This window comes from Ochotona princeps, chromosome X, assembly GCF_030435755.1.
Source record: "Ochotona princeps isolate mOchPri1 chromosome X, mOchPri1.hap1, whole genome shotgun sequence".
Classification (NCBI taxonomy): Eukaryota; Metazoa; Chordata; class Mammalia; order Lagomorpha; family Ochotonidae; genus Ochotona; species Ochotona princeps.
Genome location: NC_080865.1, coordinates 42,835,175 through 42,907,263, shown reverse-complemented (window position 1 = coordinate 42,907,263; position 72,089 = coordinate 42,835,175). Strand labels below are relative to the sequence as shown.

The following is a 72,089-nucleotide window of genomic DNA, read 5'->3' as shown; positions in this document are numbered from 1 at the left end:
ACACTAACAAGTATCCAGGCATGTTCCCCTGGAACTCGCTCAGGCAAAGAGGAGAATTGCCCTCAGGCACTTCTTTGCTATGTTCCAGAAGGCACCCTAGAGATGAGGAGAGTTATGCTCAGAGTCCCAGGGCAGATCCCACGAGTCCCCACAGTGGCCCCTGAAGCCTGAGACACACCCTCAGTGTCGTCATGGAGACCCCTTGGCGCCTTTGTGACACCCTCAGGGAGTCCCCAGAGCTCCCCAGAGACCCTAGGCACGTGCTACGCCCCCATGGAGAACACCCTAGATACACTTTCAGGGATTCCACGGATTCCAACGTGGGCTTGTGCGTGGCATCACCTGACAAGCCAAAACACACCCAACATAGCCTCACAAGCCACTCAAGCAGCATCCCACACAGGCAGCAGTGGGCACCTCCACAGGACCCTGGGCTCCTTCCTTAGACAACGCAGAGGTGGCCACACATATGCCCTTCCAAATGGGGAAGACACATTCCAGGACAAACTCAGAGAAGCTCATGCTGAAACACTTGCAAGGCACACCCGGGAACAATGTGTGTGTCACAAATGCACCCTCCAATTCATCAGCAACATCTCACTGGACACACCCTGCCACGCGTTCCCAGAGTTGCCCCCTTCCTATTTCCCCCGGACACTCCCTTACCACTTGAGAGCTGGGAGGCTCAGCAGGGGCACACTCAGCTGCCTTCATGAAATCTCCCATGGATTCTCTGCGCACACACCAGAGACTCTCTACTGATACGCTTCCTGGGCTGCCAGAGAGGCCACACACACATCCCATGGCAACCCTCACACATGCCCACAGAATCCATCAAGAGAAGGGTCGAGTACACCTTAAGGACCCCGTCACTAAGAAGCAAGGCACCAGACAATCCCAGTGGGAATGAATGACAAACCAGACACGCCATGACTCTCATCTTGCCTGGCCTTAAAACGAGTTACTTGTGAGGATGTCTGTGTTTTCTAGGGAGCTTATTGTAAACTCTGTCCACCTGAGTTCACTCAGATGTACATAGAGCTGAATCCTCCTCAGTTTCTGAGCACCTCTACATTGTGGTCCTCAAGGCCTCAGGATTCCCCAGACTGTCCCTTGAAGATTTAGTGAGGTGCTCCCACAACGCTGACACATATCCCCGAATTGCCAGCTTGATTCCTGGCAGGACCCAGGTCAGATGCCCCAGGCATGTTACATATGTGCTTGATAAGCCTCAAGATATCCTTGGTGTGGCTTGAGGGTCCAAGAATCCATGTAACAGATACAGTCACAACCCCCCTGGATTCCCCCAATCCTTCTCACCGCTGCATTGAAGATGCGATAGAGCCTTCCTGGAGGCACACACAACGCAAAAAGCACCGCCCGCAGACCACACATCCAAATACATCATGGACAACTCGAGACTCTCCGGATGCTCTGAATACACACCTGGAAATGCCCTTGAGATACTTTCCTGATGCCTTCATTGAACCCTGAAATCATATCAATGGGGCTCAGCTGACAGCCACCTCAACACAAAACCCAAGGAAGACTCAGGGCCAATGCTTCAGGTGCCCTAGGGTCATTACCACATCGATCCCAAGAAAACCTCAGAGAACAACCAAATCCATCAGAGGCATGCCACAGGAAACCCCGAATCCCCCGCGGGGTTCTCAAACTGACCTGTTGGTCTGGCTCTGGACTTTGGTGGAAAGGCTGGAAGATTGGCCCCTGTGTAGAAACAAAAGAAACACTTAAGCTCCATGTGAAGGCACATGGGATAACACTAACAAGTATCCAGGCATGTTCCCCTGGAACTCGCTCAGGCAAAGAGGAGAATTGCCCTCAGGCACTTCTTTGCTATGTTCCAGAAGGCACCCTAGAGATGAGGAGAGTTATGCTCAGAGTCCCAGGGCAGATCCCACGAGTCCCCACAGTGGCCCCTGAAGCCTGAGACACACCCTCAGTGTCGTCATGGAGACCCCTTGGCGCCTTTGTGACACCCTCAGGGAGTCCCCAGAGCTCCCCAGAGACCCTAGGCACGTGCTACGCCCCCATGGAGAACACCCTAGATACACTTTCAGGGATTCCACGGATTCCAACGTGGGCTTGTGCGTGGCATCACCTGACAAGCCAAAACACACCCAACATAGCCTCACAAGCCACTCAAGCAGCATCCCACACAGGCAGCAGTGGGCACCTCCACAGGACCCTGGGCTCCTTCCTTAGACAACGCAGAGGTGGCCACACATATGCCCTTCCAAATGGGGAAGACACATTCCAGGACAAACTCAGAGAAGCTCATGCTGAAACACTTGCAAGGCACACCCGGGAACAATGTGTGTGTCACAAATGCACCCTCCAATTCATCAGCAACATCTCACTGGACACACCCTGCCACGCGTTCCCAGAGTTTTCCCCTTCCTATTTCCCCCGGACACTCCCTTACCACTTGAGAGCTGGGAGGCTCAGCAGGGGCACATGCATACACTCTCCTAAATTTTACATTATGTCTTGTCATTATGAGACGCTCTACTGATACCTTTTTTTTTTGCTGCCGCATAGACCTTCTACATTTACTACAACATGGCCTTTGAGAAGCCTTCCAACCATTTGTAAAGGCCTGGTGTTCAGAAGGAATCCCGTCTCTTAGAAGCATGGCACAAGTGAATCCCCGTTTGAGTTCATCACTAACCAGAGAGTACTCTACTTGCTTTTCCTACGTTCGTTGCTCGAACTACCTGTGAGGAAGTCAGAGCACTGCTGCTCCTCTACCACACAGTCTCTACCTGAAAAATCCTAGTTGTGCCTACACATATATCCTCCACAATCCCTTAGGGACTCCACATTGTGGTCCTCATGTGAATTTCAAATTGCCTTCATGTTTGCCACACCTCCATTTGATGATTTGTTGAAGCCCTCTCACAATCCCAAGAAATTCGCCTCATATCTAGCTGATTCCCTGCAGAATCCATGTCACTGGCCCCAGGGAGACCCGCACATATTCTTACGGACATGACTCAAGATTCCCTCGGTGTAGCATGAGAATCCCTGAAAGCATGCAAGTGGCAGAGTCAGAAACCTCCTGGATTCCCCCAAGCCTCCTCATAGCTGCACTGAAAACCCTGCGAGCCTTTTAGAGGTGTCCCTTCTATGTTTTAGTCATCTTACCCAATAATAACTTAAGCAATGAACAATATTCCCCTTCAGCAGTTCCTTCTATAACTCACCCTAGGGCCAAATATCGAGGTCCTCAGAGTCCGCTGGTAGCTCCCACTAGGACACGTAGTTCTTCTGAAGCCCTAGCCACACACTCAGAGTAGTGCTAGAGATAACATGCCAGTTTTGTAACACCCTCAGAGATCTCCTACTGGCAACCACCCCATGGAGAAGCACCTTCATGCACCAAGACAGCACCCTAGGTATACTTTAGGAGGTTCTAATACTTTGACCATGTGATGTTGTTGGCATATGGGGCAACCCTGAGAAACTTCCTAAAGACATACACACCAACTATTCTAGCTTCGTCCCACACAGGTAGCAGTGAGGACCTTCACAGGATCCTGGGGTTCTTCCTGAGTCAACACAGACGTGGCCACAGATATTCCCTGCCAAATGGGAAAGAAACATTCTAGGACAATTTCAGAAAGCCTCATTTTAGAAATAACTCCATACACCCTCAGAAACCATGTGTGGGCCACAAATGCATCCTCCAAGACATCAGGAAGATCTCCCTGGACACATCCTGGCACTCATTCCCTTAACTGGCCATCAAAAGTGCCCTAGAAACTTATATTCTATGTGAGGTCTGAAAGATGTGACATTTTTCCCACTCAGCCACGCTGCTGAAATTTCCTACAATTTCTCCTGGCACACACCAGAGACGCTATACTGATACCCTTTCTCTGCTGCCTTAGAAGTCCCACACATGTCCTACAGAAGCCCTTGCACATGCCCTTAGATTCCATATGTAGAATGGTCAAGTACATCTTAGGGACCATGTTTTAGTGAAGCAAAGTACGAGAGAATTCCTCTGGGATCCCACGACAAACCAGAGACACAACTACTCTCTCCTTGACTTTTTTTCCAGAGAGTTTCTGATGAGGACATAGAGTTGTGTTAGAGACCCTGCACCACACCCTCATATGCCTGAGATGTGCCTTAAAATATGTCCCCCAACTCCCTTAGTTACTATCATGAGTCCTCCTCTGAGATGCATGAAATGTTCCTCAGATGTCCCCTGACAATCCTTTGTTGTTGTAGTGAAGCTTTTTCACAATTCCTGAGACATATCCCTGAGCCATCAGCTTTCTTTCCTCCAGAACCTGGTTCACAGGCTAGAGATTCCTTTACACACTCCATGCTTATGACTCAGTGATACCCTCAGTGCACAACAAGGATCCAGAAGCATGCTGCAGGCACAGTCAGAAACCTCCTGGAATCTCCCAACACTCCTCACAGCCACATTTAAACCCTATTATGACTATTTGGCAACCCTTCAATCCTAACCCTGCACCATAATGACCTTCCAAAATATCCAATACACTCTTGGAGACTCCCATGAATTCCTGAATGTACACCTAGAGAAACCCTTTAGACACATTCCTCATACCCTGCTTCACCCCTGTAGCCTACTAGGGTCATTTGACAGTCACCACTAGAAACAACACAGGGAAGACTCAGGGGCAATGTGAGATGCTATAGCATCAGAACCACATTGGCCCTGCCTAAAAAACTCTAACAGCACCCAACTCCATGTGAGTCATGCCACGTTATACCCTGGCATGCCCCATGAAATCTAGAAATATGCCTGCTCTAGCTCTAGGGGTTTCGGGAAATATCAGCAGACTCGCCCTGGTTTGGATCTAATGAATTCCTCAACTACCACTCCAGAACTCTCTAACACTGCAAAACGGTATCCATGCATGTACCCACAAAATTCCTTATTGATCCCATATGAATGTTTTCATGGTCGCCTTGAATGTGTACCAGAAAAACCCTCAAGAAGAGTAGAGATACCTTCAGATTCCCTGATATCTCCCTCTAGACCAATTAGTGGCTCCTGAGTCCCTAGGAACACTCTCATTGTAATCACAGAGATGCCCATGTTGCGTTTGTGATGCCCTCTGAGAATCCCTAGAGATCCCTCAAGTCACCAGAGTGATGTGCACATGATTCCATGGGGTAAGTTCCAGAGACACCACGTCAGTGCTTTAACACATTTTCAAGCATTCGACTTATTCAACCACTGTATTCTGGTTGGCATGTCCTGACACTCCTAGGAATTCCCACAGAGTTGCCATGAGGGTCTTATTTGCTGCCTCAAAATTTCCCCCAGACACTCCCTTTCCTCCTATTGCCAGAGCAGCATAGCGGTTGCCCGTTGATCTGGCCTTTGAAATCTCCTAGGGATTCTCTTCTAAGGTAGCCATGAGATAATCTTTGTGAGAATCTCAACAAGAGCTGCCATGACACTGGACTCACCTTGCCTTGTTCCAGGAGTTCCTAGTGAACTCTGCCAGATATGCCCTGAAATGTCTTCAGATAAGCCTTCCAAAATCTTTTCACTACTTTTTTGACTTTTCCTCAGAAAGACTGTACTTATGGCCATCAGGAACCTCCAGGCAGTTCCTTCACATTTTGGCAAAACCTTCACAGAACTCTTTAGTCATTCCTTGGACATTTCCTTGAAATATGTTGACTTCCACAGTTAACCCTTGAGGTTCTCTTTCTTTATGTGATTACTGGAATGAATGTAATCCAAGACTTCCTTGAAATCCCAAAAGATTTTCAGAGCCACCATGTTATGCACATAATAATGCTAATGTCTCCACCATCTGCTTAATCCCTGTGATTATCAGCTCCATGTGCCAAGGTTTTAATTCTAGTTTTCCAGCTGTTTTGTGTGATTCATCTAATGATATAGTCTTTTCATCCAAAACTCCATAGTGGCTACTTCAGCCTTCTCAAAATGCTTCCCTGAAAGCTGGAGACTCCTTCCCACATGACATTTTTTGGCAGTGTGAATTCTGAATTTATGCTTATACATAATTTAATATACATATAATTTATTTTTCAGACATAGTCTCCTGCTCAAAGTGTATTCCTACAGGGTGATTTTCTAAAGATACTGATCATTATTAATTTTTTATACTTGGATATCCTGGAAATGTCTGGGTGCCTACTATTTTCAGAGAGCCTTGGGACTCTCAGGAAGTATACTAAATGATGAAAGAACCTGCTGAAGTTATTAAGCCACACCATTAGTAGTTTCTGTGCATGCTTATTTTACAATTGGTGATATATGTGAGCATCATAAATGCATTGACTGATGCTGTTGTCTTTTTACCTTAGACTGTCCAGATCTCAGGGTTTGTAAATCATCCACAAGAAAAACTTGCAACAGCGTTAAAAGTTCAACAAGAAATTGGTGAGACATTTGATATTGAATACAAGCTTTAATAGATACGATCATGTGGTTAGGAGATCAAGTGCATACCTTAGATTTTAAAACACAGTTGCAGCGGGACATTCCTTACCAGCTTGTCTGTGGTAGTTCTTGCTGCTGAAGGCTACCGCCTGCCTCACCCTCAGTGACCTGCTGGCAGGGCTAAACCCCGAGAACTGGTGCCATGAACAGGGACCCCAGAACTTCAAGACACAAGACCTCAGGACTTCAGAGCAGGGACTTCAAGACCATGGAACTTCAAGTCTTCAAAACCTCAGGACTTTAGAACAGGGACATCAAAACTTCAGGACTTCAAGATCTCAGTGATAACAATAGTGAAGTCTCCACATCACAGTTGGAATGGCTATAATGCAAGAAAATAAATGAAACAAACAAAAGACTTGAATGCAGAGGGAGGAGTCAAGATGGCCAACAGAGTTAGACCGATGTGACCGAAGGTCCTAAAAATTAGGGACGGGAGCAGTCTGAAGTGAGCCCAAGAGGAAAAGAACCACGGGGAGCACTGTGGGAAATCCCCCAGTGCTGCCAGGACTGAGAAAGGCAGCACATAGCAGCTAAACACACGCATAAGACTGGGATCAGCAACCTGAGAAGGACAAGGAGGGAGCCCTGGGCTGCGGAAACTCAAGCGAAACTGGGTGAGCGAAATTTGGTGAGTTGCGAACACAGGGAATTGCCCACCCTTAGCAGGAAGTGAGGGGCAGGCGGACCTTGGGACAAAACCTGGTGAAAGGTGCCTGAACTGTTGGCTTGGATCTGGGCAGGCTTGGATTGGGGCAATTAGGCACAGAAACAAAGAGCCTGGGGGATCTTGGGGACTGGAGCTCCCCAGCACTGGGCGGCACCAATTCCAGGGCCATGAGAACTCCACAGAAGGGACACTCAAAAGCTACCATAAATATTGCCCTGTTTTAAAAATCCCACAAGACCGCAGACTGTAGAAGTAGAGGTAGGGGAATCCAGGCACCACAAAGAAGGAAAAAATCTAGGTCAGCAAGACCTCAGATCACCCACTAGGTGGCAGCAGAGGTCAACGGTTTGAAGCCAGCAATACCTTATATCACATAGATGTCGGGCGAGGTCACAGGAAAATAAATGAACCAGAGCAAGGAGCCAGCAACACCCCGAAAAGTCACCAAAAGGCCTGGTCAATCGCAGAGATTATAGATGAAGAAATTGACGACCTATCAGACAAGGAGTTCAGAAAAATAATTGTAAAATTCTTCAGAAACAATGAAAAACGATGGGAGGAACTTAAGGAATTCAAAAACCACATGATCACAGAAACAAAATTAGTCAAAAATGAGATACTTGACCTGAGGCACAGAGTTGAGAGCTTAGCCAGCAGAATTATTGCAGCAGAAGACAGGATATCTGAATTGGAAGATTCCCAGAATGAAAGCAGGCAGATTATCAATCAACTGGAGAAACATTTGAATAAATCAAATAAGGCCACCCAGGAGATGAACAACAACATGAAGAAGTTGAATATCAGAATTATAGGCCTTCAGAATGAGTGGAAAGAGAGACAGGTATGCAACCGGTGCTCAATGAAATTACACAGGAGAACTTCCAAAACAATTGGAAAATGAGCCCAGTCCAAATCCAGGAAGGCCAAAGAACGCCCCACAGATTTGACCTAAAGAGATCTTCACCCAGACACGTGGTACTCAAGCTCCCCTCCAACAAATACAAAAAAAGAATCCTGAGGCTAGCACGAAGCAGAGACAAGCTTACATTTAGAGGCAGGTCCATCAGGATCACTGCTGACTTCTCAGAACAGACACTCCAAGCAAGAAGGGAATGGAATAAAGTCTTTCAAATCCTGGAACAGAACAACTGTCAACCAAGAATAATGTACCCAGCAAAGATCTCACTTGTATTCGAGAATGAAATTAGATACTTCCATAGCAAGGAGAAACTAGAAGAATATGCCAGCACAAAACCAGCACTACGAAATTTCCTTAGAAATGCACTAATCCCAGAAAAAAATGAAGCAAACCATAAGCAAGGATGGCAAATGGGAAGACCTCCCCACTAGAATCCACGCAAGGTAAGATAATCAGATACCAACACCCACAAAAACACACGTGCATGGTAGGACAAAATCACAGTCTCTCAATATTAACCCTTAACACAAATGGCCCAAATTTATCAGTCAAAAGATATAGATTAACGGATTGGATCAACAAACAGGACCCAACTATCTGCTGCCTACAAGAGACACATCTAAGCAGAAAAGATGCTAAGAAACTGAAAGTGAAGGGATGGAAAAAGATATTTCGCACCAGTGGATGAGAAAAAAAGGCTGGTGTAGTAGTCCTAATCTCAGATGATATAGACTTCAATGTGACAAACATAAAAAAGGACACAAAAGGATATTTTATATTGTTGAAAGGAATGATCCATCAGGAAGTGATTACCATCCTTAACCTCTATGGCCCAGTAACAGATGCACCCAGCTACGTGAAGCAATTACTTACAGACTTATAGGGAGATATAGATGAACATACGATAATTGTGGGAGATCTAAACATCCCAATAACACCAATAGATAGATCAATGAGACAAAAGCTCAACAGAGAAGCTACAGAGCTCACACAAACAATAAAACAACAGGACTTAGTAGACATCTCTAGAACATTTCGTCCTAAGGCTGCAGATTATACATTTTTTTCAGCAGTGCATGGCGCCCTCTCCAGGATTGATCACATGATAGGGCACAAAGCAAGTCTCACTAACTTCAAAAACATCAGAATCATACCATGTACCTTCTCAGACCACAATAGAATGGAACTGGAAATCAGCAATTCAAAATGCCCCAGGAAATATGTAAACTCTTGGAGGTTGAACAATATGCTATTAAATGAAAAATGGATTAGAAAAAAAATTAAAGACGTGATAAAAAAGTTTATGGAAACCAATGAAAACTCAGATACAACATTTCAAAATTTGTGGGACACAGCCAAAGCAGTGTTACGTGGTAAGCTTATTGAAACTGGTGCTCATGTCAAGGCCCAAGAAAGGCATCAAATACAGGAATTAAGCACACACCTCCAAGAATTGGAAAAACAACAGCAGAAGAGCCCCACACACAATAGGAAACAAGACATCATCAAAACAAGGGAGGAGATAAACCAAATAGAAATAAAAAAATACACAAAATCAATGAATCAAAAAGCTGTTTTTTTGAGGGGATAAATAAAATAGATACCTCACTGGCCCAATTAACAAAAAATACCCAAGAGAAAGTGAGAATTAGCAGTATCAAAGATGAAAAAGGAAACATTACAACAGATACTGCAACCATTAAGAAAATATTTAGAAATTATTAAAAAGAACTGTACTCCAACAAATCAGAAGACCACCAGGAAATGGAAAGGTTCCTAGACTCCCACCACTTACCAAAACTTACCTCAGAAGCAACAGAAAACCTGAATAAACCCATAACCGAATCAGAGACAGAGCCAGTGATTAAAGATCTCCCAGCAAAGAAAAGCCCAGGACCAGATGGCTTCACCGCAGAATTCTACAAAACATTCCAAACAGAACTAACCCCAATTCTCTACAAACTCTTCAAAACAAGAGAAAAGGAAGTAACCCTTCCAAACTCATTCTATGAAGCCAACATTACCTTAATCCCAAAACCGGATAGAGAATTAACAGAGAAGGAAAATTGCAAACCTATCTCCCTGATGAACATTGATGCTAAGATTCTCAACAAAATCCTAGCCTATACAATTCAAAAAAATTCAGACAGATCACTCATCCAGATCAAGTAGGATTCATCCGGGGATTGCAGGGATGTTTCAACATACAAAAATCCATAAATGTGAGACATCACATCCAAAAACTGAAAAACAAAAATCATATAATAGTAACAATAGATGCAGAAAAAGCTTTCACAAAATCCAACACCACTTTATATTAAAAACCCTAACCAGAGTAGGCATAGAAGGAACAATCCACAACATAACCAAAGCAATATATGAAAAACCCAATGGCAGCATCACACTGAATGGAGAAAAATTGGAACCCTTTCCACTGAGATCTGGAACAAGACAAGGATGTCCACTTTCTCCACTACTATTCAACATAGTTCCAGAGGTACTCGCAGAGGCCATAAGACAAGACAAAGAAATCAAAGGAATCCAAATGAGAAATGAAGAAGTCAAGCCTTCACTATTCGAAGATGACATGATCCTTTACATAGAAGAACCAAGAGACTTAATACAGAGACTCCTAGAACTTATATGAGAGTTTGGTAGAGTGGCAGGGTACAAACTTAATGAACAAAAATCAACAGCCATAGTGTATGCAAACATCCCCAAGAGGGAAAAAGATCTAACCAGCAAGATACCATTCAAAATAGCAGAGAAAAGTATGAAGTATCTATGAATAAATCTAACCAAAAATGTAGGAGACCTTTTGAAGAAAACTACAAACTACTTAAAAAAGAAATTGAACAAGACCTCAAAAGATGGAGTAACATCCCATGCTCCTGGATATGTAAAATCAACATCATTAAAATGTCTATACTGCCAAAAGCAATATATACATTCAACACAATCCCAATCAAATTGCCCAAAACGTTCTTCATAGAACTGGAAAAAATGATTCAAAGGTTCATCTGGAAACACACAAAAAAAGAATAGCTAGAACCATTCTGAAGAACAGAAACTTAACAGGGGGAAATCACAGTTCCGGACCTCTGGACATACTATAGAGCAGTGGTTATCAAAACAGCCTGGTACTGGCACAAAGATAGAAAGGAGGATCAAAGGAGCAGAATAGAAACAAAAGAAGGGAACCCATACAGATACAGTCAAATAATCTTTGACAAAAAGAAATGCAACAATCCAAGCAAATGCGAAGGTCTCTTCAATAAATGCTGTTGGGACAACTGGTTGATAGCCTGCAGAAACAAGAAGATAGACCCACATCTCTCACCATACACTAAGATCAAATCTAAATGGATAAAAGACCTAAACCTACATCCAGAAACCTTCAAACTTTTGGAAGAAAATGTTGGAAACACCCTGCAAGATTTAGGTGTAGGTCCTGACTTCCTAAAAAAAATTACCAAAAGCACTAGCAATCAAGATCAAAATAAACAAATGGGACTTCATCAAACTAAGAAGCTTCTGTACAGCAAGAGAAACAATCAACAAAGTAAAAAAGCAACCCACAGAATGGGAGATCTTTGCACACTACATCGGTGATAGGGGCTAATCTCCAGAATATACAAAGAGCTCCAGAACAACCAAAACACCAAAACAAACCACTCAAGAAATGGGCACGGGAAGTAGGCAGACACTTCACAAAGGAACAAACCCAAATGGCAAACAAGCATATGAAAAAATGCTCAAGTTCCCTGGCAATAAGGGAAATCCAAATTAAAACATCAATGAGGTACCACCTAACGCCAGTAAGAGTGGCACACATAGAAAAAACCACCAACAACACTTGCTGGCGAGGATACGGGGAAAAGGGAACCCTACTCCACTGCTGGTGGGGCTGCAGGCTGGTACAGCTTCTATGGAAATCAGTATGGAGAACACTCAAACAACTCAAAATCTACATACCATATGATCCAGCAATAGCACGTCTAAGAATATATCCAAAACACCTGTTACACCAGAAACCAACATGCACCCCAATGTTCATAGCAACACAATCAGTAATTGCAAAAACTTGGAAGCAACTGAAATGCCCATCAACAGAAGATTGGATAAGAAAGCTATGGTTCATCTACTCCATGGAATACTACTCAGCTATTTAAAAAAAAATAAAATGCATTTCGTCATGGCTAAATGGGCCCAACTGGAAACCATTATGCTAAGGGAAATGAGCCAATCCCAAAAGGTTAGATACCACATGTTTGCCTTAATTTAAGATGAAATGATGTCAACCTGAAAAATAGTACCTGTAAATTGTAATATTATTACTACCTCAAACAGCCTGCATCACATGCAATAAGATATTGTAATGTAATCAATTAACCAATAATCAATGAGAGATAAGACTCTTTATGATCTTCGTCAAAGAACTGAAAACTCTGATATGCTTTTAATGCCCTATGTTATTCCGTAATGGTTCAAAGAGCAGAGAAATCTTCCACCTTCTTAGAGTGTGCGAGGAAGTTAGGTATAACCTATCAAGATTATAACAGGTAACTTACAAACAATAGACTCAAATTTGCATTAGACATTAGCAAAAACTATAAAGACATAAACTGGGATCCAAGAATAATCCTGACAGCCTCTTAACAGGAGGTCGTATGCACAGAGCCGGAAGGGGGGAACCCCAGTGTGGAGCAGGAGGACAGGAGGAGGCTTGTATCCCAAACTGGAGACTCCTGGATCCTCACCAAGGACTATCAGTATGGGCACCAATGATTATATCCCAAAGGCCAAGTAGACCACAGGGAATTGGAATGTCCTCATAGGCCGAGAACTCTGAGGTCACCCATTCCCTATCAGATCTCCCACATGGGATGGAAGAAGCCTGCATCCTTCCTCACAGGATCTAATGTCATTGGAACAATAGCTAGGAGCCCTGAGCAGTCCGCAGAAACAGAAGAACAGTACACTTCTTTCAGGCCTCGGGAAAGGAGCTTTCTCTGGTCCTTATTTATTTCGAACTTTTGCTGGGGTCTGTTTGGTAGGTGTGGTTGACACAAAGGTATGAAGAGAACAACTCCCTTGTTTGACAGGGCCCAGAGGAGCTTCTAGCTGTTTGGTGGGACCCAGCAGATGTCTCTCTGACCACCTTGATGTGGTTTCACCCCTGTTTGCATGAGCACTCAAGCACCCCACTAAGAATTCTGTAATCTATTGAGGCATTGTTGTTTGCCACTGTGAGATGGTTTTTGCAACTGATGTGAGCTTAAGAGTTAATGTTTCTGTCAATGTCTTGGTGAGTGACAATTTTCAAACAGCAGCACAATTAAACCCATGCCATTTCTGGACAATTATTGGGTACTTAATCATTGCCTCAGAATCTGGCCTAGACATGTAGCACACCTTCTGGGAAAGGGCTTGATAAATATCCTAAATATTAATGCAAGTGATGGGAGTGGGCACTAAAACTGCTATGGCAATAAATATAGTTATTGTTATCTCAAAGGCTAGTCTGTCTTTGCAATTTCTTTGGCACATTAAAAATACAGCTGTTTGGGAACGCCTCTGAGCTGCCATGCCAGGGGCTGGAGTGGGGGAGGAGCTAGCAGGATCCAGGCGGGGGCCCAAGCAGCTTGGCCCCGGGCCGCCATGCGGCCCGGGTGCGAGGGTCCCTGCCACGATTCCAGCCTAACACAGCCAAGCTTTCCACCACCTGCGCAGGTACATGGGGTGTGAGGCTCTCAGGCAGCTTTCCGATTTGCCGGGGTCCTGGTCTGATGGCCTCCGTTTGGGGCGGGAAGGTTGTCCTGGGACCCTGAGAAGCGGATTGGGAACGCCTCTGAGCCGCCATGCCAGGGGCTGGAGTTGGGGAGGAGCTAGCAGGATCCAGGCGGGGGCCCAAGCAGCTTGGCCCCGGGCCGCCATGCGGCCCGGGTGCGAGGGTCCCTGCCACGATTCCAGCCTAACACAGACAAGCTTTCCACCATGTACGTGCGTACATGGGGTGAGAGGCTCTCGGGCGGCCAGTGCGCCATTTCGCGCCAGGCTGCGCCTGCTGGCCGCCCGGCCAGGAAGTTCTGGAATTTGGTTTCTCTGATATGCTGCATGAGACGCTCCGTGCTGAACCCACAGTACTCTGAGAATATGTATTAGTCCTTAAGCTTTTCATAGGCATTTAATCTTCCTCTGAAGAACCTGTAGTCACTTTATAGCGCCGATAGCCAACATCAGCTTACTTAAAAGGCAAAATTCCGGGCTTGTCCAGCAGGAGGCCCCATTACCTGATAGGATGAGGGATCAGCAGAGGGGTCACAGAAGGCAGGACTATGACACTGACTGGCATTCAAGAACCATACTCGGGGCTAGAATGTGTGAAGCATGCGTGGACCAATCCCCCGACACTCTGACCCCATTGGATGGTTTAGAAGGGCCGGTGGAGTCTATGCAGGAGGCATGACAGTCTATAGGACGCTCTGGGCTGACCAGAGCAACCTCTGGCATAGTTAACACTGGCTGGCAACAGGCCTGGTTGGAGAGCGTGGTGGAGGCCTTGGCTGCGTGGTGCCTACCACTAAGGGGCACAGGAACTGGTGGGAGGCTGAGTTCTGGTCGGGTCACAGTTGTAATCCCTTGGCACAAATATCAATTTGCCTTTGATGCACCATGCCGGATTAGACCACAGCACAGTTTGGTGCTCCGGAGGACCAGGATAGACGTTGGACGGGCTCGGCTAGGCCTCAACCCCATCTGAGCCATATATGAGATATACGTGGGTATGGACGAGCCATGGCTGGGCTGAAACTCTCAACAGCAGGAACCAGAATGGGTTGAAGAGCGGAGCTGGCCGAAGGACCTGCTGGAATGCGTGAAGCCCGACACCATGAAGGAGTCGGAGGGAGGAACCTGAACACTTCCTCTGACAGGACACTGACTCTACAAATAAACGCAAGAAGCATGGAGGTAAATAACCCAGAAGAGGCTTTGGAATGTGACCCACTGGAATACACTTGGCTCGGGTTGGGGCAGACCAGGCTGAGTCGGTTCACGTCATCCACTGGCAAGCCCAAGTGCTGAAACTGTGTGGGGGCCAGGCCGGATTTGGTTGCGATAAAAAAAAAAAAAAAAAAAAAACAGTACAAAACAGAAAATGCCAAGGTGAAATGGCCTGTGCTAGTAGGGAATGCAACACCCGACCAGCACTCCTCCCACTGGTTTAGGTGAGGGACGAGAGTGTGATGGGCAGAGCCGGGGAGAGATGTGATACTCATTGGTTCCAATAGAGGTCGGGGCTCAGAAGAGAACCAACCCAGGGGTTACAACCAGCTGCTGATCGGAGTGATGGACGGTGGCGGGCACTGTGCTTACTAATAGTACATGTAGGAGCCTGGACTGGGAATGCCTCAAAGTTTTTTTTAGGGGGATTCCCCTGAACAAAATGGAGGAATCAAAGCATTAATCAAAAAAAGATGGAAAATGGAGTAGATGAATCAACCACCTCAGCTTTATGCTTGCAGCGGAAAACTGGACAAGGGGAAACCCTAAGACGGACTATGTCAATCAGTGGACTCTGCACCAGCCTCATCATACCTGGACTGTTGCTGATGATATGTTGGAGCTTCTAATTGATCGAGGTGACGCTCTGCTGGCTCTGCCTACAAACCTGAGAGGGCCTCCCTAAGAGGCCGTTGAACTTGAACTGGACAAGTGGGATGCTGGACTCTGTATGGTGTAAACTTTTAATTAGGGAATCTCAACGGAACTTGAGCTGTGGTTATGCATCAAGGTGAAGGAATTCATGATGGGGGAAGGGTTTGGGGTGAAGGTGGGGGAATCCCAGTACCTATGAAATTGTGTCATGTAATGCAATGTAATTAATGAATAAATGAATATTAAAGAAAAAAATACAGCTGTTTTAGCCACTTTCATAATTTTTTAACTAGAGGAATTATATGGTGGTTATATTAACATTATAGGGATATACTTTTGATTAATGTTTGATTGTTTATGAGGTTGTAGAGCCTGTAATTGTGGGGGATCTAATATTTGAAAATTTTGTCTTAGATTTTACATTTTTTTCCCTTGTGACATGTTTCTCCTATTAAATGATGGGCAAGTTGTGGGAATAGAAATGCGGTAGGAATGTATTACTGATTAGCAAGTAATCGCATGTGCCTTGGCCTTGGAGTCCTGGCTGTCACCCAATGGCCACTACTGAAGAATGAGTAATGGCTTGCTTTGAAGAAAATTATTATGGTAACTTACAGAATTATCTTTAAGAGCACCTGGTAGACCATGAAGTAAAAATTAATTGAACATTTGTGCATGTTGGCTTAGTTCTAAAGTTAAAGATAGTAAAATCAAACGTTTGTGTAGAGGCTTGTGTTGTGTCTAAGTAAATAAAAAGGACAGCTTTTTCTTGAGCTGTAGCAAGAAGGCACCAAGTGACAGTGTCTGTGTCTTTTCCTATCGCCGATTCCATGCACCCTTCTCGAGCTCCGAACTCAGCTGGAGCTGGACTTTGGCAAACTTTGGCACCCCACCCTCTCTTGCAATGACCATCAGGGTCACTCTGGAGGCGTTCCCCCATAATTAGATCACCTAGACAGAGACCAATAAGGAAAGCTTAGAACAGATAGGAAACAGTCAGCTTGGCCTCCCATACACCTTAACAGGTAGGACACAAAGATTAGTTACTCCTCACTAAGGTACTGAAGATTGCTCTGCACACCGCTCCTAAAACTGTTCTGCTCCTCAATTATTAACATGTTGCTTGTTTGAGGTATAAGCCTGTTTGGACTATCCTAAATTTCACGTAGTTCAGTAGAAATCACACTTGAATACAATGAGCTGCTAAATATAAAAGTGAAAATAGGCACAAGACAGCTGAATAGTACTCTATAACTATTCAAAGTGTATAGTAGCCTGTTGTGTATAAACTAAAATTGAAATGTCAATGAAGTAGTCAGATGTGGTTAAAAAACTTGCATTTTCTAACATATTGGTCACTCAATACCATGTCAATTAACTTCATGAAGTTGTAAATTGTTGTTGAAGTTGTGTAGTGGCTTTTCACTGGAGGAGATGATATTCCACCAGCTCTGCTTTCAGACCAGGGATGGTCTCCCAAAGAAACTGTTGAATTTATCTGGACAATAAGATGCTGGACTTTCTACATGGTGCATGCCTGCAATGAAGGAATCAGGACTGGATATGAATTGTACTACTGCAACAATATGAATAAATTCAATATGGGGGAAGGGCTTTTTGGAGGGGTTGGGGGAATCCCAGAGCCTATGAAACTGTGTAATAAAATGAAATTTGAAAAAATCTGCATCACAGGAAAAAAACTGCATGGGACATAGGTATGAATTATAGAGTATGATGTTTATTTAGCTTACACTCCTGGAAGTAGAAAATTTGAAACTGGGTGGCCCCATCGGTTTGATCTCTTGGGAGAGTCTTCTGGTAACTTCAAGCATGGCACATAGCAGAAGGAAATGAGTGCAACTGAGGAGAGAGGACCAATGAAGACACAGTAAACAAGAGTGAACTCCACACTGAGATTCATTCTTTACAAGATAGTATTCTAAAAGGAACATTCCATTCCTGCAAGACTCATTGCACTTCAGGAGACCCGATTTCATTTTCCATGAAGGTAGTCATGATCTCAAAAGCTCCCAATTGGCCTCACTTCTTAAACGATTCACCACCTGCACACTGGCCCGTGGTTACCAGGGTCTGCTCTGTCTGTCTCTTCTTCTCTCTCTTTAAAATCTACCTTTCAAATAAAAATAAATAAGTCTTTTTAAAAAAAGGAAAAATGTTCGCACAACACTACCAGCCTTCTCCTAGTGAATCCTGACACCCATTCTAGAAACAAATAATCTCTAGAAAATGAGGTAAAAAACCAAGGGGGGTGTTGGTGAAGGATTATTCCATTTAGGTTTTTCCTGAATCATCTGGCGAGGGACTATAGTGAGAATGATGAGCTCGTGTGCAGATTCCCCCAGGGCCACCAAGGTTCACCAGGGGATGATTGTCCTGTCACATCTTGTTTATGGGAATGGTCTATCACCCTAGTTTTTAGTAGGGCTGCAACAGCATTTGGTTGAAAAGAGAATACCAGGAGCATCACATTACTGTAGGAATGCAGGTGGCAAGGGAAAAGAGTAGATGTCTGACAGCCTTCAGTGAAGCATTCCTGGAACTTTTTGAACAAACCACCGAGCAGAGCAGATCATTGATTGACAACTACAGCTTAGCTGTGCAAACTGTTGATTGACAGCTCCAGGAAACCTGAGGATCAACAGTTGGACACACATGCTGCAGAATAGCTGCAACTGACCCACCCCAAGCCTTCTCAACAATTCCTCTTTCAACTATTATAAAAATGCCCTTCCCTTTGCACAATCTAAGCCTCCTTTTCTGTACAACATTGAGGCCCACATTCCATGCACAAAGAAGTCTGCCTTCCATGTAACAGAAAGTCCAAGCTCCACCATGTATCTAGCTTGGAACCAGCATCAGCTGGAAATCTCCAACATGTCTGCAGAATGTGTCACACCAGGACATTTAGGTCATTATAATGTCATAATAAAATAATTGTATGAATCACTCCAAATATCATGCAGGTGACATGATGACACTTCTGATATTTCATTAAAAGAGAATGAAAATTGGGGGTACATGCGACCCAATCCAAACTTGTGTTTCCCTCTTCTGGAAGGTACAAAGAACAGGCTTAACCTTGTTGAGATAGCTTTCCTTTGCTGAAAATGTTTTAACTCTTGAGTATTTTTTTCCTTTAGCTTTTCTGCATTTGATATCTCTCTCTCTCTCTCTCTCTCTCTCTCTCTCTCTCTCTCTCCCAACCTGGCCTGAATTAGTTCTTTAGTTTGCACTTTGTTTTACTCTAAATAAATCCTGTACACCCTGGTGCCTCCACCTATGAATTCTTCATGCAAACAGGGAAGAAATGTAGTAAGCCTAGCCACGAGCCCTGAAATATGCAACAACAACAAAAAATACTGGTCAACCTGACCCTCACCAGCAAAATACAGAGATCACTCATCAGGCAAGAGTATGGCCACTTGTATTTCCCCAGCAGTTAATGACTTTCAATATCAAAAAGGCATTGTGTCTGCTGATACCAGAAATTGTCTCCACAGATATCCCATAGCATGAAGTTTTATAAATGTATCTGTAGCTTTGTTTTACATCTTTCTCATGGTGGTGTTGTTGACTTAAATGATACATGAATACTCCATGACCAACCAATGACAAATGAACTGAGCACAGTTGTTTCAATGACTGCTTTTATCTCAACACACGTAGAGATGAGCAACAAAGACAGTTACCCAAATTTCTTGGAAAAGACTCACGGCAACATTTTTTCAATGTGACATTAATTTTTTTCAGAAAAATTTATTTTTTTAATTTTTGGTTAATAGAAAGCAAATTTTGTATATTTCATAAGTACGGTTCTAAGAAAATAACCATACTTTTCCTCTCCGTTCCTCGATCTCCCACCTTCCTTTTTTTTTTTCTTTAAATTTTGCAAGGCATGATTTCAATAAATTTCATAGTTAAAGGATTAACTAACTGTTAAACATACTTCAGTCATAACAAGCTTCTAGCTTTAAGGTGATGAAACAAGCACTTCACCTATTTCCTCTTATTTCCTCTTATTTCCTTCCTCTGCCAGCGATTTTAAAGCAAACAAAACACTTAAGAAACTCAGTTCTGCTTTTACAGAATTCGGTTGTCCAAATAAGTGTGGAGAGACAGATATTGATGTCGATCAACTCTGGACAGATATTTTTGTACACTAGGTGACATTAATGGTGAGTTCAGCATCAGGACAATTAATTGTATTTACTCAGAAAACCTTCAGGTTCTTTTCTTTAACACTTCAGTCTTCTGTACTTGTGTATATTACACTTTTCAAACAGAGAGTTGCAGTTTAGAGTTACAGGCCTGATTAGCAGTGTAAATATTTTTATAAATATATAAGAAGAGTTTACTATGTATTTTTTTTAAAGAAATTCTTATGGGGAATTCAAAAAGAATGACTGCCATTGACTCATTTTCTAAGGTTTGAATCACCTGAGTGCTAAATCCCAACAAGGACAGTTTGAGAGAGATGCATCACAAGTCAAGCACACGCTCTTGGCATAGGATGAGAATCAGAAACAGGTCACTCATAAATTGATCCTACAGGTCATAAAAAATAAGTTCACCATTTGCCAGCATTTTAAAATTGAATTCATTCCAGGAGTGCATATTGGATGGAACTCTAGGAAATAATCACACACAACATTACACTAGAAGTGTAAACCACAATTATCACTTTAAAAAAAGTAATGAGCTAATTTCACTGTTTTGGATGTACAGCTTCAATTTCTCATAAAATTTGGAGTGATGGAGGGATGATGTCTATACCAACTTGTTACTTGCATACTGCAGTTGACTCAGCACCACGATGTCAGTGACTTTACTTCATCCCCACAGTTCCCCTCTCAGTCTGATAGATATTGTTTCTTTCAAGCCCTGATCCTTACAATCAGAGATTTGGTTTCTGTCCCTTTCGTTTTCCCTTTCCAAGATGTCATAGATGGAATCAGGCTGTAGGCCATTTCAGACAGGGGCACAAATGGGACTTCTGAAGGTGCAATGCATTATGTCCTGAATTGCATAGTAATTATTTGACTTATAAATACTCTCAATTGTAGAGTTATATCTACAGCACTTTATGTGTGTGTGATTGTAAATTTCTGCATTTCATATGGTTTTATGTTTAACCTCAAATAATTAAGTTTTTATGTCTTGGTAAGGTTTATTTATGTATTTACTTTTATTTACTATATAGAGAAAAGATTTAATATAGCTTATAGGTGAAGTTCTAATAATATAATGATACCACCCTCTCTTCTGCCATCCCTTGCTTGCTCTTTTTTAAATTTTGAGCTATATTTCATTTACATTATAATCAAATGATTAATGCTTCACTAAATAAGTAGTTAAGCAAGTAAAAAGCAAAAACACCATAGGGCAGCAAGAATATAAGCAAGCATTATAAACCAAAATCAGAGAAAAATATGTCAACTACATTTATATACAGCAAGTTTAAAAATAACCTAGAGAATTAAAATTATAGTTGCATATAATTCTTACTGATCTGTTTGACAAAGATATAAAAATATTTCACAAAACTATATTTGCAGTAATACTGATACACACAATCATTTATTTCCTTTTTCATTCTGCTTTTTGACTTTTTCTTTTCTTCTTACATACATTGGGGACCATGCTATGTTTATCTTTCTGGGTCCAGCTTACTGCATTCAACACAATGTCCTCTAATTGCATATATATTTTCCTGGAAATGGTAGTATAAATATTTTACTGGCATTGATTCCTTTGATTCAGGAGTAAGGACTCCCCAATTTTGTGCCCTTGATTATTTATTTCACCAGTGCTTTATAATCTTCATTGTAGAGACCTTAGACTATGATTCAATTTTGTAGCTATAGGGCTTCCCCAATTTCCCTCCCCTTTCTCCCTCACTATTTTCCCCCTCACCATTTCTCCCCATATTACTACCGTATATACACTATATATACATATACAGCAGCATATACCATATGTAGTATATATCATATGGTATATATAGCATGTCATATTTACAGCATATATACAGTAGTATAGATATATAGTATAAATATACTTGTATATACATATATATACACAAATATATGTGTATATAGCAACAGTCACAAGTCCAAAATTCTGTTATTTAAGTGCATCACGGCATTGCAGATATCGACAATTATAGATAGTCTAGTATCTTATTGTCAAGGTATATTTAGCAGTTTTATTTGGAGTCCTCCTTTTATTGGGAAGTATACACGAATACTGCAAAGTACCTCACTTCCTAGTATGCTAATCTCCAATTTGCAGTTCATCCTTTAGAATATATGTGTACACATTTTACCTATATATCTATATGTTTTGTATTTTGCATGAGTATTGCCTTATATTACAGAGAATAAATGATATTTGTCCTGTAAGGATTTTGGTTTATTTTACTGAGCCTAATGGTCTCCAGTTGGGACTATTTTATTGTAAATGGTAAAATTTCAGTATTTTTAGCAGCTGAGTACTATTCCATGGAGTAGATGCATCAGTTTACTTATTCATTTCTCTGGATGGGCATCTGGGCTGTTTCCTTGTCTTTGCTATTGTGGACTGTGCTGCTATATAGAGCTCCATGTCTGAGATTTTTTGCTTCTTTGTTGCAATTTATTCCAAAATATTGAATTTTTTCTGGGTTTTGTCAATAGGATTTACATTTCGATTTCTCCTTCATCAAGGTCACTGCTTGAGTAAAGAAGAAATTAACACATTTTTGTATGTTGCTTTTGTACCATGAAACTAATTGATTTCTAATAGCTTTTTGGTGGAGTGTTACTTTTTCCATGTACATCATGTCATCTGCAAAACAGATATTTTTGACATCATCATTTCTGATTCTGATGACCATTATTTTTTTCTCCTCCCTAGTTTATCTTGCTAATGCAGTCAATATTATTTTGAATAAGGGTGATGAGAGTGCTCCAGAGGTGAGAGGAAATTCTGTCAGCTGCTCCCCACTCAGTTTGATATAGGCTATTGGTTTGTCATATATAGCTTCTATAATTTTGAACTATGCTCCATCCAAATCTCATTTATTCAAAGTTATATCATGAAGAGAAGTTGAATTTTATCAGATGCTTTTTCTGCATCTGTTTAGATGATCATATATTATTTATAATGTTTATTCCTTTGTGAATATTGACACATCCTTGCATCTTGGGGATAGGTCATGCTTCATCAATATGTACAATTTTTAAGATGGATTTGGATTTGTTATGCCAGTAACTTGTTGAGAATTTCACAACCATATTCATTATGATATAGGCCTACAGTTTTCTTTTATTATTCTTTGTTCCATTTTGATAGCAAAGTGATTTGAGCCTTGTGAAAAGAGTCTGCATTATTCCATTCTGTCTGACATTTTCAACTATTCTACAAAGTTTCAGAGTCAATCTTTCTAATATTGTGTGGAATTCTTGAAGTGAAGGAATCGGGTTCTGAACTTTTACTTGAAGAGAAACTTTCAGTTACTAAAGTGTTTGCTTTATGTCTGGTTAGATTTTTGTATATTTTCTTGAGTTAATCATTATAGATTATGCGTATCCAGAAATTCTTCCATTTATTCAGTTTGTCAACATGTAATTGTTCTTATTAACTTTTTTTTAAAAAAGATTTTATTATTATTGGAAAGCCGGATATACAGAGAGGAGGAGAGACAGAGAGGAAGATCTTCCATCTGATGTTTCACTCCCCAAGTGAGCCGCAACATGCCGGTACGCGCCAATCCGATGCCGGGACCAGGAACCTCTTCCAGGTCTCCCACGCGGGTGCAGGGTCCCAAGGCTTTGGGCCGTCCTCAACTGCTTTCCCAGGCCACAAGCAGGGAGCTGGATGGGAAGTGGAGCTGCCGGGATTAGAACTGGCGCCCATATGGGATCCCGGGGCTTTCAAGGCGAGGACTTTAGCCACTAGGCCACGCCGCTGGGCCCAATTGTTCTTATTAACTTTTTATGTTACTTCATATGTCTGTGGTATCAAGAAAAATGTTTCACCAATAATTTATATCTATAATTTTAATTATTTGGAAATTTTTTTTCTGCTTTATAAGTCTGGCCATTTTAGATAGTCTGTTTTGCTTGTATTCTCAAAAAAATTATTTTGCTAGTATTTCACATATTTTTAGTTTCGATTAAAATATCTTCTTTGATATTTATTATTTCTTTCCTGTAGCTAATTTTGGGTTTCATTTGTTTATTCTTCCTCTGTGTATATTTTTAAAAAATGTTTACTAATATGAGGAAAACATATTTCCTGCACCTCACAGGTACATTTCCAAAAAGATCATACTTTGTTCACTTGCCCTCTACCTTTCTCAATATCCCTCCTTTCTTCCTTCCTTTAGTTTTTTTAGTTTTCTCAAAGATGTATTTTGAATCCCATTTGTAATCACAGACTTACCTCACCATGAACTATAATATTCAGCAAGTGAATAGTACAAAGTTCACAGTTCCTGAGGAATATAAACAAGACCTGAGAATAATGACCATATCACAAGATGTCTTTTTGTACTCTATATTATAATGGTTTCCAGTGGTGTCCATTTTGTTAGAAAATGGTTTAGGGTATATCACAGTATATTTATACCATATTTTCATTATCTAGTCATCAATTGTCAGACATCTGATTTGATTCCGTATCATAGTTATTATGAATCAAAATGTAATCAACAAGAAGATACAGATAAGCTTCATACACTGACAGATTTTATTTTGGTTTGGTAAATTCCCAGGGATAGTATGGCTGGGTCATATGTTAGTTAGATCTGTTTTCAGATTTCTGAGAAACCACCACACTGTCTTCCATAATGGTTGTGCTAGTTTGTATTCTCACCAGCATCAAAGTAGGGTATCTTTTTTTTTTAATTATTTATTATTTAACTTCATTAATTACATCGTATTATGTGACACAGTTACATAGATACTTGGTTAAAAAAAAAAAGTAGGGTATCTTTTTCCCATATCATCACCAGAATTTTTAAAAAAAGAATTATGTATTTTTATTGGAATGTCAGGTACACAGAGAGGAGGAGAGACAGAGAGGAAAATCTGCTGTCCGATGATTCACTCCCCAAGTGACCGCAATGGCTGGAGCTGAGCCAATCAGAAGCCAGAGCCAGAAGCTTCTTTCAGGTCTCCTACATGGATGCAGGTTCCCAAGGCTTAGGGCTGTCCTCGGCTGCTTTCCCAGGCCACAAGCAGGGTACTGGATGGGAATTGGGATGGCCAGAATTGGAGCCAGTGCCCATATGAGATCTTGGCACATGCAAGGCGAGGACTGTAGCCACTAGGCTACCATGCGGGGCCACCATTTTTTTTTTTTTTAATTTGAAGCAGGTCAAGGCATTGTGATTTCTATTTGTTTTTCCATGATGGCTGGCATTTTTTTTAACACTTTTTCATATGTCTGTTGGCACCCACAAGAGCCAGAGATGGGTGCAGCTCAGGCAGTTGGAGACTCAGAGAGTCACTACCTCGGGCCTCTCTGCACCATGTGGCTGCACATGCTGGGAAGCATGAGAGCCAGCACTGGAAATGGGTCAGTCAGGGTAACCTAGAGAACCAGCAACACAGGCCTATATTATACGGGCCTATACAGGTTTGACCACTGCACCTGCCAGTGCACCTGAGAGCCGGGACTGGATGCAGAGCAGGGGCCTTAGAGAGCCAGTGCTACTATGGGACTCCAAAGGCCAGGCACCAGCACCCATTTGAACATGTGAGGGCTAAGACTAAAGGTAGGGTGGACAGGAGTCCCAGAAATCCAGTGTTACATACCTCTCCAGGAAAGGCCACTACACCATGTGGTGCATATAAGAGCTAGATTGTGGGTGGGATGTATAGAGGAAAACAGAGTCTCAGAACTGTATGCCCCCTCAGGCCAGCCTGCTGTACCTGCTGGAATGGGCGAGAGCTAGGGCTGAGGGATAGGTATACTTGGGGGACTACAGAGTAGGGACTATGGGCCTCCCCAGACCAGTGATGCTTTAGAAGCAGCTTGGGGGCAGGGCAGGGCAGGGCAGGCCAGAGTCCTAAAAAGCTAGAGCACCAGGGTTTCCTGGAGCCAGGCTGTTGCACCTGCTCTACAGGGAAGAGGGCATGAATGGCATTTGACAGAAACAAACAATCCATGCCTTCATGTCAGGTTTGCCTCAGAAATATCAAGATCTCTGATCTCACTGGGAGTGAGATCTAGTCTAGGCAGACACATTGAATAGTTATGCCATATTGGTGTCTATATTGTCTGTTTCGCAAAGAAGCCAAAAACCCCTCAGAGTAAATGTTCAGGACACAGCCACTGAATGAAAATTTACAGCCCATGAAATGTATCTATTGGAAGAGAAAGTTCTTCTGTGTCTTCAATTGCTGACTCAAAAATGGAAACTCCTCTCTGACAACTAAAGAAATAAAAACCTGAAGATACTAACTAGGTTCTAATCACAACCTCTTAGATTCCAACAGATAATCCTCAAAGACTATTGAGGAAAACCAACAACAAATCTCCATATGAGCACAGAATGGTCGTCACTGGATGCTATGAAGAGTGGGTAGGATAAAGATTTGGATTTTAAAAATGGTGGAGGGAAGCTGAATGCAATCCACTGAGTATAAGAAACATATCATGTGGCCTTGACTTTTTCCTCTTTCTGTGTCACTTTCCATTTTTTCTTTAATATTTTCTAATTTTCATTGTAGAGATCTTTGTCATCCTTGGTTAAAGCTTATATAGGGGAAGGTGGGTGGGGGCTATATGTGAACTTTGTGCTTCTTCATAATTTTGTATGTTTTTAAAAAGATATATATAAAAAATCAATTAACTCATGAACAGACTTTTTAAAAATGCTTGTTCATGTCCTTTGCCCAGCTTTTAACTGGATTGTTTTGCTGTTGTCAAGTTTCTTGAGCTCCTTATATATCTTGAATATTAATCCTTTTCCAGAGAAATAGTTTGCAAACATTTCTGTTGGTTGCCTCTTACCTTTGCCCCTTTGCAAATTATTGTTTAGGTTGTCTCTTCCCTTTGTTTGAGTATTTCTTTTGCTTTTTTTTTTGGCTTTTATTGCATATGCAGTCTCTGGGCAAAGAAGTCTTTGCCTATGCCAATATCTTGTAGTTTCCCCAATGTTTTCTTTCAGCAACTTGATGGTGTTGGATCATAGATTTAGATTCTTGATTCATTTTGAGTTGATCTTTGTGTGTGGGGTAGAACAGATCTTATTTCTTACTTTTGTAAGTATGAATCATGTTTTCCTATCACCAGAACTATTTGTTGAAGAAATTGTCCTTCCTGGAGCTTAAATTTCACTTGTATGTTGAAGAATTGTTGGTTGTAGGTTTGTGCATTAAATTCTGGTATTTCTATTCTGTTCCATTGCTCCACATGTTTATTTCTATGCCAATACAAGGTTGTTTTGCTGATAATTTTCCTGTATTATTTGTTGAAATCATATATTGTCTTATCTCTGCATTTGTTTCTGGTGTTTAATATTATTTAGGTTTTTGGGATATCCTCTATTTTCATATGAATTTTAGCACTGTTTTTTCTAAATCTGAGAAGAATGCCCCTTGTATTTTGACTGGGATCACATTGAATATGTATATTGCCTTGGGTGGTATCACATTTTGGTTATACTTCCAATCATCAATATGGACTTCTTTTTCCCTTTTCTGGTGTCATGTTTTATTTTTTTTCTTCCATGCTTACTAATTTTCATTATAGAGATCTTTGGCATCCTTGTTTAAATTTATTCCAAGATATTTCACTTTTTTGTTACTATTGTGAATGGTATGCTCTTATATGTTCTTTCTCAGTCACGGCATTGTTCTTGCATACAAAGTCTACTGCTTGGTATGTGTTGATTTTATATCCAGCAACTTCACCAAACTCTCTTAGCGGAGTCTTTTGTTTTCCCTATATATAGGTTCATGTCATCTGAAAACAAAGTTAACTTGGCTTCCTCACTTCCAAACAGTATCCCTCTAATTTCCTTCTCTTGCCTTTGGTTAAAACTTTGTGGAATACATTGGAAAGCAATGGTGAAAGTGGGTATCCTTGTGAAAATGCTTCCAAATTTTCCCCATTCAGTAAGATGCTGGTTGTGGGTTTTTTATATATTGCCATGATTCTGTTGAGAAATGTTCCTTCTACAAACAATTTGCTTAAGATTTGTGTATTGGAATGATACTATATTTTTTAAAGATTTGCTTTTGTTTGAAAGGCAGAGTTACATAGAAAAGGGGGAACCAAAGGAAAGTTTTTCCATCAGCTGTTTCACTCACCAAGTGGCCACCATGACCAAGGCTGAGCCAATCCAAACCCAGGAGCCAGGAGCTTCCTCTGAGTCCCCCAGGTGGTGCAAGGTCCCAAGGCATCCCATAGCATGCAAGGCAAGGATTTAGCCACTGAACCATCATGCCAGGCCCAATGATACTGTCTTTTATCAAATGTTTCTTCTGCAATGAGTGAGATAACCCTATTCCTATGCTTCCAAAATTTTAATATAACATAGCACAATTATTGATCTGCATTCATTTAACTATCCTATATACGTGCTCTGAATGGATTTGATTACCTACCTAACTGAAGGATCTTTGCATACATGCTCATCAGGGAGTATTTTGCTTCTTGTATCTATTTCTGATTTTGGAAGTAAGGTGGCGCCAGTCGCTTAGAAGAAGTTTGGAAGGATCCCGTAGCCTTTCAATTGTTATTAATATTTTGAGGACAATTACAACTAACTTAACTAACATTAAAAGTTTGTTATTGTTTAGAACTGAAGCCATCAACTCTTATGCTTTTTTGTGTTGGAAGAGTCTGTTACTGATTTAATCTCTGTCTTGATTATGGTCTATTTCGATTTTCTTTGTCTTCATGACTCACTTTTTGGTAGACTGCATGTGTCCAAAAATGTGTCCATTTCTTCTAGATTTCCCATTTTATTGGAAGCATATAGCTTTTGGGATAATTTCTGATGATTCGTTTTATTCAGGTGGTATGCCTAAATCTTATTTCTTTTTTTTTTTTTTTTTTTTGTTTGTTTGAGTCTTCTATTTTTTGGCTATTTGGGTCAATGGTTTATTAATTTTCTTTTTAGTTTTTTTAAAAAAGCCATCTAGCTCTTCATTTTATTGATTTCTTGTATTGGGTTTTTTTGGCTGTTTTAAAAATTTTTCTTCTCTGATTTTAATAATTTATTTTATCTTACTATTTTTTGTTTCAATTGTTCTAATTTTTCCAAGTCCTTCAGATGTGCTTTCAGATTATTTATTTAATGATCTTTCAATTCCTTGATGTTGGAAACAGAACCAACTCAGCAACTGCAACCACCAGCTGATTGGGGCAATGAACTGTACTGGGCCCTGTGCTTGCTAATACATACAAGAATTTGGTCTAGGAACATCTCAAACAAAGTTTCTTTGGGAATCCCCCCAATTGAGCTTCCGGACTCAGAACATCAAAAAACATCAAAAAACAGGACAGAACAAGTCAATCAACACCTCAGCTATATGTTGGCAATGAAAATACTGGGCAAACGGAGACTCTATGATAGACTATGTCAATCAGTGGATTCTTCAACGACCTCATCATGCTTGGAGTGGTGAGAGTGGCAGCAATTCAGAACTGTTGAACTATCAAAACCACTTGAGCAGGACCGTCGGAGCATGCCCCACATCTGGGACCTGGGGTGGGTGGGAGACTGGGTGGGGCTTCTCCCTTAAAATTTCCTTTTACATCAGATATATTAAGGAAACAACACAGAACTAATTGTCATACCCATCTTCCTGTAGTGCTTGAACCTTTTTACCCTAATTATGTCAAGATTGTAAAAAATAATAAATAAAATTAAAACAATTCCTTGATGTTGGCACCAATTGCTACATGTGTCCATTTTTTGAGATTTAATTTTATGTTTAAGCTGAGTTAAACAGCGATAAAGGGAGACAGAGAGAGAAAAAAAGCAATCTTCCATCTGATGATTCACTTCCCAAATGGCCAGGACGAAACCAGGAGCCTGGAGCCAAGAAACAAGTAGCTTCTGGGCCTGGCGCAATAGCGTATGGTTAAAGTCCTTGCCTTGAACATGCTGGGATCCTATATGGGCGCCGGTTCTAATCCCAGCAGCTCCACTTCCCATCCAGCTCCCTGCTTGTGGCCTGGGAAGACAGTCGAGGACGGCCCAAAGCTTTGGGACCCTGCACCTGTGTGGGAGACCTGGAGGAGCTGGAAGAGCTCCTGGCTTCGGATTGGCTCAGCTCCAGCCATTGTGGTCACTTGGGGAGTGAATCACTGGATGGAAGATCTTCCTCTCTGTCTCTCCTGCTCTCTGCATATCCACCTTTTCAATAAATACACAAATAAATAAATCTTAAAAAAGAACAAAAAACAAGCAAAAAAGCCAAGTAGCTTCTTTTAGAATTTTTATTTCCTTTCTGATTTCTTATTATGAGCCACTGTTCATTGAGGAGCATGTCGTTCAATCTCCCAGTGTTCCCAAGTGCCTCCTTCTCCTTGGTCAGTCTCTCTCTCTCTCTCTCTCTCTCTCTCTCTTCAGCTATAAATGTTTAATAAATTCCAGGAGATACACTCTGATGGCCTCATCTAATCCTATGTGTTCCACAGGCTTTGACTCTATTGGTAATTATCACCAACTAATGATCTTCAAATGATAGTGGCATGCAATTGGATATTATTGAACTATGAACTAAAAATAATGACAAATTCTTCAATATGGGTTAGACTTGAAGGCATAACTCCATATGAAATAAGCCAGGAAGGATGACATATTTTGTGGTTCCACTTATATGAAGTTTCTAGAGCATTTAGAAAGAATGTGTAACAGTGCCTTGTAAAGACTTTGTGGAGGGGAATAGAGATTCTGTGTTTCATGTGTACAAAGTTCCACCTCGGGAAGTGTAAAAATTCTGTTAATGGGTCGTGTTAATGTTTGCAAAGTAATGTGAATTTACTAAGTGCCACTGAGATGTACACTTAAAATGTCTCATATTAAGTTAGGCATTTTAACATAATACAATGTTTGATTTTAACAAAAGATAAAAATAAAGCGAATGTTTAGAAGTTAGGAGAGTGGTGACCTTGGACTGCATGGGAAAGGCAAGTTATTCCGGTCGGGATGCCAGTCCTGTGCTCCATCCCCTGCATTTCAAAATTGTTTGACTGAAAGGGTATGATCACCCTGTGGCTTTGGAATCACACAAGAAGTGCTAGCATAGCCACTCTGGCAGCAACAAGCTACATGGAAGAGCCTAGCAAACAAGGCTGCTTGCTTAATCACTAGAGGAAATAAACAATGAGAAAACATGGAGAGAACAGGAGGTGACTTCCACTTAAACACTGAGAACAAATCACATACAGCCACCTAAGTTCAAAGGAAATCATAAAGCATTCCAGAATTTCCACTGGTCTGAGTAACAACGGAGGGCACTTCTTTCCCAAGAGTATTACTTTAGCACTGCTCCCGAGTTCAGGATCACAAATTGAATGCTTTGAACAATGCACAGATATTTGCTTATAGCCAAATGTGGAAATCCCACACAGGAAACTCAAACCTTTGCCCTCTTTGGAGCAAAAAGAAGAAGCAGCATTAGGGAAGATGATTTGCCAGAAATTGTAAAATGAAGATTATGCCACAGTCCATATGTGCCTGGAACTTACCTGAAATGCATAACCATCCTTGGTTGAAGTACCTGTCATTTGTCCATTCTCACAGAAGAAGAAGCCGTCACAGAGAAGTTCAGAAACTTGCCCAGGGTCATTGATTTTGCTAGTATTTACAGACAACAAAAAGAAACTTCTGTCTCCTGAATCAGTGTAATAAGCTTTTCAACTTTATTGATGGGGAGAGAAATGAAAGAGAAAGAGAGAGAAATTTGTATGTGCTCATTCACTCGCTCAGTGGTTGAAACACTAAGTGCTGGTCAAACCTGAAGCCAGGAGTTGGATCTCAATACAGGTCTCCCGCAGGAGTGGCAGGAACTCAAGTACTTGTGCCTGCCTATGCCCTTTGCCTCCCAGGATGTGCATCATTGGGAAGCTGTTATGTAAGCATAGGCTACAAAGCTTGAACCAAGCACTCTCATGCGGGATTGAAACTTCAGAATGATTTCACTAGTACAACAAGCACCTGTTTCAGTATTTTCTTCTCAAAGGTAACAGCAAGTTTTTTTCTACTTAGTAGCACAAGGGACAAACTTAAAGCAATTTTTTAAGTCCTCAGTGATAAGACAATAAAAGGTCAATTCAAAATGTTTGTGGAAAATGGAGCTAAGCTACTTTTTAGAAAAGATTTATTTGGTGGGGGGAGGGGCACGGCTCTATAGTCTAGTGGCTAAATCTTCCCCTTGCAATCACCGGGATCACATATGGGCACTTGTTCATGTCCTGGCTGCCCCACTTCCCACCCATGGTCTGGGAAAGCAGCAGAAGATGGCCCAAAGTCTTGAGAACCTACATCAGCATAGATGACCCGGAAAAGATTCCTGGCTCCTGGCTTTGGATTGGCACAGCTCCGGCTATTGCAGCAACTTGGTGAGTGAACCAGCAGATGGGAGCGGCAATGGAAACAGCAGCCAAGAATCAAACTGACACCCATCAGAGATACAGGATCTGCAAAGAGAATTAGCTTGCCAAGCCAGTACATCAGTCCCAAATTTTAGTGAAAAAGAAAATAGGATTTGGGCATAATTATGCCACACTACATACTTTCTATGAACTTTCTGAAGGCATTTCATATAGGTATTTAAAATGTAAGAATCATTTTCAGCTTGCAAATCACCCAAAACCAAGTGGTAGAAACAAGTCTTGCAGTTAGGATGCTGATTGAGACAACCTCTTCCCATGTTTGAATGCCTGGGTTCAGTTTCTGGATCCTCATCTGACTCCAGTTTCCTAGTGATGCAGACCAATGGAACAAGTGGTTCAAGGGGTTGAGGTCTTGCAATGCCATGTAAGATACCTGTATTTAGTTCCTGGCTCTTGGCTCCAGCCAAATACAGTCTCAGTTGTTGTGAACATTGAGGTTGTAAAACAGCAGATGGAATCTCTTTATCTCTGTCTCCCTCGAGTTCTTCACACATCTGTGTCTTTCTCAATTTCAAATAAATATTTAAAATAACAAAAGGAAGTGATGGCTTGATTTGAATTATGGGTCAAAGTTTATTAACCCTTGTTTGCAACCACCTCCTCCAAACAGCAAACTGCTTAACTGATGTATTCACCTACTCCCAGTCTTCTCAGACCTTTACCTGTGCTTCCACTGGCCATCTGCTCATTTATATTTTGCTGTCCCACATGTACCCAAAGTTCAATGTGTACAAAATTAAAGTCATCTCTCTCCAAATTATTTCCCTTTCCTGCACAACTTGGTTTTCCCCATGATGTCGTAATATTCTGCCACCCAGATTCAAAATCTGTCATCTCTGACCTTTTGCTCCCTCTCTAAAGTTTTATCCGTGTCTCATCCTAAGCATGTATTGGAAGCTTCTTCTATTTTCCTTTCCATGCTGTCTGTCATGCTGTAAGCCCCAGCACCTCTTACAACTGCCTCAGACAACTGCCACAGACCCTCATTGGGCTTTTTATGTTCAGTATACAGTCAGAGATATTTATTTTTGATGTTGTCTTGTGTTTTTCCAAATAATACAAGAATTATGAATGCTAACTCTATAAATGTTTGGGAGACTTTTTCAGCAATTCCACCTGGTCCTATACTTTTCTTTATTAACATACTTTGTTAAAATTACTGATTCAATCTCCTTACTCATTATTTTATGTCTCCTGATTATCCATTACTTCGTGATTCAGTCTTGTAGGTAGTGTGTTCTGAGATTATTATTTTTTCTATTATTCTAGACTATTCATATTGATATCATATGATTGCACTTTTCCATCCTTTTATTTTTCTGGCATTAGTTTTAATAATTTAATTTGTGGTTATGCTTAGTCTTCCCTCTGCTTTCCCTAATCTAGCTTAGCATTGGTCAATTTAATACTTTCACAACACTGATTTTTTTTTCATTGATTTGTTCTATGTTTTAATGCCATATATCTCTGCTGTAATACTTATTATTTGCTGCCTTTTCTTAGAATCAAGCTTAATTTGTTCTTCTTCTCAGGGTTTTTCCTGCCAGCAGGCCCCCAAAACCACCAAGAGGATGAGGCGATGGTGTTCTTCAGCCACAAGAACCACCAGAGATAGTCTGATCCAGAATGTCTGTTTATGTGATGCAAGCACAAACTTACAAACACTATTGGGTGTTTCCCAATAGTCCTCCCACCCAACAATGACACTGTAATTGGCTAGAAGGCATGTCTATCTCCCTGGACCTTTCAATCAAGACGCAGGTCATGTACAACACATAGGCTGGAACGTATGCCTCAAGTCACAGGCAGGTCGGCCATGAGTTGCGTTTGACTTCTCAGAGCTGCTTATGAAGGAAGTCTCAGCACAGCTTGTCCAAGGACAGAGAAGAGAAACTAAGGTGCAATCTACCACACTATCCTGATAGCTAATGATTAGGTCAGGTTGAGGTGTCCGGTAGCTAAAACGATTGTCAGGGGCTTCGCCGGGGGACACTGTGTACCTATGACTTCCCACATAGGCTAAGCAGGCAGAGATCCCAGGGCGATCTCCCACACTTCTCCGAATTTCTGGCAGTGCAAAGTGAGAGTGTTGATTCTGGGTCATTCTGCATCTTAATTCCTGTGTTTACAGCCATAAACTTCCCTGTTAGCATTGCTTTCATTTAAAAGAGCTGCAACAAAAGTTCTTTAGGATCATCCATTAGTAAAGTAATACAAGCTATGGGATTTGCTGCACATTTGATTGGATCACTATGATAGTCATGATAGTGACTGAATAATTAATGAGGAGGTAGTTATATAGAGTGTGGATATATAGGGCACAGGAATGTTTCATGTCCTGAGAGAGACAAACTACACCAGATATCATGAGACTTGGAAAGATTCCCTGGTAAAACCTTAGACACTGTTTATGCAAGTTACCACAGTTCATCATGGGTAGCTGAAACCTGGAAAGGGAAAATAGAGATTAGGGGGGACTATTATATACTAAATATTAAGAACTGCTAGAAATCAGTTAAGTGGTTTGTTTTGTTTTTCTTTTTAATGTATTCAAAAAGATCTACACTTAGATAAATTTAAATAAGATATTTCAGTGGGACTTAAGGAAACATAAAAAGTTGTAAAGAAGAAACACTAGCCAGTAATACTACTCCAGGCAACATAGCCTGAGGAAACAATTAAATGAAAAACAGTATATTTTCAAAAAATTTGGTCCATCAATATATTTTTTTAAATACTCATTTACGGTGCTGGCACAATGGCTAAACTGGCTAATCCTCTGCCTACAAGTGCAAGCATCCCATATGGGCTCCAGTTCATATGCCAGCTATCCTGCTGCCTGTCCTGCTCTCTACTGATGGCCTGGGAAAGAAGCAGAGGATGGCCCAAAGCCTCGGGACCCTGCACCCACTTGAGACACTCAGAAGGATGTTCCTGGCTCATGGTTTCAAATCAGCTTAGCTCTGGTCATTGTGGTCATTTGGGGAGTGAACCAGCATATGGAAGGTCTCTCTATCTCTCCTCTGTAAGTCTGACTTTTCAGTAAAAAATAAAATAAAATGCAAAGATTTATTATTTTTGCTGAAAAGGCAGATTTACAGAGAGAAACAAAAACAGATCTTCAGTCTGCTGGTTTACTCCCCAAGTGGCTGTAATGGCCGGAGCTGAGCCAATCCAAAGCCAGGAGCTTCTTCTGTGTCTCCACATGCGTGCAGGATCCCAAGGCTTCAGGCCATCCTCAACTGCATTCCCAGGCTACAGACAGGGAGCTGAATGGGAAGTGGAGCTGCTGGGACATGAATCTACTTCCATATGGGATTGCGGCACATGCAAGTTGAGGACTTCAGCCACTAGGCTACCGTGTTGGGCCCAAAAATAATAAATCCTTTTAAAAAACAAAATACTCATTTACTTATTTGAAAGACAGGGTGATATGAGGGGAAAAAAGGTGGTGGTGCAGGTAGAGTCACCTACTGGTTTACTCTACAAATGACCTCAGTCAAGTCTGAACCAGGCTGAAGCTAGGAACCAGAAATTTTTACCTGGAGTGATAGGGAATTAAGCAACTGGAGAATCATCTACTGCATTCCCAGGTGCATTAGTAGATACCCAGATTGGAAACATAGGTAGGGTCCAATCCCAGGCATTCTGACATGGGGTATGGATGTCTTGAACAGTGGCTTAAACTTTTGTATCACAATGTCCATCCCCACAATAGTAGAGTTGAGAAAAGGAAAAGCTTGATTAAAGCCGATATATTCAACAATGACAACAGAGATGCTAATAATTGCTAAAACTTCAATATGCACCTCTACACACACCATCTCACTTGATTTTCATTATAACCAAATGAGGTAACTTAATCTTATCCCTATATCATGTATGAGGCATAAACATGATAACTTTCACAAGGTTAACTGGCTCAGGGTGGTACAATGGGTTTTCATCTGTCGATATGGGCTTACACAAATTCAAGCACTTTGGAAATACCATAAACCACAGTAATAAATGTGCTGCTTAATCCTGAGCCATAAGCAGGAAGCCAAATTTCTGCACAAACTGTAATTACATGCCTGTGTAATATGTGTATGCAACAAGGGTCACCCTCCAGAACACTGCAAAATACCTAGAGATCAAGTTGCTATAAAAGGCACATCCAATCTCGGTTTCTGGAGATCTGTGAGTCTGGGTTCTTTAGGTTATAGTATAGACAGTAGTCTGCTTGCTCCACTGTAATGAAGTGCCACAGGCTGGGTGGATTAAACAACAGAAATATGTTTTCTCATCTTTCTGGAGGCTAGAAAATCAAGAGCTAGGTGCTAGCAAATCAGTTTCTGGTGAGCACACTCTTCCTGGCCTGAAAATACCTATCTTCTTTCTGTGTCCTCACATGGATGAGAGACAGAGAACTCTGTTGTCCCTTCTTGCATTGTCACCAGTCTTAATGGATTAGGTACTCGCCCCTGTCAACATTAGTTGACTAAAGGCCCTATCTCCAAACTTTTAGTCATATTGGGGGGTAGGGATTAAGACTCCATCTTGTAGACTGTGGTGGTGATGGGGTACACAATTCCGTCCATAACAGCAGCCCTTTGGGGATCTGTGGACATTGTCCCCAGGAAACTATATATCACCCCCACAACTCTACAGATAAATTCAGCAAGTTCATGGACATCAGAGTGACAACAACATTCCACACCACATTCCTCTTTCACAAGATGGAGAAATGGAGGTTCGGAAAGGTTAAATGATTGTTAATAGGGTGAGAGACAGGCAGGCATCACCTGTCCTACTTACTCCATCATATGTCACATTTGTCAAGAATTTACAATAGGAAGAGACAAGCATCCTGGTTGATCTGTAGTTGCAGTGAATGGGCTATAGGACAGAACTGTTTATTCACCTGGGATTATTGTGCAAGGTAAGTGTGTTCTGGATGTATCTAGAATGAAACGTGAGAGATTTCGGCGCTTAGAGCTTCAAGAAGTTGGAAAGAAGCTACACCAATGTCCACATTAAACAGATGCCACTTGAGTATATTGAGGTGGAATGGCTTCTTGTCCTTTGGGCCAAGGTGTTTCCGAAAGATAAAATAGAGAATGAAGAGGCAGAGCCTTGAATTACATGATACACTTGATATGGCACTACCCCTACAAAGCCTCACTTATATGCTATTCAGAATTAGGATTTTTCTCCAAGAGTTCATCTATCCCTGAAACTCTTTGTTTCAATGAGTCTAGGGCAAGAAACACATGGAGATTCACTTGACACATTTGGGTCCTAGAATTATTGATAGAGTATTTTTTTCAATTCTCCTTGTTTTACTTCCCACAAAGATGTGTTAAAAGACTGCATACATCACCTGCAAATGGTCTGCCTATTGGGGCTACATCTGAAGGTGGCAAGCAGCACCTCAGTGATCTCAGTTTGTTCCTGGGAGGGAAAAAAAATAGTTCTGCAGCAAAAACAGTGAAGAGAGAAGGGGAGGCCATTGGTTAGTTGCCCAAGGGACAAGAGAAATGAATCTCATCATAGTCACAGTGATCACCACCAATATATATGTGGGGAAAAACCTTCAGTACAGGGACTGCAGACTGGAGAGAAGTAACTGAAGTTGCACAGTTCCCAGCAGATGCCATTCATCAAAGCCCAACAACCTAAACACCACTGCCCTCAGCTGGTCACATGAAAGCATCCTGACCTCGGCATTTTAATTCCAAAATTGAATATATGTTCAATTCCAAAATTGAACATATAGTTAGTGCACACTTTAAGGGAATATTTTAGCAGTATGTAATGATCTTATCGGGGTCATGACTATACGCATACCCTCAACAATCTATCATTTCTTTGTGAGGACATTCAAAATACTCTTGTCTAGGTATTTTGAAAGATACACCAGCATTAACTATAATCACCCTATTGAGTGATGGAACAACAGAAAGTGTTAATCCTATCTCACTGTATTTTGGAACTGATCACGAACTTGTCTTCATCTTCCTTCCGCTTTTCCATGCCTCACCTTCCTTGGTAAACTACTCACCTGTGCACTGTAACAGATGAAGTTTTGTAGCATTCACATGAATGACCATAAGGCATTTGCTGCTCTGTGCCTGGCTTGTCTCATCTGACGTCACTTTGAATTTCTTGTCTTCACTTATTTATCTTGAGTTCTTAATCCTCCACATGTGACAGGATGTGGATAGGGAAACAGTGGCGTCCCCCGAGATGTTGCAAATAAATACAGCCTCTCCATGGGTTTTCAGACCTGAATCACAATTAAGGTCTGAATAAAAGTTTTAGACAGCAGTTACAATAACTGAGGTCTAAACAGAAAATAAAAGAAAAAAATATGGCAAATTTAATAATAATAACAATTGAGGTCTGTAGTACAATTGTGTAGACATTGCTAATACATTTAGTAAAATGTATGATCATTTGGAAGTAGAGCTATTACTGCAAATGAGATGACATTGGTCTCAACAGCTTATGCTGTCAGTAAATGGAATAATTTTACATATGGTTTATATGGTTCTGATTATAAAATAATTACAATATACTTACTGAGATTTTATTCCCTAGCACTGTTTTTCTCCCTTTATGGTGAAATGTAACATACATGAAGGACACACTACAATATATGTTTCTAGTTGAAGAACTGATACTGTACTCAGCATAATAGTGTAGCAGATTAAGATATTGTCTTTTTAAATGTATTTTTTACTTACCACAATATAGTCTTTGTGTTTTTTTTATATTCATTAATTACATTGTGTTTATGTGACATAGTTTCATAGGTACTGGGATTCTCCCCACCCCTCCCCAAACCCTCCCACCATGGTGGATTCCTCCACCTTGTTGCATAACCACAGTTCAAGCTCAGTTGAGATTCCCTCATTGCAAGCATATACCAAACATAGAATCCAGCATCTTATTGTCCAGTCAAGTTCAACGGCTTCTTAAGTATACCATCACTGGTCTGAAGACAGAGCCAGCAGAGTATCATCCTGATCAATTAAAAGCTCCAACATACCATCAGTAAAAATTTACATCATTATGGAATTAATTGACATAGTAATGAGTAACCAATATGGTAAAAGTAAATGCGAGTTCTTAACCACATTCTGTGACCACCTCATTGACATTTCAATTTTAGTTTATACACAACATATAACATACATAACATAACATGTTATACATAACATCATATCATCTTAAATTAAGGCAAACATGTGGTATTTAACCTTTTGGGATTGGCTCATTTCCCTTAGCATTATGGTTTCCAGTTGGGCCCATTTGGCCACAAAGAACTGCATTTTGTTTTTTTAATAGCTGAGTAGTATTCCATGGAGTAGATGAACCATAGCTTTCTTATCCAATCCTCTGTTGATGGGCATTTTGGCTGCTTCCATGTTTTTGCAATTACTGATTGTGCTGCTATGAACATAGGAGTGCATGTTGGTTTCTCATAAAACAAGTGTTCTGGATATATTCCTAGGAGTGCTATTGCTGGATCAAACAGTATGTTGAATTGAGTTGTTTGAATGTTCTCCATACTAATTTCCATAGAGGCTGTACCAGCCTGCAGCCCCACCAGCAGTGGAGTAGGGTTCCCTTTTCCCCGTAACCTCTCCAGCTACTGTTGTTGGTAGTTTTTTGTATGTGTGCCACTCTTACTGGCGTTAGGTGGTACCTCATTGATGTTTTAATTTGGATTTCCCTTATTGCCAGGGAACTTGAGCATTTTTTCATATGTTTATTTGCCATTTGGGTTTGTTCCTTTGTGAAGTGTCTGCCCACTTCCCGTGCCCATTTCTTGAGTGACTTGGTTTTTTTTTTTTTTTTGACATTTTGGTTGTTTTGTAGCTCTTTGTATATTCTGGAGATTAACCCTCTATCACCTACGCAGTGCGCGAAGATCTTCTCCCATTCTGTGGGTTGCTTTTTTACTTTGTTGATTATTTCCCTTACTGTACAGAAGCTTCTTAGTTTGATGAAGTCCCATTTGTTTATTCTGGTCTTGATTGCTATTGCCTTTGGTGTCCTTTTTAGGAAGTCAGGATCTACCCCTAGATCTTGCAGAGTATTTCCAACATTTTCTTCCAAAAGTTTGAAGTTTCTGGATATAGGTTTAGGTCTTTTATCCATGTAGATTTGATATTAGTGTATGGTGAGAGATGTGGGTCTATCTTCTTGTTTCTGCAGGCTATTAACCAGTTGTCCCAACAGCATTTATTGAACAGACGTTCCCTTTTGCCCAGATTGTAATTTGTCTTTTTGTCAAAGATTATTTGGTTGTATCTGGGTGGGTTCCCTTCTTTTGTTTCTATTCTGCTCCATTGATCTTCCTTTCTATCTTTGTGTCAGTACCACGCTGTTTTGATAACCACTGCCCTATAGTATGTCCAGAGGTCGGGAACTGTGATTCCCCCTGCTAACTTCCTGTTCTTCAGGATGGTTCTAGCTATTCGTGGTTTTTTGTGTTTCCAGATGAACCTTTGGATCATTGTTTCCAGTTCCATGAAGAATGTTTTGGGCAATTTGAATGGGATTGCGTTGAATGTATATATTGCTTTTGGCAGTATAGACATTTTTAATAATATTGATTTTACCTATCCAGGAGCATGGGATGTTACTCCATCTTTTGAGGTCTTGTTCAATTTCTTGTTTAAGTAGTTTGTAGTTTTCTTCAAAAAGGTCTCCTACATTTTTGGTTAGATTTATTCCCAAATACTTCATACTTTTCTCTGTTATTTTCAATAGTATCTTGCTGGTTAAATCTTTTTCCATTTTGGGCTATTTGCATACACTATGGCTGTTGATTTTTGTTCATTAATTTTGTACCCTGCCACTCTACCAAACTCTCGTACAAGTTCTAGGAGTCTCTGTATTGAGTCTCTTGGCTCTTCTACAGAAAGAATCATGTCATCTGCATATAGTGAAAGCTTGACTTCTTCATTTCCCATTTGGATTCCTTTGATTTCTTTTTCTTGTCTTATAGCCTCAGCGAGTACTTCTAGGACTATGTTGAATAGTAGTGGAGAAAGTGGACATCCCTGTCTTGTTCCAGATCTCAGTGGGAAGGGTTCCAGTTTTTCTCCATTCAGTATGATGCTGGCGTTGGGTTTTTCATATATTGCTTTGATTATGTTGTGGATTGTTCCATCTATGCCTACTCTGGTTAGGATTTTTAACATAAAGTGGTGTTGGATTTTGTGAAAGCTTTTTCTGCATCTATTGTTACTATTATATGATTCTTGTTTTTCAGTTTTTGGATGTGGTGTATCACATTTATGGATTTCCGAATGTTGAACCATCCCTGCATTCCAGGGATGAATCCTACTTGGTCTGGATGAATGATCTGTGTGATGTGTTTTTGAATTGTATAGGCTAGGATTTTGTTGAGAATCTTAGCATCAGTGTTCATCAGGGAGATAGGTCTGTAGTTTTCCTTCTCTGTTGGTTCTCTGTCTGGTTTTGGGATTAAGGTAATGTTGGCTTCATAGAATGAGTTTGGAAGGGTTGCTTCCTTTTCTCTTGTTTTGAAGAGTTTGTAGAGGATTGGGGTTAGTTCTGTTCGGAATGTTTTGTAGAATTCTGGAGTGAAGCCGTCTGGGCCTGGGCTTTTCTTTGTTGGGAGATCTTTAATCACTGATTCAATCTCTGCTTCAGTTATGGGTTTGTTCAGGTCATTTGTTGTCTCTGGCCTAAGTTTTGGCAGGTGGTAGAAGTCTAAGAACTTTTCCATTTCTTGGTGGTCTTCTGATTTGTTGGAGTACAGTGCTTTGTAGTAATTTCTAATTATGTCCTTAATGGTTGCCATGTCTGTTGTTATGTTGCCTTTTTCATCTTTGATGCTGTTAATTCTTGCCTTCTCTTGTTTTTTCTTTGTCAGTCGGGCCAGTGGGGTGTCTATCTTGTTTATCTTCTCAAAAAACCAGCTTTTTGATTCATTGATTTTGTGTATAGTTTTTTTTTTATTTCTATCTGATTAATTTCCTCCCTTGTTTTGATGATGTCTTGTTTCCTATTGTGTGGGGGGCTCTTCTGCTGTTGTTTTTCCAATTCCTGGAGCTGTGTGTTTAGTTCCTGTGTTTGGCGCCTCTCTTGGGCCTTGACATGAGCTCCAATTGTGATGAGTTTACCCCGTAGCACTGCTTTGGCAGTGTCCCACAAATTTTGGAATGTTGTGTCAGAGTTTTCATTGGTTTCCATAAATTTTTTGATCTCATCTTTAATTTCTTCTCTGATCCATTGTACGTTTAATAGCATATTGTTTGGCCTCCAAGAGTTTCTGTATTTCCTGGGGCATTTTGAATTGCTGATTTCCAATTTCATTCCGTGGTGGTCTGAGAGGGTACATGGTATGATTCCTATCTTTTTGAAGTTATTTAGATTTGCTTTGTGTCCTATCATGTGGTCGATCCTGGAGAAGGTGCCATGCACTGCTGAAAAAAATGTATAATCTGTGGCCTTAGGATAAAAAGTTCTATAAATGTCTACCAAGTCTAGGTGTTCTATTGTTTGTATGAGCTCTGTTGTTTCTTTGTTGAGTTTTTGTTTTGTTGATCTGTCTATTGTTGTTAGCGGGGTGTTAAGATCACCCACAATTATTGTGTGCATATCTATGTCTCCCCTTTAGTCTGTAAGTAACTGCTTCACGTAGCTACGTGCGTTGGGATTCGGTGCATATACGTTCACGATGGTAATTACTTCCTGATGGATCAATCCCTTCACCACTATATAATGATCTTCCCTGTCTTTTTTGATGCTTGTAAGATTGAAGTCTATATCATCTGAAATTAGGACAGCTACCCCTGCCTTTTTTTCTCGTCCATTGGCGTGATATATCTTTTCCCAACCCTTCACTTTCAGCTTCTAGGAGTCTTTTCTGGTTAGATGTGTCTCTTGTAGGCAACAGATAGTTGGGTCCTTTTTGATGATCCATTCCATTAATCTATGCCTTTTGATTGGTGAGTTCAGGCCATTTGTGTTAAGAGTTAAAATTGAGAGGTTGCGATTTTGCCCTGCCATATGTATGTGCTTTTGTGGGTGTTCATATCTGTGTAATTGCCCCTCTTGTGTGGACTTTAGTGGGGAGACCTTCCTGTTTGCCATCTTTGCTTATGATTCGCCTCCTTTTTTTCTGGATTTAGTGCATTTCTAAGGAGATTTTGTAGAGCTGGTTTTGTGCTGGCATATTCTTCTAATTTCTCTTTGCTATGAAAGTATTTGATTTCGTTCTCAAATACGAATGAGATCTTTGCTGGGTACAATATTCTTGGTTGACAGTTGTTCTGATTCAGGATTTGGAAGATCTTTGTCCATTCTCTTCTTGCTTGTAAGGTCTCTTCAGAGAAGTCAGCAGTGATTCTGATTGGTTTTCCCCGGTGTGTGATCTTTTCTCTGCTTCGTACTTGTCTCAGGATTCTTTCTTTGTCTTCGTTGGAGTGGAACTTGAGCACCATATGTCTGGGTGAAGATCTCTTTGGGTCATATCTCCTGGGAGTCCTCTGACTGTCCTGGATTTGGGCTGGGTTCATGTTCCAAGTGTTTTGGAAGTTTTCCTGTATAATTTCGTCGAGTACCATTTGCATTCCTGACTCTCTTTCTGCTCCTTCAGGAAGGCCAATAATCCTAATATTCGATTTTCTGAGGTTGTCTTTCATTTCTTGTATGGTCTTATTGGCTTTGTTCAGACTTGTCTCCAGCTGTTTAATGAGCTGGGTACGTTCATTTTGCATGTCCTTTGTTTCAGAGATCCTCTCTTCTGCTGTATTTATTCTGTTGGTTAGGCTCTCAATTTTGTGCTCTAAGTCAAGGATTTTACTTTTCATTTGTTGTATTTCTGTGACTATGTGGTTCTTGAATTCCTTGAAGTCCTCCCAATTCTTCTCATTGTCTCTGACAGATTTTAACATTATTTTTTTTGAATTCCTTGTCTGGTAGATCTTCCATGTCTTCATCTCGCATCTCCGAAATAGACATTGGCTTTTGATCCTTTATTGGTGGGGTGTTGGCTCTCTCATCTGGATCATTACCTTTTCTGGTATTTCTTCCCATTGTGTTAGTGGGTTTTTTTTGAGAGACCTAGGCACCAGTGTGCTGAGGGGTCTCCAAGCACTATCCTGCAGAGATCAGAGCCTGTAGGCATGGAGTAGCAGGGTGCAGGAATTTTCAAGGCACTTTTGGTGTGTCTCCAGTACACTGGACCTCAGGGCGCCACTTCCAAGCCTCAGTGGATTCAAAATGCACTCTCAGCTCCTCTCCTACACGTATGCGACCACAGGGCGTGGGGGAATGCAGGCACTCTCTGTGTGCGCCCCCTTTGCACGGGATCACAGGGCATGGAGGATTGTAGGTGCTTTCTCCATGTGTCCACAGTGCCAGGGACTGCAGGGTGTGGAGGTTCCAGGTGCTCTCTGGGAACGCCTTCTGCACGCGGGTCTGCAGTGCCCTCCTGGTGCATCTCCCAAGCATGGGACTGTAGGGCGTGGGGTGTTCCAGGTGCTCTCTGGAAGCGTCTCCTGCGCAGGTCCACCCACCCCAGCAGCGTGAGACCGCCCACCCCAGTACTCGCACAGAACCGCCCACCCCAGCGCTCACACAGGACCGCCCAGCCCAGATTAGCGCCCGGGTCTGCACATCCCATAGGCGTGCTCGGGTTCCTGCTGGTCAGTACCACCTAGCTGTGTGCCAGTCTGCAAGGCACGGGGGAGTATTCAGTGTGCCTTTTGCATTTCTCCTCAGTGCACAGGACCGCTGTGCGTCACTTTCAAGACACAGTTTTGGCAGTTTCAAGGCACTTGCCCTGAGTCCCCAGACGCTGGAATCTCCGGGGAGGTGGGAGGGATGGGGAGATGAGCACCAAGGATGTTCAGGCTCTGTGCATGCCCCTGGAGGGTTAACTCCCGGAGCCTCTGACCCACTGCTGCCCCTACCCAGTTCACTTAAACCTCAGGTTCTTACATTCTGCCTCTGCTGCTGGTGAGGACCTTCGCCACGGGTGCAGCTCCTGGTGGCTGCGGCGGGTGCGGCAGCTGCAGCGACTACCGGCAGTTTCTGCGGCTCCTGCATCTCCTGTGGCTGCGACTGCGGCTCCTGGCGGCTGCACTTAAACGTGACTCAGCAGGTCAGGAGCAGAAAGCCGTCTTCCCTGCCTTTTGTTTTATTTTGTTTTGTTTTTTTTCCTGGTTGCTCTTCTGAGTTGTGTGGATTTTTTTGGGTCCACACTGTCCAGGGAACTTCACGCTCCTCTCCCTGTAGCTCTATGCTGCTCCACTTACACTTTTGTAGTGTTCTATCCCTCTCTGTCTGTGAGCTCCCTCACATCCATCCTCCTATGTCGGCCATCTTGCGAGTCTGTTCATAATATAGTTTTGTAGATGTAGGGTTTCTTCCTTCCCCCTCTCATTACTCCCTGTCCCCATTTTCATTTATCACTATTACTCCCAGAATTATCATAGTCATCAAGTGTATACATATATTCTCACAAATGAACTGTGTAACAGAGACGAGCATGCTGGGAAGCAACTGTCTTTGACATTGGCATTCCGTATAGGTACCAGGTACCACCCCAAGACCCTGAAGCTCCACTTCTGATCCATCTCCCTGAAAATGAACCTAGAAACAGAGAAGAAGGTCCAAGTCCTTGGGCCCATGTACCCACACGGAAGGTGCAGTTGCAGTCCTGGGCTCCTTGGCTTCAACCTAGCCAAGCCCCAGGCATTTGGGAAGTATACCTCCCTCCCTGCCTCTCAACACTGTCTTTCAATGGAGACACTCCTCAGATCACAAAAGAACATCACCCTTATTGATTGTTATTTCTGAGTTTACCCTTCCTGATCTCACCCACATTCTTGCTCCACAATAAAGCACACATCCCTACAGTGTGATCATTTCCTTCTTTTGTCATTCTAGATGTACATCCATAGATGATGTGGGGTGGCACTGTCTGCTGTTTCTAATTACAAAAATTAAATAATTAAATTGGTCTGCACTGTTTCATGCTTCTCTCATGCCATGTTATCGACTTTAGATTCATAGAGGTGTTTTGTACATCTCCACTGCTAAGATAGTATTCCATTGTATAGACAATCAACAATTTATGGTTTCAAATCTTTGAAAGTAGAGTATTGTGCCCTAGCAATATTTGTAACTGGTTGATTAAAAAAATACTGCCCTACAAACCTTGTTGAGACAAGAAAGAAGTATTGACAAGGATGCACGGCAGGGTAAAGAGTAACTTTCACTTTTTGATGCTTTAATTTTTATTTCATTTTATTTTAAAAAGATTTCTTTTTATTAGAAAAGGAGATTTTTAAAATGTGTTTATTCATTCATTCATTCATTTATTTATTTCATGATGCAGTTCAAAAGGTTCTGAGATTTTTCCTCCCCCCTCCCCAACCCCAGGGATATCTTTCAATTAAGATAGCTGAAAATTAATGAGAAGTTACAAAATAAACAATGTATAATCAGGAAAAGTAATGAAAGAAAAGCAAAATTCAAAATCACAGAATGAAACAACTATACAATTAGAAGAATAGGAAAATCAGAATAGATTGTTTGGATAAAGAACAAAATTAGTGGCAAAGCCCACGCCAAAGCGAGCCAGAAGTTGTGGTGGGAGGTGGCGCAGAACTGAAATCTGCCATTGTGGAGTTAGTTAATGACTTGAGTTGAACATGACACCTTGCACACTAAACTAGGGATTGGCTGAAGTGGGGGCAACTATGGGCACACTTGAGCTATATAGAATGATTGCTGAGAGCTTCCATAAATCGGACTATTGCACCCACAAGTGAGCAAGACACCTTGGATTGGGTAGGTGGGATAGAGGAGCCCAGAGGTCCCACAAGGCCAGGCTGCCAGCTGTTAACATGTGTGAGAGTTAGATCAAGGGGCTGGTCTTGTGGAGCTTCTGGAGGGTCTTGCTGAATTGGCCATTATATATACTGATAAACATGGGAGCTAGTACTAGGGATGGGCCAGAGAGGCCACTGCACCCTCAGGTACACAGGAAATCTGGCCCTAGTAGAGAATGCATTTGATGGGATTTAGAGGACTGGGGCTGAAAGCAGGCTAGGTCAGGCTAGGTCAGGCTAGGGTGCATCCTACCACCATGCAGGATAGCTGGATCTGGGGAATAAGCCTGATAGTGATTCTCAGGGGCCTCCCTTTCAGCATGAGCAAGAACTGGGTCTGAGGAGGGACCAGGTCAGAGTAGAGCCTGGCACCTACCAGTGTGTATGAGAGCCAGGACATGGGAGAAGAGCAGACTTAGCTGAGCCACAGCATCTGCTGGCATATGTGAGAGGTCAGTCTAGGGAAACCCTGACAGGATCCCTGGGGGTCTCCCCAACTAGGCCAGGCTGAGGGCAGGCCAGGCTGACTTAAGCCACAGCATCTGCCAGTGCACACGAGAGCTGGGTCTATTGGTGGGCCAGGATGGGCTTGGCCATAACACTTGCCAGTGCATGTGATAGCCAGGTCTGGTGGCAAGCTTGGTTGATGCCCCTAAGGTTTTCCCCAACTAGGCTGCAGCATCTGCCAATACATGTGGAAGCCAGGAGTTGGGTAGGCCAGATAACTGCACCCGTTAGAGCACACAAGAGGCAGGTCTGGGGAAAGGACTGATAGGAATTCTTAGGGTCTCCTCAACTGGGACACAAAATGCACCAATACATGTGGGAATCAGAGCTGTGAGCAAGCTGGGCCAGGCCAGGTGTACCGACCAAGGCTTGAATGGTCTGGGGCAGGAGATGGGCCTGGCTAAGCTACTAAACACACTGGCACATACAAGAGCTGGATCTTAGAATGGGCCCGGTTATGATTATTAGGGATCTCCCCAACTAGATCATTTCATTCAATCAATCCCCAACCTCAAGAAACATCACATATACATGTCATACTGCCTTGGAGCAAATGTTATAGGATTGGGCCACATCAATGACATGGTAGCCTAGTGGCTGAATCTTTGTCTTGCACGTGCCAGGATCCAAGATGGGTGTTGGTTCATGTCCCTGCTGCTCCACTTCCCATCTCCTCCCTCCCTTTTAGACTAGGAAGGAAGTGTAGGAAGGCCCAAAGGCTTAGGAACCTGCACCTGTGTGGGAGATCTGCAGGAGGCTCCTAGCTCCTGGTTTTGGATCAGCTCAGCTCTGGTCATTGCGGCCGTTTCGGGAGAGAACCAGCAGGCAGAAGATCTTTCTCTCTGTCTCTCCTTCTCTCTGTAAATCTGCTTTTCCAATAAAAATAAATAAATCTTTTTAAAAAGAAAATAAAAACTTACCAAGATACACATGAAAGACAAAACAGCCAGTTACTCCAATACAATAAGAGGACTTCCAGTACCTCATCAAAGTATGGAAAATAAAGCAGACTGAATAACACTGCAGGCCATGTTCTACAGCAAGCACTTATGTCTGGACAAACCAAAGGGGGCATGGACAGCCAATAAGACTTAGAATAAAATTCTCACATCTAGTACAATGAAGCCAATAACTTCTAGAACAATCATGGTCACTTAAGTACCACAATCAGGACATAGTTTCTCCTGATGGAGTCCCTAAGTTGACATAAAAACTATCTCCATCCTCTGGCAGTAATGCAGTCTGAGAACTAGAGGTGGTACACCATATTCTCCTATCCCTGAGGTTCAGGAGGGAAGACAGAAATAGTTCTCTTCCCCACCTTTCTTTTCCATCTTATTCTATAGCCCACATTATTCTGCAATCTCCTCATCTTTGTAATCAACATTTTTTTAAAAAAAATAACAAGAATTAGATTAATGAAATATTGGTAAAATTGATCAAGACAGCAAGTGAGAAGGGTGTCAAAATGAGAAAAACATAAAAAAAAACCAAAATTATGCATGCAAACATCAAAATTAAGAGAATATCATTTAAAAACTATTTGTACGGTGTCTATCTAGCAACAAAGAATATATTAGCAATTAAATGCAAAAAGAAGAAGATGGTACTTTTTAAAGAGACTAATCTAGCACACTATACCATCATAGTAAGCATCACCAGCCAAGAGTCAGATTGACATCAAGAATCCACCTATCATGCATACTGGGAAGAGGACAATGGCTATGTTCAACCTGAGCCTAACATGACAGCAATCAAACTCAGCTTGAAGGGCTTGCTGTGAAACATCTGTAAGTGCATGTGAAACATCGTCATCTGCATGTGAAACATCTTCACAAATGCCCACGACATGCAAGGCAGAAAAGTCAAAGAAACTGTTTTAGTCTGATGAACACCAAAGCACCAAAGAGACTTGGAAACTAAATGCAATGCATGATGCTGTTTTTGGAGACAGGAGTTTTTACTATAGCTCCAAAATCATCCATGGGAACCATCACAAAATGTTTCTCATGACCAAATAGCAGACAGCTGTTTTGTCCCAATCTTCTAATCTCATGTTTTAAAGGATTTATTTATTTACTCACTCAAATGAATAAATGCCTCCTAATAGCCAAGGCTGGTTCAGGCACAAACCAGGAAAAGGAGCACTACCAGTTCACCGCGTGGAAGGCAGGAACACTGGTGCTTGGACCATAATTATCTGTCTTTCCAGTTTCCAGCACGAAAGTTTATTTAGAAGTGAAAGAACCTAGAATTGAACTTGCTGTTTAATTATGTGAGATACAGGCATTACAAACAGTGATAAAAACCTGGTACATGTCAGCACCCACCCCTCAATGTTAAGTATTCTGGGTGTGAAATTTACATTACTGTTGTGCATGAGACCATTTGCTCTGAGAGATATACACATTGAAGTACTTAGAATGATGTATCATAATGACTTCAGGTAACTCTATGGATTCAAGGAGACACTTCAGTATGTGCAGTATACCTAAAGGAAAATATGTGTAGCTCAGTGAATTATAAAGAAAAGATGTTTATTTGGCTCATACTTCTTGAGGCTGAAAGTCTGCATGTGGATACATTACAATATGGAGGATGGATACATACAATATGTTTGCATGTGGATACATTACAATATGGAGGATGGATACATGAATGTCTTGTACACTGAGATTCTTTAACAAAACTTTCACATGAACATATCCATGCCTGGAGACTCAACCTACTGTACAAGATCAACATTAATTCTTTCATTAGGGTGGTCACAACAACACCTCTGACAAGATCTCACTTCTTAAAGCTCTCAGTACCTGCACTCTGGTCTGTAGGGACCAAGTTTCCTATACTTGGACCTGAGGGATCATACTCAACCATGTCCAGATCACAGTGGAAGAGGATAGTGAGCAGATGCACCAGTGCAGAGGATCAGATGTATGTCTCCAAATGTTCTATAGCACAGTGGGACTAGAAATTGATGGGGTCCCATTTAATCCAGCTGTCCTGTGAGTACAAAAGCCTTGCTTTTCCATTATATATGTATTTGATAGGCAGATCTTACAGGTAGAAGGACAGAGAAGGTCTTCCATTCGCTAGTTCATGCCTCTAATTGCTGCAATGGCCCTAACAGACTTAATCAGGAACCAGGAGCCTTTTCTGGGTTCCATGTGGGTAAAGGATCCTCAGCTGCCTTCCCAGGCCATAAACAGAGAACTAGTTTGGAAGCAAAGCATCCAGGATGTGAACCAGCACCAATATGAGATGCCAGCACCACAGAGCAGGGGATTAGCCCACAGTGCCACTTCTCCAGCCCCCAAAGCCTTGACTTAATTTTGATTAATTATCAGTTATGTCACAACACCTATGTTCAATACAGACTTTCACAGAGATGGATATGTAACTATCAGAAATACAAGCAATGGCTGAAGTGAGGCATAGTCGTTTTCTCAATGGTTTATGTATAGCTTTTCAATTATAAGGGGCAGAGTTGAACATCAATGCTATCCCCTGGTATAATGATAATTTGTGTCTCTGCATTAAATTTATTTTATTTATATTGTAGAGGTACAGAAGCCAATAAATGAAGTGTTTATCTTTTGTTATATAAGTGCTTTAGTATATAAATTAGTATATGAATTCCCACTCAGATCAAGACTTTGTCTTCTTTTGATGTATATCAAATACTTGTAGTAAAATACTATCAATGGATCAAAAGTTTCCTTACCTTTTCTTTTCCCACCCAAATTGAGGCACTGTCCATAACTCATTAAGATATCTAGAGCAGGATGAGCTTTAGGAATGTGACAGCTAATGATTGCTCAGTTCATCTCTTCTTTCATCTCAGTCTGGTAACCCCCAAGGGGCAGCTTTTATTTTGTGGGTTTTTTCTTTAGTTTTACGTTTTTCTTTGCTTTGTGTTCTATGCTTCTAGGCACCTGAAGCTCAGGTTCTTGTGTTCCTTTTCCAGTTGATAAGAGGAAAAGAGAGAATAGGAAAACAGCCCAGTTCCTCTTTCTGGCATAGCCCAGACCCTGAGATAAAATCAGTGTCTTTTTACTTTTTTATCAGTTTAATCTTACAGAGTGGCTTATATTTTCAGGTGTCGAAGTTTTATTTCCTTTCTTCTTTCTCTTCAGATGCTTAAGGGACAAACTTCCCTTACGGCAGCCAACGTCCTCTTCTATCGGGGGTGAGCTTTGCTTGCAGCTCCCATTTATTTCTCCTCTGATAATCTCAAGTTTACAGTTAGTGAAGAGTGACTAGGAACACCAGGCAAGGTGGTTGCCCCTGGAAGAGATAGATTCCACTGCCTTCCTTTCCTGGGTATCTCAATGGAACCCTTAGGACTCAGAATCACAGCCCAGTTGGAAGATCATTCTTTATCTATTGTTGTTCTTAGAGTCACCTCCTGAGCCCTGAGAGGTCTGTAATCAGGCTGTGCATGTTGCTAAGCATTGGTTTTGTGTCACCACGCAGCTTCTACATGAATACTACCTAGAGCTAGTTAAGATCCTCCTTTGCTTTTGGTGGGACACGATCCAAGGGTTCAAGCACTCTATTTTTCCTATCAGAGTCTTAGCCACATTCCACTTGGAGTGGAGCACGAAGAAGGACAGCAGTGGAGAACACAGCCACTTGTCAGATGCTTGTTCCATCTGTGCTTACAAGGCACTATGCCAACTCGGCCAACATGACTCATAATGGTTTGGGCTCCACTCGACAGCCACACATCATGTCATGACGCCACCTTCTCTGATTTTACACTTGTTGAAGAGATCATGACACTCCCTGGATCCTAATAACCTGAGTATCTACCAACAGGGAAGTGGAGCAAGAGCTCCACCATTTTGGCCAACTCATTCTGGGCTGACAACAGGACTTTGCAACTTATAAACAAAGTCATCCCAAGTCCTACTGAGAGTGCAGGTCATTGGGACAGTACACTCAGCTCCAGAAAAAACACTCTTGAGTAGGGATCTAATCTCAGGAATTAGAAGCCAAGTGTGTACAGGAAAACACCCTCCTACTGATACCTGCCCTTCAACAGCTGTGACAGTGCTAGAGGGCACTGAGCTCTGGCCCCACCTGATGCAATTTCAGGGGACTCTATAAAGCCACACCTACCAGCAGCAACAAACAGCAGCTGCTGATGCTCACAAGTAGTGTTTCCTTGACAGTCACGGCATTTTTTCAGGCCTGTCTCAGTTAATAGGCATTGTAGGAGTATACAATCTGCACTAGTCACCTCTCCCTTTTCACTCAGTGTTGACAAAGCTCCAAGCAAAAGTGGGTTTCCTGTACCACAGAGACTGGCAATCCTGCCTCAGAGGAAATAAAGTAAACTGTACATAGTAGTTCACAGAATTCCTTTGATGTGACACTCCTTTTCCAGTATTTGTTAAACCCAAGACCAAATCAAGCATCATGTGGGAATGTTGGTCACACTGGGTGATTTCCTTGAGACTTTTGTATGGCCTGTGTCCAGTTTATGCTTGCATGATTGTTGCTCTGTCCAGGGAGCCTGGCTTTTTAAAATCTGTGTCTTCACACATACATAATACCACCAACACTTGCTGGCGAGGTTGTAGGGAAAAGGGAACCCTTCTCCACTGCTGGTGGGACTGCAGACTTGTACAGCCTCTATGAGAATCAGTTTGGCGAATACTCAAACAACTGAAAATCAACATACCATATGATCCAGCAATAGCACTCCTAGGGAAATATCCAAAAGATCTCCTACACAAGAAACCAACATGCTCGCCTATGTTCATAGCAGCACAATCTACAATTGCAAAAACCTGGAAGCAGCCAAAATGCCCACCAATAGAAGACTGGATAAGAAAGCTATGGTTCATCTACTCTATGGAATACTACTCAGCTATTAAAAAAAACGAAATGCAGTTCTTTGTGGACAAATGGGCCCGACTGGAATCCATCATGCTAAGAGAAATGAACCAATCCCAAAAGGTTAAATACCACATGTTCGCCTTAATCTGAGATGAAAAGAGAACAACTTGAAAGATAGTACCTGTATATTGTAATATTAGTGCAATCTCTAACAACCTGTATCCAATGCAATAAGATAACGCGATATAATCTATAAACCAACAATTAATGTCAGAATATTTAAGATCTACATCAAAAAACTGTAAAACCTACTATACCCTCAATACACTATGTTAACCGATAATGGGGAGGGAGTGCAGGGAAATCTTTCAGGACCATAAAAAAAGTGAGAAAAAAGTACAATATAGCCTATCAAGATCAAATCTGGTAATTCATAGACAACAGACTCAAAGCGGCACTAAACAACAATAAAACTACTATACCAATGCATGAGGGGGTAATCAGGTGCGATCCTGACAACCTCTTAACAGGAGGTCATGTGCGTGGAGCAGGGGGGCACTCCAGAGTGGAGCAGGTGGTAAGGAGGAAGCTTGGATCCCAACCACGAAGACTCCCAGACCTTCACCACAAACTATTAATACGAGCAACAAGGACTATATCCCAACTGCCAAGGAGGCCACAGGGAATTGGATGCCCTTGGAGGCCGAGTACTCTGAGGTCACCCACCCCCAACCGGAGCTTCTGCAGGGGATGGAAGAAGTCCAAACACTACCGCGCAGAAACCAACGTCATCGGAAAGACAACCAGAAGCCCTGAGCGGTCCGCAGACACAGAAGAACAATAAATGTCCTTCGGGACCAGGGAGGAGAGCTTTCTCTGGTCCAAGCATGGCTCCACCTCTGGACCCCCACCCTCCCTCGCAATGACCATCGGGATCGCTTCGAAAACCCCTCACAGCAAACAAACAATCATACAAACTAAAAAAAAATTAAAATAAATAGACAAACAACAGAAAGTAGAGCTTGAAATCTGACAGGAAAGAGCTGGCGTGGATTGGCTCATGCCTTGCTGTGTGGGACACAAAGATTAGTCACTCCTCACCATGGTGTTGAGGATTTTCCTGCACACCCCCCGCCCCAAAAAAATGTTCTGCACCTTAAATGTCGACAAATATCTTGTTAGAGTTACAAGCCAGTCTAGATTATCCCAAAATCTGCCAAGACCAACAAAATTATACTTCAACATAACAAATGGCTAAATACTAAAATGAAATAGACACGAGACAGCTGAATGGTACCTTATAGCTATTTTAAGGTATATAGCAGCCTGTCCGGTCCTGTATATAAACTAAAATTGAGATGTCAATGAGCTAATCATAGGTTGTGGTTAGGACTTTTTTTTTTTTTAACATACTGGTTACTCAAAACCATGTCAATTCCATAATGCTGCAAATTGCTGTTGATGTTATATTGGGACTCTTAATTGACTGGGATGATATTCTATCAGCTCTAACTTCGGACCAGAAATGGTCTCCCCAAGAAACTGTTCAACCCATCTGGACAATAAGTAGCTGGACTCTATGCTTGGTATATGTTTGCAAGGAAAGAATCTTGATTGAATTTGAACTGTAATACTGCATCAAGGTGGAGGAATCCACCAGGGGGGAGGGGAGGGGGAGGGGTGGGGGGATTCCCAGAGCCTATGAAACTGTCACATAATGCAAAATATTAATAAAAATATTAAAAAAATAAAAATAATCTGTGTCTTAAGAAAAAACTGTCCTGGTAAAGGCCCTGCTTCCTGTCATGGCAGGTGCAATTTTGGTGTATAATCCACACAGAAAGAAGTTAGAGGAATTGTTCCTACAGCTCCTAAGCAAAGAGGACACAATGAGTCTTCAGGAAGGTAGTCTTCTGTCCATGGGATCTCTGAAGGCAGGAATGAATAGTCCATCAGAGTAAGAAGGAGATTACGAGGAAGAGAAAAAAAATACATAACACTTCAAAAAGTAAATGGAAGGTTGAATTTAGAAGATTATTTTAGGTGTAAGAAATTTTGAAATCACAGCTCTCAGCTTGTGGCCTGGGAAAGAAGTCGAGGACAGCCCTTAGCCTTGGGACCCTGCACCCATGTAGGAGACCTGAAAGAAGCTTCTGGCTCTGGCTTCTGACTGGCTCAGCTCCAGCCATTGTGGTTACTTGGGGAGTGAATCATCGCACAGAAGATTGTCCTCTCTGTCTCCTCCTCTCTGTATATCTGCCTTTCCAATAAAAATAAATTAAAAAACGAAATTTTGAAATTAATGATAGATATTTTTCGCATATAAAACATTGCCAAGATCTTTTATAGCAACCTGATGTAAGGGACTAGGCTATGGGTCACAATAAGTTCACAGCAAATGAATGAATGGTCTTTCTCATGGAAATGGTAGGAAAGTGAGGATTTCAGTCTGCTAGACCAGAGAGATCTCATCTCTGGCCACTCACTTAAGCTATGTTGTTGTGGTATAGAACTAGAGACTGTTAAGGGTGACAAACCCCTGCTCCTGGTAAGGAAGGCACACTGGTATGCAAAACAGATACCAAGGTAACACCAAATAATAAATAATAGCACCGTATTTCCAATAGCAAGGAAGTATGTGGTGCTGGAATTATTCCCAAAACCAGCCTAAGATGTCTTGCACACATGGAAATTCTCTGCCAAACTTGTTCTCACAGATATGAATGTGCTATTTGTCAAACCTCCAAAAAATAAGTGATTTGTCACAGCCAAAACATTAGTCACAGCAATAAAATCATCCTGGCAAGTTACTCAGCCGAGTTTGAAGTGGATGATTTTAGTTTCCATCCGTGTTTTTTCTTACTCAAATCCCATGTTTGTCCCACCAAATATAGATGATGTCCTTACCGCTTGAGTTGTCATCACAGGCTAAACAGGAATGTGATGGATGAATGTAGAGAATGAGTATACCTAGTCAGACAAACATTCCAAATACTGCCCCTCTTCCCCTGTTTTCCATCCCAATGCACCTGTACTTTCTATGTCTTGGTTAATTCAGGTTCGTCTGTCTTGTCAGAAATGAAACATGTATCTGCCTCCAGTGAAGAACTCAGCATTCACATTGGATTATTCCACTGAAACACAGTAGATTGCTAAGAGACTGCAATCATGCCAACCCACACAGGCCACAGAACCATTCTGAGAGTCTTGACTTCCGACATTGGAGTCAGTGCCTTGCAGTACTCAGTATTTTAGGACTCGAACATTTCTTGTATCTCTTATATTTTCTCAATTGACCCTTTACAGACAGATTTGTGAGCAGCCATGTCCAGTTCCCTTTACTGCAAGTCAGATCTTTCTCCCCCAAAAGACAGCACCCCTAATTCATTAGATCAACAAGCATGCAGAAAACTCTCATACACACACTCATCGTTGAATATCATATAGTCATGAGTCAGTTAAAACTGTAATGCATCCTGGGTTGTTAGATGTTATCAACACAGAAGTGCCATGAAGTGTTCCAATACAAACTGAAATGGTATACACCACACACTGGGCAGGCTGTCTTTAAATAAACAAGGGCTTCAGTAACAGATGTGTCACATTACTGGTCATTTAACATCACACACTGATTTACAGTATACACTAATTTTATGAGTAAGAACAAGTCTTGAAACAACAAAAAGTATAGTAACTACATAAACCAATTAGCACCCACTTATTACCAAATATTATTATACTGTACACAATTGGATAACTTATCATTTTATATGACTGGAAGTGTTCAAAGATTGTTTATGCCAGTATCACCAAAAGAAAAGTAATAATGCATTGTGATATAACAGCTACCAAGTTACTTGGCAATAAGAATATTTTGGCCCTATTAAAGATCACTGTTATACACACTGTTGACCACCACCAATGACTATGACTGTATCTTCATTCATCATCTCTGTCTACTAATTACACAATCTGTTGGAAATGGGAGTTGACAGTCTATACTGATGTCACTCAAGCATAAAGTTTTCTCACATATTTTACCCCAGATCCCGACTGAGGGCAGGGATAGCAGCAAAGCTCGATGGGTTCTTTACTCATCTTAGTATAGAAATAAAAAGATGGGAATCAGATACAGACAGAGGGGAAGTTTTACTTGCTAAGTGAACAAGTGAACATGAAAAGAAGGAATGGGAAAGCTCCTCCTGGGAAGGATTCAGGAGATGTGCTATCTCCTGAAAAGAAGAGAGAAAAGGACAATGAGTTTCAATAAAGTGCCTCAGATTTTTTTAAAGATTTATTTTTTATTGAAAAGGCAGATAGATTTACTGAGAGGAGAGACAAAGATCCCCCATACACCGGTTTATTCCGCAAATGGCCAGAGCTGAGCTGAGCCAAAGCCCAGAGCCAAATTTTATTCCAGGTCTCCAACACAGGTGCAGGGTCCCAAGGCTTTGGTGCATCCCCTACTGCTTTTCCAGGCTGTAAGCAGGGAGCTAGATAGGGAGTGGAGCAGCTGGGACACAAACCAGTGCTCATATGGGATCCTGGCACTTGCAAGGCAAGGATTTAGCCACTGAGCCATAGGATGCTTAAAGGTTTCCTGACTCCTTGTCTGGGTGAGAAGACCTTCCCCAGTGGTGTTTTCTAACCAATTAAGAAATGGCTGGTCAATTCCCCTGTTGCCCACTGAAGGCAATATGTTTCTGGTCACCTAGTGAGGGACAAACAGGAGACAACCAGTGTACGTGCATACATGGGGCCATGAGAAGGTGGCCCAGGGAGAATGATCTCACAGGCTTTGTCTCCTGAATCAGACACAGGAGTTGTTTAGATTTCTACAGTCTCAAATAGTGAGGTGAAATCAGAAAATGTAGCAGACAGAACCTAAAGGAACCTGAAGCAGGGGTCTGCAAGATTAAGCTAGGGGGCCCGGCGGCATGGCTTAGTGGCTAAAGTCCTCGCCTTGAAAGCCCCGGGATCCCATATGGGCTCTGGTTCTAATCCCGGCAGCTCCACTTCCCATCCAGCTCCCTGCTTGTGGCCTGGGAAAGCAGTCGAGGACGGCCCAAAGCCTTGGGACCCTGCACCCGTGTTGGAGACCTGAAAGAGGTTCCTGGTTCCCGGTTTCGGATCGGCGCAGCACCGGCTGTTGCAGCTTACTTGGGGAGTGAATCATGGGACAAAGATCTTCCTCTCTGTCTCTCCTCCTCTCTGTATATCTGACTTTGTAATAAACTGAATAAATCTTTAAAACAAAAAAAAGATTAAATTAGGAAACCCAAATATCACACCCATAAAAACATGTGGCATGGGAATGGCAGAATGAAATTTAATGAGAACTATTCAGAACTTTCACACCCAAGGCTCACACTTTAAAAACAAAATGGTCATTGCTCTGTCAAGGACAAGGATCCCATCAATGGAGAAGAGCTTTTAGGCTGGCTAGGACAAGAAGGGCATAGAAGCGCCAAACTTCAAAGTATCCATTCTGGCCAGTCTCTAGGGCATTCCACAAGCAACAGAACAGATTCACTGCCCCCACATCCTATCCAGAGATGAACATATTCATTTTCCCTATGTGTCTTGCACCTGATTTTCACCCCACCACTCACTAGTGAGCAATTCTGCCTCCTTTCTTCCATTAAAATGGGGGAGGGAGAACCACCAGTATCTAGTAACTGACTTCCAAAGTGAGGGCTGGGGCAGAACAGAGTGTGACACACAACTTCAGGCTGTGCTGTCCCTGTGAACAGTGGCACCAGAGTTAAAATGGGATGTCAGATATAGGATTGGAATTGGCACTAAACAAATGCTTAATGCCAAACACTAAAACACTGCACAAAGTTCACTGCATTGCAAATTAAACAGGGAAACTGTAAAATTTTCTTATGTCTAGAAGCTCCCAAACTCCCCCAGAAATGGAAGAGCACAGAAAATAACATGTAGTTCAATTTGAACCTGCCATTACTTGAAGAAGAAACAAAGGCAGGAGCATAGAAGAAAGGCTGGCTGGCAGATTCTAGACTGCTAAATACAAACTGCACTGATCTCAGTCAGCCACAGAAAGATACCAGAAAAACAAAGGACTACATTCCCTGATTTAGAGAAATTTTCAGTGGAAAATGCGCAGAACAGAACAATGACTGCATAGAACAGTAAGGAGAAGGCAGATTCACTTCTGTCAGGCAATCATGAATCTACACGTTCATCTCCTTGCTGGGTACCACCATATTCCCAGCACAAGGTAAAAAGAGTTTCTTGTGACCCCCCAACCAAGAGTGACTTTGAATGAATGAGAATTCCATAGTCCTCGTTGTCTTTGAATCTGGCCTGACAGGTATCAGGAAAACTACTTCGCTCTATGAATGGAGGCCACATTGTCTTCTTCTCATTGCCCCCATCCAAGAAAAAGCCAGATCCAATTTGCTATGGTGGAGTAGAGTACGAATTCAGTGCTTACACTATAAACAATGGGCATTCTGCCACTAACAAAGGTCACCAGGAACAAGGCATCTTACAGGGTGGAGAATTAACCCCCTGCAACCTGTGACTGTGGAAATACTCAACATAGAGCACTCATCTATGAGGGTTACCAATTGTAACTGGGTTCCTATGCATCTGTGCAATCTGACAGAAGGACCCAGAGCTCCCTATATGCTATAAATAGATCCTTCAGAGGAGTCAGCGGACACATGTTTGTCTGGTAGGTGTGGTGCGCCGGCACTAACTCTAGGTTGTAAATCAGCTGGTTACCCCTGGCACACAGAAGAATTTAGTCTGTGAACACACTATATGTTTCCACCATAATGTGTCCACTGATTCTAGTGGTCACTCCAGCATGCTCAACTAGAGTGTCACTCTGGACTTAGCATCACACATACAGTGACCAGGGATCCCTGGTTACACACATCAAACAGCCCTGATATTTTCAAAGCTTTAGGCACTCTACCATACCTCAGAGTTATCCTTGAGGCTTACAGTTGAATATTCCTAAGAAGAAAATTTTAAAACAGGAAGCATTCTTTAGAGAAAACAGTGACAAGATATTTCACAGATGCACAGAAATCAACATAGAAATGCATGTATATATATATATATACTCAGCATGAATAAAGAAGGCAATATGGCTTTGCAAAGGGAATACAATAATACATTAATCATTCAAAAGAATAATTAAGTTGTTACTCAAAAACATATGGACATAGTTAAATTCAATAAAGAAGTTCTACAAAGGCTCTGAGATATTAAAAAGCAAACATGACAAAGGACCTATTTAAGCTACCAGATACAAATGACAGTGGAAAGTCAACAACCTGTTGAAACAGAAGAAAAAATATGATTCAGAAGATAGGTTTTTTGGTATGATTCAATCATACCACTCTCATTAATGAATGAAAGCAAAATCAAGACTTTCCACAAAAATAAAAAATTAAAAGAATTTATCACCACATGATCAGCCTTAGAAATAATACTTAACGAGTATGAGAGGCAAAATAAGGAAATCAACATCATGGAAGATTTTTGAAAGCAGGAAACCTCCCAGTAAAAGAACAAATAATATTCAAAAATAAAATTGAGATGTCAATGAGGTGGTCACAGAATGTGGTTAAGAACTCGCATTTATTTTTAACATATTGGTTACTCATTACTATGTCAATTAATTCCATAAGGATGTAAATTTTTACTGATGGTATGTTGGAGCTTTTAATTGATCGGGATGATACTCTGCTGGCTCTGCCTTCAAACCAGAGGGGGTAGACCTAAGAAGCCGTTGAACTTGACTGGACAATAAGATGCTGGACTCTATGTTTGGTATATGCTTTGCAATGAGGGAATCTCAACTGAGCTTGAACTGTGGTTATGCAACAAGGTGGAGGAATCCACCATGGTGGGAGGGTTTGGGGAGGGGTGGGGAGAACCCAAGTACCTATGAAACTGTGTCACATAATACAATGTAATTAATGAATTAAAAATAATAAATAAATAAATAAATAAAAGGGAATTTAAAAAAAGAGGACTAAACTCCACAATTTAGACAAGACACAGATTATCTGACACAGATAGACAAGACACAGATTATCCGAATCTGTAAAAAGTATGACCCATCCATATACTGCAACCAGGAAATACATTTCACCCATAAGAATTATATCAACTGAAAGTGAAAGAATGGAAAAAGGTGCTCCATGCATATGGAAAAGAAAACAAACAGGAGCAGCTATATTCATATCAGTGAAATAAACTTTAAGACAAAAACATTAATAGAGACAAGGAAGTTCATTGCATAATGATTGGCAGATTAATAAGATGTATCAATCATAAATGTTTATGTACACAACTTTAGAGTAATCAGTTTTATAAAACAAACGTTAATAGATCTAAAGTGAAGCATATATTACAATAATAATGAAGGGATTAATTTAATACTCAATCTGATTGATGGACAGAGCATGAAACAAAAAAAAATCAATAAGGAGACAACATAGCTAATTTACACTGTATACCAAATGAACTTATCAGGCATCTACAGAACATTTCATCCTATAAATGCAAAATACACATTCTTTTTATTATTGCACTTGGCCATCTCTATAAGATAGACCATATTATAAGCCTTAACACAATTCTCAACAATTTTTTAAAACTCAGGGAACTTGGGGGGGTGTGTGGTTTCAGGGAGTCTGGGGGATGGCACAGGTGGGGACGAGTAGGGACCTGTGGGTTCATGTCCAGGTGAGGAATGACTGCTCTGGGAGTTCCATGGACAAAGCCACTTTACTTGAAGGGCTAGAACAAGGAAACCACCAGTGAATGTCAGAAAAAGGAACAGGTACTGTGAGGCTGGGTAATTACGCTGACAAATACATGAGTGAATCATGTCTAGGGGCTCATCCATGTGGAACAGCAATCTCCACTGGCATGTGCAAGATCTGTGGCTAGGAATAGGCCTAGGATTGGAGTTAAAGGGATACACCAGCTGGACTGGAATTCCTAACGTTAAGCGCAAGAGCAAGAGTTGGGGCATTGTGCTGGGCTGGATGTAGCTAGCTGCAGTCTCCTTCGGCATGGGTGTGGACTGGATCTGGGGAATGCCAGACTGGGATAGAGCCCAGCACTCACTGGTACTCGTTAGAGTCAGGGTGGGTGTAGAACAGACTGGGCTAGGTCTTGGCTGCTGCTGAACCATGTGATTACTGCATCTGGGCATGGGACAGGTGTGGCTGGGCTGCAACAGCCAGCAGTAAGAACCAGAAAGGGTATGGGCCAGTTGGGCAAGGACACTATTCCTGCCAGCACAAGAGGTGAACAAAGTCAATCTGGGACAAGGACCCACTGGTGTGTGCAACATCTGCCACTGGGAGGAGACCAGATAGAGGAGCTTTGGGAACTCTTCTTTCAGCTTGTAGTCCCTGCAGGTAAGTGCAAGAACCAAGGCAAGGAGCAGCCCAAACCAGGCCAGGTTATAATACCCAGCATACATTTGGGTCAGGTTTGGAGATAAACCAGGCCAGGATGGTTCATAACATCTATTGACAGATCCGAGAAACACGATGAGGTGCAGGAGGGGTCAGGTAAGGTCGCATCACCAGCCAGTTCACACTTGGACCAGAACAGGGGCTGAAGCACCTGCTGGTGGATACCAAGGTGAGATAAGCCATGCCAGTCTGGGGCAGTGGGTGCTGTGTCTGTGAGCCTCAGGAACAGAGGGGCTCTTTGGTCCACCTGCAAAGTGGGTGCCAGATCTGTGTGCCCTGAGGTAGGGGGTCTGGTGGGGCTTTGGTCACATGGTCAAGATCCTGAGGCCCACCTGCATGGTGGGTGTCTGGTCCATGAGTCCAAAGGGTGGGATGTTCAGTGATGCCTGGGTCGTATGGCCCAGGACTTTCAGCCCACCTGTGAGGTAGATGCGGGATCTGTGAGCCCCAGAGGAGGGGCCTGGGTCTTCTGGCCCAGGTTACTGGGCCCACCTGCATGGTGGGTGCCGGGTTCTTGAGCCCCAAGGATAGGGGTTCTGGCAGGTTCTGGGTCTCATGACCCAGGGCCCTGGGCCCACCTGTGTAGTGGGTGCCAGATCCATGAGCCCCAGGGGTGGGCGGTCCGGTGGGTTCTAGGTCTCATGGTCCAGGGTCTTGGGCCTTCTTGCAGTGGGTTGCAGGTCCAGGAAGTCCCAGGGGTAGGGGATCTGACAGGTTCTGGGTCACATGGTCTTAGTCCTTGGGCCTACCTGTGTGGTGGGTACAGGATCCATGAGCGCCGGGGTTTTGGGGGGGGGTGTCCTGCGGGGCCTGGGTTGCCTGGCCCACATCCATGAGCCCACCTAGGAGAACTGGTCTTCCTCAGTGTAGAGTATGGAGTGCTGGATGGCAGACCATGGTGCACATAGTGGACAGGGTAGCCCACTGGGGCATGCAGAGGACATCTGATACCAAAGCAGAGAATGGAGAACAGAACATATGGACAACTACCTCAGCCAAACAATGACAGCAATGGACATTGGAAGGGATTCCTCATTCATAAATCAGTGAGATCAACAGCATTTTAGAACTATCGCATCTACTTGGGCAGAACCCTTGGAGCATGTACCACATTGTGAACCTGGGTTGATATCGGGTGACCCTTCCCCATCCTCAGGTACTGGAATGGTTGGGAAGCTGGGTATGGCCTATCCCCCTCTTTCCCCTCCCCCAAGAAATGGAAAGAAGAAATATAAAGTTTGGAAACAATCATCAAACCCACTTCTCCCTAACCCTAGATCCTTCCCACCCTATCAACTATGTAAACACATCTACAATAATGAAAAAAATTAAATTAAATATATATATGTTTATTTATATATTTTCTTACATCAGAATAATGCTGGAAATTAAAACCAGGAAAACTTTCAAAAATATACAAACACACAGAGACCAAAAATTACGCTACTGAATGAACAGTAGGTCATAGAAGAAATCAAATGTGAAATTAAAAACGCTCTTGAAAGGAAATTAAAATATAATACATCAAAACTTACGGAATGGGGGCCAATAATGTGGTACAGTGGGTAAAGCAAACAGCTGCATAGCCACAACCAATATGGATGTCAGTTCAAGTCAGGCTCCTCCACTTTCTGATTCACCTTCATGCTAATCCACCTGGGAAAGCAGTGAAAGTTAGCCCAAGAACTTGGGTTTTTTTTTTTAAGATTTTTTTATTTTATAGCAAAGTCAGATATACAGAGAGGAGGAGAGACAGAGAGGAAGATCTTCCATCTGATGATTCACTCCCCAAGTGACCGCAACGGCCGGTGTTCCAGGAAACAGGAACTTCTTCCGGGTCTCCCATGCGGGTGCAGGGTCCCAAGGCTTTGGGCCATCCTTGACTGACTTCCCAGGTCACAAGCATGGAGCTGGATCAGAAGCGGGGCTGCCGGGATTAGAACTGGTACCCATATGGGTTCCTGGTGTGTGCAAGGCGAGGACTTTAGCTGCTAGGCCACTGCGCTGGGCCCAATCTAATTAATTATTAGTCTTCTCCTCCTATGTTTGATGCTACAAATTGTGAAATAGTAATCTCCAGGCTCTTGGCTTCAGACTGACCCAGTGCTGGCCTTTATGGCCATTCAGCAGATGGAAGACTCACACACATCTATCTAAGTATATCCTTGCTGTCTCCTTACTCTCTCCCTCTTTTTCTCTTTCAAAATAAATGTTTTCATAATGGAAATTGTGGTGGGCCCAGCACAATAGCCTAGCAGCTAAAGTCCTTGCATTGAACATGCTGGGATCCCATATGGGCGCTGGTTCTATCCCGGCTGCCCCGCTTCCCATCCAGCTCCCTGCCTGTGGTCTGGGAAAGCAGCTGAGGATGGACCAAAGCCTTGGGATCCTGCACCTGTGTGGGAGACCTAGAAGAGGCTCCGGGTTCTTGGTTTCGGATTGGCTCAGCTCCAGCCATTGCAGCCACTTGGGGAGTGAACCAGCAGACAGATCTTCCTCTCTGTCTCTCTCCTCCTGTCTGTATATCTGACTTTGCAATCAAAATAAATCTTTTTTTTACAAAGTGTGGTATATACACACAATGCAACATTCAGATAAGAATGAAATCCTGACATCTACACCAAAATGGAAGCAACTGGAAATTATTATTCTAAGTAAAATAAACCAGACCCAAAATGACAAACACTGTATGTTTTATCTTATTTTTGGTAAGTTAATGCACAAAAATAGTATAAAAAATTTGGTGAGTGTCATAACATTTGGTACAAAGTTATGACAAATATTGTTTAACTGAATCATACTGTATAAACAACAATATATCCATATTTATCACATTAAAAGAAGAAAGAACGAGAACGGTGAGGATTCTTGGGGTACTAGTAAAGCTTTCCACTTAATTTGGGAGTTGGCTGTATAATCATATAACAAAACCACATATGTACACAGTATTTCAATAAAGTGTTCTTCCAAAAAAAGAAGCTCTGGCTGAAGAGGAACATGAGGAAAGCAGCTGGGACACAGCTCCTGCATCCACAGGTACCATCTGCTTTTCTGGTAGAAGATGCCCGGTTCAACCTGTGAATTTGAGCAGAGTCAAATCAAAGCTATGCCTGAGCCCAGTATGTGCACACATCCCTCCTAAACAACCAAGATTGTAGTAAGAAGTGTGGTATATGTAATACTCACATTATATATTCTGGAACTTTCCACCAATCAACTGGATCACTACTGAAATAGAGACACAAGAAAGCACCTCAGATTCAGACCTAAGGAATCCTAGACCTGTGCCCCGGGGAGGAAGAGAGGGATCACTTAGCCCTGCCACCTGCAAACTCTTCATCCCCCACTCAAACAGCCCTGGGACAGATCCACCCACCCATCACCTGAATTACCTGTAGTAAGCTCATCTAAACAGGAACAAAATGTGGAAGTTACTCTCAAACGTTGAGTTATATCACAATCATTCAGAGCATGTTTGAAAAGAAAAGAATTACAGGTAAAAGTACACAAGCCACAGCAAGAACTTCCAGGTAAAACATGTGCAGTAGCTTTAAATGTCCAAAAAAAGATCATCTCTGGGACTTCAGTGAAGTGCACATGCAGCTCAGGCATTGCATTTCTCCTTAACTGTAAATGCACACAGAGCTCCAGGGCAGACATGCTTAGTTCTCCGCCCGACAGGAAAAGTGAACTTGTAATTCTGCCTGCATCAATAGTCCACCTGTTCTCCAAGCACTGGCACCTGCAAAATGACTACTTGGCCTCTCCCAGTCCCATCCCCTGCCTTGTGGTTGACATACCTAGTTCATTTCTAAGGTCTTGCACCTCTTCTTCTAGCACAGTACACTGTCACAAGAAACATGAGAGAGAGAAAATGTATTATGGCTTCCTCTGTCCTCATCCACGCCCCTGGCCCTTATATTTAGCACCTCTGACAGCTTAGTAGGTATGCTGTATTGGAATTTTAATAAATGAAAATTCCCTCCCTCCACAGGAAGTAGGATGGTGCATATAGGATGGGATAAAGCTTGTCCTGGCCATCAATTCCACCATCTATTTTGGGCCTGCATTCTTAGGAACAAAAGACAGAATTACCCGAGGACAGCCCTCTATTCCAGGTGGAAACTCTGGCATTTTCAGAGTCTGTTGATGACTAGATGGCTGCTTGACTCCTGAAAGAGAACACAAAACCCAGCTTCCTAACATGAGAATGAGATGGAAAAGACCATGTGGATTCTACTGTAAGCAGCTTCACCTTCTCCTAAGTTGTCCTGGCTCTGCCCAGAGATTACAACCCTTTCCCTGGGCCTGCCTTCTTTGTCTCACAGTGACACATGCATTGTGATTCTGGACTCCTAGGACTGTAAACAGGGGTTGTATGCTAGCAGAGTCAAAGTCACAGACAGCTACATGAAAGAGTCACACAACAGGAAAGACACTGCTCCATTGAGCTACTATTTACTGGTTATAAAGCTTGGGGTACTGCTAAAATTTCCCCAGTCTCACAAACTGTACTGCTAGAATGATTTGACCTAAAGCCAGTCCTGATAACATTTGTTTCCTGTGAGTGAGCTGCCTGGGTAGGCAGAGAATCCTGGGAGCAAGGCTAAGATCCCAAAAGAACCAGAAATTTACCTCCTTCACTCCTCCCTTCCACTTAAATCCTGGACTTACTAGAGATCACAAGGCCTCTGGCTGTGAAACTTCCCCGGCTTGAGGGCAAAGGCTTGAAGGTAGCCATAACTTGTGGCTCTTGGATGTCAGTGTCCCCACTGCTGGATTCATGATGCTTATACCTCTGAGAGGGAAGCTAAAAAAAAAAAAAAAAAAAAAAAAAAACTTTTAAAAAAATAAAACTAAAAATTAAAAATAATTTAAAAAATTAAAAATTATTGTATTCAAGCTAGTGTATGGGTATTAGTATTTTGGGGGGATGGAGTGAGGTATGGTTTGTAATAGAGAAGGCAATTTAGGGGCCATGTCATCAGTTCTTTCTGTATCATTCAGCCCACAGTCAGGTTTGAGAGAGGCCAAGAAAACCAAACACTGATGTTTTACAGCTGCTTCCATGAGAGGTCACCTGCTCTGTGCAAAGACAGAAGTAAGTCCTGCCATCCATCTCATCTACTCCCTAGAGTCGAGGTAGGAATTGTGCAAGTATCAAGAACAGTGCTTGCCAAACACCAGGTGACCTTTAAATTAAGTACCCTATTTTGGCATCCCAATGACTGAGGGCTCCAAAACTACAAGTAAGTACTAGCTGTAGTACTTATGTACAGATGTACATGTAGTACAGATGCAGAGGTATGTGCCTGGGGAAGGAAGAAAAATTAGGAAGGAGGACAGGGACAGACAAAAAGATGGGATGGGAGGAGTAAGGTATACTTACGTGGCTCCTTGAGTCTGGAGCTCTAGTTGAGCCCAAGTCTCCTCTAGTCACAAGCTGGGTCTGCCTCCTGGCCCCAGATTTCTTCTCAGGGGAGCCCTGTTTGGACTGTTTGGGTTCCCAAGCAAGTGAGGATGTACCAGGCTTCGGAAGCAGTGAAATACCAGTCACAGGAGGGATGGTGGCTGGATCCACAGGCAGTTGTCTCCGCCTCCGAGGTGAAAGGGCTGTCCCCAGGACAACTTCAGGGGAGTTCCCTAGAGATCTCTTCCCTGGGGATAACTGCCTGCTAGGAAGGGCCTGAGGAAGGGCTTCTGTTTTGCCAGTAGCAGCATCAGCACCCCTAGGGGGACTAGACTTGCCCCCAACCCTCCTGGAGAGCCAAGCCTGCATTTTCTTCGGGGAAGAGGGCCCTAGCTCTCCCACGACCTGCCTTTCAATGGTACTATCGCGACTCCAAAGGGCAGTGGTTGAGAAAGGGCCTGAAACATGAGGGAAATTCTCCCTGCGTGGAGAAATAGAGTATCTGGGGCTTTCTGTGGGTTGCATGGCCTGGCCATCTCGTTTCAGATTAATGCTAGCCCTCCCTGTCTGCATGTCCCTGAGCTCAACGTAGGACTCAGGGTCAGAAGGCAGCCCCACCAGGCCTTCCCCACAGGCGCGCTGGACATCAGTGGTGATGTTCAACTGCTGTCTGGCACCTCTTCTGTTGCTGAGGCCCGGGGCTCGGCCTCCTTCCTTAGGGGGACTCCTGAGCCAAGGGGCAGCACAAGCCTGCATTAACTCCTTAGAGCCCCAGTTCACCACCACGCCTCTTTGGTTGGGGCCAGCCTCCACTGGCGGCGGCCAAATGGCGGCCGCTTCTGCAGCGCGGCTTTCTGGGCTCAGAAATCTCTGTACAGCTCTGGAACCCTGGAGAGTCTGTGGCTGCAGTACGGTCGTATGTGCCCCAACAAACTGGGAAACGGAACCCCTGGGGCCCTCCCTGTCAGAGACAGGAGTGTTAGGGCGAGTTTCACAGGCCTTAAGGGCCGTCGCTCCTGCCTGGATCATTTCCGGCTCCGGCCCCAGCTCCTGTTCCGGCTCTGACTCGGAGTCGGCCTCCAACAACCATTGGAGGAATGGCGGGTTTGAGATCCCTGCCTCCTTGCCACCCTCTCCTTGCTTCTGGCCCTGGCCTTGACCCTCACAAACTGCCAATGGCCCTGAATCCAACATTAGTTCCCGCTCCCAGTGGGTTCCAGGGCCGTCAGAGCCGGCCTGGCCCTTACTCTTCGCACCAGTGCGATAACCAAGACTCGATTTTTTTCTGGGGAAGCTCATGCCGCAAGTCTGGGCAGACAGGGCTGAGGGGAAACGGTCGACCTGGTCACGAACTTCCCTGAGGCAGAGCTGGGAGGCGCGAGTCAGGAATGAAGAAGAGAAACCGTTACCGCAGGGGTTGCTGGGAATCTACTGGAAAGGGGGGGCAGCTTCCGTTCAAATCGCCTACAGGACACCACTGCATTCTCATTGGTCAATTCCTAGCCAATCGGCGTGCTCGCTCTCTGGCTGCTCTTCCAGGCCCCAGCCAATTGGAACAAAGATACACATGTTTCTACAAAACAGTCTGACAAGGTGATTGGCCTACAGTTCGGTGATGAAGACCTATTATCCCTCCTCTGCTTTTCTCACTGTATCTGTCCACGAATCCCTGACCTGCTTTTGTTTGGCCACAATGCAGCTGGCGGAGTGAGGGTGATACAAAGGAACCATTAGATTTGTAATGCATCCATAATACTATAATTCTTCTCATTCTTGTTTATAATCTAGTCACTACCAAGAGAGGTTTCGGTCTTAAATGATTTCGTGCAAGTTTTGAAACATTGAGAGGATACTGCACCCAACTCGAGCAAGAATGACAATGATCTCTTCGGTTTCAAACTAATAGGTATTCTCCAACAGCAACAATGTGCCCAAGTCTGTGTGAATAAAAAGGAAAGCACAAAACATTGATTCACAGAAATACTGGCTTATTTAACAAAGACTGGTGTCTGATTTGGAGGGATTTGTTTTGCATAAGAACATTGTGGGTCTGTTTGAACATTTTGATAGTAGCATGAATTAACCAGGTAATGCATCTTCAGAACATCTGTTTTGTGCTGACAAGATTGACAGAATGTCATTAAAGTATGGAATCACCTTATAATAGACTCACAATTTTGATGCATAAAGAAAAACTGAATATAAAATAAAACTAATCAAAATGGATTTTGATTGGCTTATCCATTGGAATAAACATCTTAATTGGCTGTTTTGTAAGGACTCCATTTTGCTCTTATGATACTCATTTTTAAGTTGTCTTCTGACATTCTGTGGACAAAAAGAAGCTAGGGGTGGCTGTCACTTCAGTTTAAAATGAGTAATGTTGTCTTTAACAGAATATTGATGATCCAGGAGGGGGTAAAATACGTTGCAAGAGGGCCTGGCCTAGCGACTAAAGTCCTCACCTTGCACGCACCAGATTCCACATGGACGACGGTTCTAATCCCAGCAGGCCCACTTCCCATCCAGGCCGCTGCTCCAGGCCTGGGAAAGCAGTCGAGTTTGGCCCAAAGCCTTGGGACTTTGCACCCACGTGGGAGACCTGGAAGAAGCTCCTGACCACTTGGGGAGTGAATCAGCGGAAGGAAGATCTATCTCTCCCCCTCTCTATCTGACTTTCCAATAAAAATAAATCTTTAAAAACATATATTGCGGGCCTGGAGTGGTGGCGTAGCACTAAAAGTCCTCGCCTTGAATGTGCCGGGATTCCATATGGGTGCCGGTTCTAATCCCGGCATCTCCACTTCCCATTCAGCTGCCTGCTTGTGGCCTGGGAAAGCAGCCAAGAATGGCCCAAAGCCTTGGGACCCTGCACCCACATGGGAGACCTGGAAGAGGCTCCTGGCTTCGGATTGGCTCAGCTCTGGCTGTAGCAGCCACTTGGGGAGTGAACCATTGAACGGAACATCTTCCTCTCTGTATATCTGCCTTTCCAAATATATATATATATATATATATATATTTGGAAATATATATACATAGCAAGAACTGCAATATAATATATATTATTGCAAGAACTACCAAATGCAATCTGTCCTTTTTAAATTATGGAAATTAAAAGACAGCAGTACTTTTCTGAAAACTACCATATGAGAATTGTAAATTATGTGATCTAGACATAATTCAGTAACTGCAAAAATAACCAGAGGATTAATGAACTTCTTAGTTGTATGTAAATATATACATTCTGAATTATGTTACAGATTATATATATCAAAATAAATAATGAAGACAGAATAAACAAAAACATCTTTAAATATATAGGTAGTATCTATTAACGTGTACTGAATGTACAGAATATACATATGGTACATAACTGCAGTAAGACAGGGTGATTTTGGCTTAGAAAGAGATTGATTGACCAATGGAACAGAAAGGAAACCTTAGAATTGAGTCCACACATCTACAGGTTAATCTACAGGATCACTAACAACAATATTACGAACACACATACAAAAAGGGCAGGGATTTCAATAAGTGGTTCTTAAAAATAAGAATGAAAATAGAACCCTATATTTCACAATGTTCAAAATTCAATTCAGT

The 72,089-nt window shown here is 42.2% G+C and overlaps 1 protein-coding gene across 1 annotated transcript; it reads right to left on the bottom strand.

Annotated features, from left to right (window-relative positions):
• Positions 1 to 65,847: 65,847 nt before the first annotated feature.
• Positions 65,848 to 69,785, bottom strand: LOC131478565 (uncharacterized protein CXorf49-like). Its single transcript, XM_058658796.1, has 7 exons — positions 68,466 to 69,785; positions 67,751 to 67,886; positions 67,172 to 67,248; positions 66,877 to 66,922; positions 66,469 to 66,483; positions 66,263 to 66,304; positions 65,848 to 66,151 (listed from the first exon to the last, which is right to left on the bottom strand). The coding sequence occupies exons 1-6, from the start codon at positions 69,783 to 69,785 to the stop codon at positions 66,264 to 66,266; spliced, it is 1,635 nt and encodes a 544-aa protein (XP_058514779.1). The 3' UTR covers positions 65,848 to 66,151; position 66,263.
• Between the last annotated feature and the right edge of the window lie 2,304 nt (positions 69,786 to 72,089).

What these genes read in the sequence shown, in the direction of transcription:
- LOC131478565 (XM_058658796.1), bottom strand. Translation starts at nt 69,785, where the DNA reads ATGAGCTTCCCCAGAAAAAAATCGAGTCTTGGTTATCGCACTGGTGCG. An exon ending in CAGAGGCCTTGTGATCTCTA is followed by an intron (nt 67,249 to 67,750) that starts GTAAGTCCAGGA and finishes GTTCTCTTTCAG; the next exon opens with GAGTCAAGCAGCCATCTAGT. An exon ending in GAATAGAGGGCTGTCCTCGG is followed by an intron (nt 66,923 to 67,171) that starts GTAATTCTGTCT and finishes TTCTTGTGACAG; the next exon opens with TGTACTGTGCTAGAAGAAGA.